This window comes from Phyllostomus discolor, chromosome 11, assembly GCF_004126475.2.
Source record: "Phyllostomus discolor isolate MPI-MPIP mPhyDis1 chromosome 11, mPhyDis1.pri.v3, whole genome shotgun sequence".
In the NCBI taxonomy this organism is placed as follows: Eukaryota; Metazoa; Chordata; class Mammalia; order Chiroptera; family Phyllostomidae; genus Phyllostomus; species Phyllostomus discolor.
The window spans coordinates 48,639,029-48,711,117 of NC_040913.2; positions in this window are offsets into that span (position 1 = coordinate 48,639,029).

Genomic DNA, 72,089 nt, shown 5'->3' on the forward strand with positions numbered 1-72,089 from the left:
GGAGTTTGGGAGTCTTCCATCTTTTTGGATTTTTTGAAATAGTCTGTGAAGGATAGGTGTTAGTTCTTCCTTAAATGCTTTGTAGAATTCTCCTGTGAAACCATCTGGTCCAGGGCTTTGGTGTGTTGGGAGTTTTTTGATGACTGCTTCAATTTCTTTTGCTGTTATTGGTTTGTTCAAGCTTTCTGCTTCCATTTTATTGAGTTTTGGAAGATTATATTTTTCTAGAAATTTGTCCATTTCATCTAGGTTTTCAAATTTCTTGGCATACAGCTCTTTGTAGTAACTTCTTACAATCCTTTGTATTTCTGTGGTATCTGTTGTCATCTCTCCTCTTTCATTTCTGATTGTGTTTATTTGGGTCTTGTCTCTTTTTTTCTTAATGAACCTGCTTAAAGGCTTGTCGATTTTGTTTATCTTTTCAAAGAACCAACTCTTGGATTCATGGACCTTTAGAATTGTGCTTTTAGTCTCTATGTCATTTAATTCTGCTCTGATCTTGGTTATTTCCTTCCTTCTGCTTGCTCTGGGCTGTCTTTGTTGTTGTTCCTCGAGTTCTTGTAGACGTAGGGTTAGGTTGTTTGTTTGAAATGTTTCTAACTTTTTTAGGTGGGCCTGTATTGCTATGAACTTCCCTCTCAGGACTGCCTTGGCTGTTTCCCATAAGTTTTGGGTTGTTGTGAGTTTCTTTTCATTTGTTTCCAAAAATCGTTTGATTTCCTCCCTAATATCATTCTTGACCCATTCATTGTTTAATAGCATGCTGTTTAATCTCCATGAGTTTGAGTGTTTTGGGTTTTTTTCCTTGGGGTTGATTTCTAGTTTCAGTCCCTTGTGATCCGAGAAATTGCTTGGCATGATTTCAATTTTTTTGAAATTGTTGAGGCTTGTTTTGTGTCCTATCATGTGGTCAATCTTTGAAAATGTTCCATGTACATTTGAAAAAAAATGTGTATTTAGCTTCTTTGGGATGGAGGGTTCTGTAAATATCAGTAAAGCCCATTTCGTCTAGGGTATTGTTCAATGCCACAATATCTTTGTTGATATTTTGTTTGGAAGATCTGTCCGTTTTTGATAGTGGGGTGTTAAAATCCCCCACAATAATTCTGTTGCTGTCCATATCTTTCTTGAAGTTCTCTAAGATTTTCTTCATGTATTTGGGTGCTCCTATGTTGGGTGCATATATATTTACAATATTTATGTCTTCTTGGTGAATTCTTCCCTTGAGTATTATGAAATGATCTTCTGGGTCTCTCTTTATGGTCCTTCTTTGGAAGTCTATTTTGTCAGATATGAGTATTGCTACCCCGGCTTTTTTTTCCTGTCCATTTGCTTGGAAAATTTCTTTCCAGCCCTTCACTTTCAACCTGTGCAGATCTTTTATCCTGAGGTGGGTCTCTTGTAGGCAGCATATGTGTGGGTCATGTTTTCTTATCCAATCAGCTATTCTATGTCTTTTGATTGGAGCATTTAATCCATTTACGTTTAAGGTTATTATTGATAGGTACTTATTCATTGCCTTTTATGTACGTGTGATCCTCTCTCACTCTCTCTTTTCCTTTCTTTCCTTAAAGCAGTCCCTTTAGCATCTCTTGCAGAGCTGGTTTAGTGGAGGTGTATTCTTTTAGACTTCTTTTGTCTGAGAAGCTTCTTATTCGGCCTTCTATCTTGATTGAGAGCCTTGCTGGGTAAAGTAGTCGTGGTTGCAGGCCTCTGGTTCTCATTACTTGGATTATTTCTTGCCATTCTCTTTTGGCTTGGAGTGTTTCCATTGAGAAGTCAGCTGTTAGCCTTATTGGGGCTCCCTTGTATGTTACTACCTGTTTCTCCCTTGCTGCCTTTAAGATTCTCTCTTTGTCTTGGAATTTTGCCATTTTAATTATGATGTGTCTTGAGGTGGGCCTCTTTGGGTTCCTCTTGATTGGGACTCTCTGTGTTTCCTGGATTTGTGTGACTCTTTCTCTCATTAAATTAGGGAAGTTTTCCATCATCACTTGTTCAACTAGGTTTTCTATCCCTTGTTCTTCTTCTTCTCCTTCTGGTATCCCTATTATGCGGATATTATTACGTTTCATATTGTCTTGCATTTCTCTTAATCCGTCTTCATGTTTTTCTGAGCCTCTTTTCATTTTCTTGCTCTTTCTGGGTGTTTTCTTCTACTTTGTCCTCTAGCTCGCTGATCTGATCTTCTGTTTCATCGATCCTGCTTTTCATTCCTTCTACTGTGCTCTTCAGTTCAGAAATTGTATTCTTCATTTCCTCTTGGCCCCTGTTGAGAGTTTCTATTTCTTTTTTTATGCTGATGTAGTTTTCATTGAGTTCATTGTAGCTTCCCTGTAGTTTCTCGTAGCTCATTGTGAGCTCATTGAGCTTCCTGACAATCACTGCTTTGAATTCAATATCTGATAGTTGAATTGCCTCTATTTCATTTAGCATTCTTTCTGAGGCTTCCTCCTTTCCTTTCATGTGGGGATTGTTTCTTTGTCTTCCCATTGTTTGTGAGACTCTTCTTTTTCACCTCAGCTTCTTATATTGATCTGTTCTGTCTCCCTGGGTTTATGTTGTGAACTTCTTTAGTAGAATAGCAGTGAGTTTTAGTGGTGCTGTTTCCTTGATCTCCCACGTTCACTGGTCTTGGGCTGTCATTTAAGTTGGCTTTGTGTTTGCCTTTGGGTTTTGATTGTTGTTGAGTCTTTCTTTGGTGATTCCTTCCCACCAGCTGGTTAAATGTGGGTCACTCTGTCCACCACCTTCTGTATTTTGTTGTGCTGGTGAGGGCAGGTTGTGTTGAAGCTGGTTCTTCTGTGTGTACAAGGTTTAAAGAAATCTTGTTCAGTTGCTTGTATTGGGTACTGTCTCTACTGTTTAGTTGTATTTCCAGATAAGTCCTAGATTGAGGTTTGTGTGGTTACTACTCCCTCCTTCACCTTCTTCTGCTGTTATCTGTTAGTGGTTCCTTTGTTTTTGGGTTTCCTCTTCCAGTGGGTATCCTGGTGTTCACCTCCTCCACCTATTCTTTTTTGTCATCAGTTGGAGGGGGAAGGCAAAATGGTTTAAGACAGCAACAGAGAATTCTATGCTATTTACAGTAGTAGCAAGTAGGGAAGATATAGGAGATCCTTTCACTATGTATAGTGTTAACCATGGTCTTCCACCCAGCTAGCTGATTTTTAGAAAGGATGGAAAGAAGATAAGACTCTTGTTGGGGGAGGAAGGATTGTGAGCTGGATCTATAAAGCAGGGAGGTTGTGGGCGGTCAGATTCTGGGGTAAGGTAAGAGTAAAGGATAGTAAATAGGTGTAGTGTGTGAGAGAATAGAGTTAACCACTACAGTAATAGAGTTCAGGAAACTTTGAAATGGGCTAAGATTGGGGGGGGGGGTGTTGTGAAGTAATTACAATTGTATGGAATAGCAGTTATTTACAATAATATTATTGCAACATTCATATGACAGAGTCTATGAGATCTAGGTAACAAGAATAGGGAGTACAGAACATCGAGTAGTGTGTTGATGGGACACAGGTGAGTTAAAGGACAGTAGGTTAGTAATACAGTATAGAAAGAGATATCAGGGGAAAGCTGTCAGGTCATACAATATATCCAACCTAACAAAGCAGGCTATACAAAAAGAAGAGGGATATAAAAATACTGTTAAGAAAGATGTAGGAACACTGAAAAAATAATAATAATACAAATATGCAATAACTTGCAGGTTCCCAGTAATAGCAGGGTGACATTTATCTCACTGTCCCATCTGTTGTGATGTCCCTTCTTTGGGTTCAACTTTGGTCTTTTCACAGATCCAGGATTTTGTCTCACTTGTAGGTATTTAGGAAAAAATTTGAAAAAGTAAAAAATAGAAAAGGCAGACAAAGGAAGGAAGAAGAGGTAAAATTGGAGGACAGGAAGGAGGAAGGAATAAAACAAGAAATCAGGTAAGAGAGGAAAAAGAAGTCAAAAGAGAATAAAAACAATAAAACTTAAAACATTAAAAATTGTTAAAAAAAATAGAATCAAATTAAAAAGTCTCTTGATTTCAAAGTGGCCAAACCGGTTTTTCTGCTCTTGCTGGTTGAGGCAGGCTGAAGGATGATTTGTTTGTCTTTTCTTCCTTGGCCAGTGGAGTTCGCACTGGCTCCTCAGCTTTGGGCCCTGGGTGTGGGAATCAGGTCTTTCCCCAGGGTTACTGCTGTGGGCTGGTTTGCGGGGATGCTCTCCTTGCAGACACGCCCGAGTGTGCGCCCGTCCGCGTCCCCCCGGTGCGCCCACAGCTGGGTAGCAGATGGGCTGTAGCCACTGATCACTTTAGGAGAATTCCCCAAACAGTGTCTGTTCCTATTCACTCCTTCCTCTTGAGAAATTCCTCCCTTTCAAGCCTGCCGCTCCCCACAGTGGCCTGGCTTCTCCTGCCGTGGCCTGGCTTCTCCCACCGCCAAAGCTCCAGCCAGACCGGTGACCATGGGAGTCCGGGTCTGCTGCGCCACTCGGCCCCTCTGGTGTCCACTGCCTCCAAAAGGGGCTCACCGCCCCCTTGTGTTTGCCAGCACCTGGATTCCTCCCAGAGCCGCTCAGACCTTGCTCGGCTGGGGAGGGAGCAGTTGACCTGGCTCTCTCCCAAGAACGCTTTGGTAAACCCAGCAGCGGCCCCGGGCTTGGGGCTTCAGCCCCGGGACCACACGCTTGTCCTGGGACCCTACCTTGCTGCAGCACTCCCCTAGGATCTGTTCTTTGTTCTTTCGGTTCTGCCACAATCCTTGGTCCTCTGTTTTCAAAAATGCTGAAATATGTTGGTTGCTTGCCTTTCTACTCCATACATCGGTCAGGATTTTCTCCCCTGAGCAGAGAAAAGCTGAATCTGCTCCTTCCTACTCCGACACCATCTTAGATCCTAAGATTGTATATTTCTAGAAATTTATAGTTTGTCCATGTTGTCGAATTTTTGGCATAGTAATTTCTTACAGTCCTTTGTATTTTCTGTGGCATCAATTGTTACTTCACTTTCACCTGATTTTATTTATTTAGGTCTTCTCTCTTTTTTTATTGATGAGTCTGGTTAAAATTTTGTCAATTTTGTTCATCTTTTCTAAGAAACAGTGCCTGGATTTATTGTGAATTGTTCTTTTAGTCTCTATGTCATTTAATTCTGCTCTGATCTTATTTTCTTGCCTCTATTCACACTGGGTTCTGTTTGTTGTTGTTTCTCTAGTTCTTTTATATGTATGGTTATGTTGTTTATTTGAGATTTTCCATCTTCTCTAGATAGGCGTGTAATGCTATGAACTTCCCTCTCAGGACTGCTTTTGCTGTGTTACACAGGTTTTGTGTTGTGTAGTAATTTACATTTGTTTCCAGGTACCTTTTGATTTCTTCCTTGATCTCATTGTTAAGCCATTCATTATTTAATAACATTATTCAGCCTCCATACACCTGAATGTTTTTCTTTTTTTTCTTGAGGTTGGTTTCTAGTTTCAAGCCATTGTGATCTGAGTAGATGCTTGATATTATTTGTATTTTCTTGAATTGTTGGGACTTGCTTGTATCCTACCATTAGGTCTATCTTTGAAAATGATCCATGCATGTTTAAGAAGAAAGTATATTTTGCTTCTTGGGGTGAAATGTTCTATAAATAACAATGAAGTCCATGTGATCTATAGTGTTGTTTAATGCTGCTATATCTTTGTTGATTTTTTTGCTTGGAAGATCATCTTTCCATTGTTGACAGTAGGGTGTAAAATCCCCTACAATGACTGTATTACCAACAATCTCTCTCTTAAAATCCTCCAAGATTTTCTTTGTATATTTAGGTGCTCCAATATTGGGTGTGTATATGATTACAAGGCTTGTATACTCATGTTGGACTACTCCCTTAAATATTATGTAGTGACCTTCTTTGTTTCTTGTTATGACCTTTGTTTTAAAATTTATTTTTCTACCCCATTTTTTCATGTCCATTTGCATGGAATATTTTTCCATTCCTTCACATTCAGCCTGTGTAAATATTTTGTTCTGAGGAGGTTCTCCTTTAGACAATATACATGCAGGTTGTCTTTTCTTATCCATTTAGCTACCCTATATCTTTAATTGGAGCATTTCATCCACTTACATTTAAGGTTATTATTGATAGGTATTTATTCATTGCCATATTTTTTTTCTTTGTACCTGTGGTTCTCTCTCTCCCCTATCTTTCTTTTGTCTGCTTGCTTCTATGCAGGAGGCTTCTTCGTTGCTTCTGCAGCTTTTAGAAGACTCCTCCTCTTGTCTTCTTGTCGCCCCTCCTATCTTCTTCTTTGGATTCCTTCTTACCGCTTCCTTTGCTGATTATACTTCTCCTCTTCCTTCTTCTTCTTCTTCATCTTCTTCTCTCTTCTTTCTTCTTCTCCATCTTCCTTCTTCCTTCTTTCTTCTTTCTTTTCTTTCTTTCCTTTCTTCTTCTTCTTCCTTAGCAGTCCCCTTAGCATTTCTTGCAATGGTGGTTTGGGGGAGATATACTCTTTTAGCCTTTATTTTTTTATGTAGGAAGCTCTTTATTACACTTTCTATTTTAAACGAGAGCCTTTCTGCATAGAGTAGTCTTGATGCAGGTCCTTGCTTTTCATTACTTGGAATATTTGGTACCAGTCCTTTTGGCTTATAGTGTTTCTGTTGAAAAATCAGCTGATAAGCTTATCAGAGCTCCCTTGTATTTACTAGCTCTTTGTCCCTTGCTGCCTTTAAGATTTTCTCATCATCTTTAAATTTTGCCTTTTTAATTGTGATGTGTGTTGGAGTGAGCCTCTTTGGGTTTATTTTCATTGGGACTCTCTGTGCTTCCTGTGCTTTTCATGATAGTTTCCTCCTCCAAGTTAGGAAAGTTTTCTGTCAATATAATATTTTTTTTCAAGCTTGGTCCCTCTTATCCTTCTGGTATCCTTATGATGTCAATATTTTAACATTTCCTATTGTCCCAAACCTCCCTTAAAGGATCCTTATTCTTTTTAAGTCTTTTTTTGTTTTGTTGCTCTGACTGGGTGTTTTTTATACCTTTTTCCCAATTTTCTGGTTTGATCCATAGCCTCATCTAGTCTGCTTTTAACTACTTTTAGTGTTTTCTTTGTTTCAGATATTGTACTCTTCATTTCCAGCTCATTCTTATTCATAGTTCCTATGTCCTTTTTTATGCGGATGTAGTTTTCATAGAGCTCATTGTAGTTTTCACTAAGTTCCTTGAGCACCCTTAAAATCATTAGTTTGAACTTTATGTCTGATAAATTGCTTGCCTCAATTACATTTAGTTCTTTTTCTGGGGATTCCTCCTTTTATTTTGACTGGGGGTTGTTTCTTTGTCTTCCTATTTTAGCTGACTGTTTTTCTTTGTTTCTTCATGTTAGATTGATTGGCATTGATTCCCTCTCTTCATGGGTGGCCATGTGAGGTACAGTAGTTCAATCTTGTTGATCTTCTGAACTGGGTGCTTTAGGGATGCCCTTTATGAAGTTTATGTGGGCTCTCCTGTTGTATTGAGTTTTGATTGTTCTTGGCCCATTCATTTGTGGGTTCTCCCCTTTAGCTAGCAGACTGGGATTCTCAGTCCCCACCATGTCTTGGATTATGTTTTACAGATACTGACTGAACAAACAAAGTAATACTGAATACAAAATACACACAAGCAAAAATGCCCCCAACAACACCAATATCAATGACAAATGAACAAATTAGGAAAGGCAGAGAGAGAATAAGAATATTATAACAAATAAAAAGAAAATATGAGATGACTAAAGAAAAGAAAAAAAATTATGAGAGGGTAGAGGGAAGGGAAACAATAAGAGTAAGGGCAAGATGAGAGGAATCATCACAAAATGTCAAAGAATGGGAAAAATAAAATTTAAAATGAAAATAAGAAAGGGAAGGAAGAAGGCAAAACACATTAAGTAAAAGGAACAGTAACATATGAGATTTGACTTAAAAACTGAAAAATAGGAACAAAATTGAAGAAAAAGAAAAATGTTAAAAAGCTACACACAAAGGAAAATAATACAAATAATAAAAAAGAATGAAGTGGAATTCATTTCAGCAGATTTTGGACCTTTCCTTCTGGATTCATCTTCTACATATGACTCTGATGTTTTCTGAAGCTGGTGTATGCCTATGTCAAATTCTGTCACCTTAAGCTCTAAATAGCCTGTTAGAAGGTAAAAGTGATCCACAGTCTGTGGCTGCCTTCTTCAGGTTTGGCTGTGTCTTGGATGGTCCTCACTGCTCTTCACTGCTGGTTCTTTATCAGCACAAGGTCCAGGTGTGTGTCAAGTAACAACCAAAAGTACTACCGGTACCACCTCCACCTGCCTCTGGCTTTGCTCCTGTTATTAGTCTTAGTCTGGCTGCTGACCCATCTGTTTCTGAGAGGGCTTCTGATGGAATTGGGAGGATGGGACCCTTAAGTTTCCTGTGGGAAGTGCCATTCAGACTTAAAGAAGATGTTGGGTATGTCCAGGCATCTGAATCTGTCCTAGATCATTTTCATTAACTTGGTAGGGTGAAACCCCTAGTAGGATAGCAGGTGGGGACTCTAGAGTCCAGAGTTTCAGTCTTCTGGAAACTGGGGGGGGGGGGCACTTCCTGGCTCTCCAGGGAAAGGGAAGCATCAGTCTGGTTCCTGGGAATATGCACGGAATGGCTGTACCCTTAAGCAAATCTCTAACACCCCTGAGTCCACCTATGTTGCTGTCCCCTCAGCAAGGGATAAGATGCAGATTGAGAAAAAGAAAGAAAGGAAAAAAGAAATGAAAAGAAAAGAAAGAAAAGGAAAGGAAAGAAAAGAAGGGATGAAGGAAAAAAGAAATTTTAAAAAATACGATGTAGGGTAAAGTGAGCAGGATTTCAAGTGGGATTCCAGAGGATGGGCTAGGAGGCTTCCTGAGCCTGTGGCAAGTGGTTTTCCTCACAGGATCTGGTAGTTATATTTTACCTGAGAGGGACTTGCTTTTCTCAAGATAAATGGCTGCTATGTTTGTGTTATATCTTAGCACTGGAAACCCAACAGCTCTTCCCCCATGTCTCTCCCCTGAGCCTCCCAATCTAGATTCTCCTTTCATAACTACAGACCGTGCTACCCTCCCTTCTCCTGAGTCAAATGTGAGTGTCTGGAAACTTGAAACCTGTGCATTGGCCCCTTAGAACAAAGGGAAGGAGGAAATAAAAGAAAAAATGTTGTTTTGTCTCCAGCAGTCTCTACCTTTCTCCAGCAGGAAAAAAAAAAAAACATAGCCTTTACCACTGGATGCTTTGTGGGCAGGTGATTCCAACACAAGAGCTCTGTGCTTGGCAGCCCAGGCTGAGGTCCAGGCTTCCCACAGTCATGAGGCTACTTCAGCCACCCCCTGTGAAAGTGGTGCTAGCTCCTTTCACGTGCCTGATGTCAATGGGGTGTCATAGTCCCTACAATGACTGCAATACAGTTTATCTCTCCTTTAAGTCCATCAAGATCTACCTTATATATTTAGGTACTCCTAGGTTGGGTGCATGGATGTTGACAAGAGTTATATCTTCTTATTGCACTAACTCCTTTACCATATAATACCCTTTTTTGGTCTTTTGTTACACTCTTTATTTTAAAGTATACTTTATCTAAGTATTGGTTTTCCAGCTTTTTGTTGTTCCCATTTGTAAAAAGTATATTTTCTTTACGTACCTTTACTATCAATCTGTGATTTTTTTCTGTCTGAAGTGGGTGTCTTGTATAGGCAACGTATATTTGGTTATTGATTTCTTTTTTTCTTTTTTTAAGATTTTATTTATTTGTGTGTTTTTTTTTTTTTTTTTTAGAGAGGAAAGGGAGGGAGAAAGAGAGAGAGAAAGAAACATCAATGTGCAGTTGCTGGGGGCCCTGCAACCCAGACATGTGCCCTGACTGGGAATTGAACCTGTGATGCTTTGGTTCGCAGCCCGAACTCAATCCACTGAGCTATGTCAGCCAGGGCTGGGTGTTGCTTTCTTATCCATTTAACCACCCAATATCTTTTGATGGAAGCATTTAATCTATTTTCATTTTAGGTAATTATTAGTAGGTATGTATTTATTGCCATTTTATTATTTGTATTTTTAATTTTTCCTCCTCCTAAAGAATTCCCTTTAATATTTCATGTAATATTGATTTGGTGGAGATCAACTTGTATAACTTTTTCTTGTTTGGGAGCATATTTATCTCTCTTTCAATTCTAAATGATAGCCATCCTGGGTAGAGTAATCTTGGTTGTAAGTCCTTGCTTTTCATCATTTTGAACAATTTGTGCCAACCTCTTCTGACCTGAAAGGTTTCTGTAGAGCAATCAGCTGAAAGTGTTATGGGTACTCCCTTGTACATAACTAACTGATTGCTTTTCTTGCTTGTTTTGAGATTCTCCTTTTTGTTGATTTGCTTATGATAGTCATTCTGGTAGGTGTGAAGTGGTATCTCATTGTGGTTTTAATCTGCATCTCTCTGATGGTCAGTGGCGATGATCATCCTTTTATATGCCTCTGGGCTCTCTGTACGTGTGGAAAAAAGGAAACCTTAGTACATCGTTGGTAGGAATGCAGACTGGTGCAGCCACTGTGCAAAACAGTATGGAATTTCCTCAAAAAACTAAAAATGGAACTGACTCTTGACCTGGCAATTCCCCTACTGGGATTATACCCTAAGAATCCTGAAACAACAATGCAAAAGAACCTATGCATCCCAATGTTCATAGCAGCATTATTGACAATAGACAAGTGCTGGAAGCAACCTAGGTGCCCATCAGTAAGTGAGTGGGTCAAAAACTGGTACATTTACACAATGGAATACTATGCAGCAGAAAGAAAGAAGTACCTCCTACCCTTTGTGACAGCATACATGGAACTGGAGAGCATTATGCTAAGTGATGTAAGCCAGGTGGTGAAAGACAAATACCATATGATCTCACCACCTATAAGTAGAACCTAATCAACAAAACAAACAAGCAGGCAAAGTATAACCAGAGACATTGAAATAAAGAACAAACTGACAGTAACCAGAGGAGAGTGGGGAGGGGATAACAGGGATAAAAATGGGGAGGGTCATCAAAGAACGTGTATAAAGGAACCATGGTCAAAGCCAAAGGGGAGAAAGATTGAGGGTGGAAGGTGGGTGTGGCCAGGGCAGAGGAGAGTAGTGGGGGAAAATGAAGACAAATGTACTTGAACAACAATAAAAAGAAAGAAAAAAGCAAAAAACCCCTTATTTGTGCACTTTTAAAAATAAATTAAGTGGAAACTGGTGGTTGTGGCTGGCTTCTTGCATATAGATTTTGAATGTGACAAGATAACGCACTGAAGGTGTGTTTGGGAGGGAGGAAGATGGTGGAAGAATGAATGGAAGTCACACTAACTTCCTCCCAAGACCTATCTGGAATTACAATTAACTTGTGGAGAAAAACCCAGAACAAACAACTGCATAGTAGCAAGAGAGAAGCCTTATAATCTCCAGCAGACAGAAGAATCAGCTTCAGCACAACCTGTCTGTTAAGGAGCATGGTAGAGTCTTAAGAAGGCTGTCTGGGTACCCACAGTTGGCAGCACCAGAGGGATAATTGAGCGGCCAGTTGGAACCCCTGAGAAGAATGGGATTTAAACTCTAAGCTAGGATTACCAGCCTAGAGCAACAGATCCCCAAAAGTACAAAGATACCAACCAGCAATGAAAAGCAGCAAGGTTGTTCTCTTCCAGGGACAGATGGCTGGAGATTCAAAGAGCCATTTAAAAGACTAACATACAAGTTTTCATTTGAAGCCACTTATCCTGGGTTCTGGCAAAGGCAAGCAGAATGGACTGGAGACACCTGAGGAGACTCTGGAGATGCAGTCTTTGGGGAGAGGACTGAGAGTAGACACCAGGATCCTGGTACTGAGTCATCCCCCATATGGCAGCAGCCACTTTGCTTAGGCAGACCACATACCTATGGTAGCTGCCAGAGGGGAAACAATAGCTCTGACCCCAGGAGGGATTTTTCACAGGCCCTGTGGTGCTTAAATCTAACTTCTGAATGCACATTGACTAGATTAATAACCAAATGAGATATCTGCAGACAGTAGATTCCTGGCATTGGTGGGGGGCAGAGTGGACTAGAGATGCTTGAGGAGAGATGGGGACTGAGGCTTTGGGGAGAGAACTGGGAGAGTAGTTGCTAGGATCCTAGTGCTGAATCATCCCCATATGGCAGCAGGCATGATGCTCAGGCAGACCACTCCCCTCAGTGTCAGCAGACAGAGGGTAAATGATAGCCTTGACCCCAGGAGAGTCACTGCCCAGGCCCTGTGGTGCTTAAGCCTGACTACTGAATGCAGATTGACTAGATTAACAACCAAATGAGACTCTCCAGAAAGATCCCTGGCAAAGGGTGGACAGAGTGGACTAAAAATGCTTGAGGAGAGACTGGGGACTGAGGATTTGGGGAGGGAACTGAGAGAGTAGCCACTGGGATCCCAGAGCTGAGTATACCCCCATATGGCAGCAGCCATCATGCTCAGGCAGAACACTATCCTTCTAGCAGCAACAGCCTGAGAGGGAAAACAATAGCCCCAACCCAGGAGGGATTTGGCTGTTTCCTAAGGTACTTAAACATGACTGCTGAGTGCAGGACTAGATTAACAAATGAAGGAGATAGCCACAGACAATAGATCCATGGAAGCATCTAAGTGGATGCCTAAGGTCTGACAGGGTTAACACCTGAAATCACCAGAGGCAGATCCAGAAAGAAAAAAAACAGTGGCAAATACTAGAGGCTACCGAAATGATATCCACTGTGGCCTTTTCCATGACTTGCAATATTCTCTTTCCTTCATAGCTTTTTAACATTCATTTCTTTTCCAGCATATTTGTACATATTAAGTTACAAGATTTTATACTATAGTTTATCTCAATTCATGTATTTTGATCTTTCTTTCTCTTATCCTATTTTACCTTCTCCTTTCCTCTCATTATTTTCATTTGAAATTTTGTTTTTCTCTGGCTACAACTTGTTTCTATTCCTCACTCTTACTATTTCTCCCCCATCCAGACACACAAAACCAATATTCTTATCAAATGGTCATCTCACATCCTTTTTATCTGCTCTTAAAAGACCCACATTATCTCCATTATCTCCATTTTTAGCAATCTCTGCTAGTTGGTTGTGAGTATGGTAGATGTTGCATTTTTTCAATTTTATCTCTAGATCTTCACTAATTTAGTATTTCAAATATCAAATTTTACTGGCCCCCTTCCTACTCTTTTTTTTTTTCATCTCAAATCATTAGTGTGCTCTGTTTTAGCTTGTTTTTTCTTTTTTTCTTTCTTCAATAGAAATAAAAATTCTCCCCATTCTCTTACATCCTCCCTTTTGTTTTTTCTTTATTCTCCTTCTCTCTTTTTTTTCTTTTTCCTTCTGTGTTAATTTTTTTTTAATTTCCCCCTGTCTTAACCTTGTTTTGTTCCTCACTCTTAGTATTCTCTCTCCCACTATCATTTCAAAATCGCCTCTGGACATCTCTTAAGCTTTTCTTTGTTTCTTTACCCCCTCTTTTCCCATACCATTTATATTAACTTTAGCTCATTTGTTGTTGGTAGTGCTGTGGTAGAGCTTTCTCTGCAATATCACTCCTATATTTTAATTACTTACTTACTTTTTCCCCTTTCTTTGTCTTTCTATCTCTCACTTTATTTTATTTTATTATAATTTCTGTTTAAGCATAATACTATATGCTTCCATTTTCATACTCCATTCCATATTTTCACTCCCCTTTTTACTCATGATGTAAATTTTACTTTCCCTTTTCACATTGCACCAATCCCAACTATTATTAGATATCCTCTCTCTCCCCTCTCAAAATCATTCTTCTTTCAGTAGGTCACCTCATATTTTCTCTCCTTCCTTATAATAGTCTTAATCTTGTTACACCCTTATTAATACTGGCACATTTGCTGTTGATATTGGGATTGTATGGGGGAGTTATTTTTGTGGGTGTGGGTTTGATTCCTGGGCTTTGTGATTTTGTTCTGGCAGCATGTGCACAGCAGCACACAAGACGTGGTAGGCAGAGTGACTCTCAGTCACCAGCTGTAGGGAAGTATCCACCAAAGACCCAACACAATAAAAAAAAAAACAACTACATCCAGAGAACAAAATAAGTGGCATAAAGGGCATCCCAAAAGCATCAAGCTCAGAATATCAATAAGCCTTCACCACAGAGTCTCACAAGCCTCCTACCATAGAAGTTCACACCACAAATTCAAGAAGTCAAAACAGATCAATTTAAGAAGCTAAAACAAGCAAGAAGAGTCACACAAACAATGAGAAAACAAAGAAACAACCCTCAAATGAATGGAAAGAGGAATCCCTACAAAGAGTGCTAAATAAAATAAAAGCCAGTAAACTATCACATATTGAGTTCAAAACAATGTTTATAAGAAAGCTCAATGAGCTCAGTGAAAGCTACCAAAAACTGTAGGAAAGCTACAAGAAACTTATTACAAATTATATCAGCATGAAAAAGGATATAGAAACAACCAACAAGGGCCAAGAGGAAATGAATAATACAATTTCCAAATTGAGGGACACAGTAGAAGGAATAAAAAAGCAGGCTTGATGAAGCAGAGGATTGAACCAGCAAGCTGGAGGACAAGGTAGTAAAAAGCTTCCAGAAAGAGCAAGAAAAATAAAAAAAAAAGACCTAAAAAGAATGAAGAGGGGTTAAGATAACTGCAGAACAACATAATAATATCTATATAATAGGAACACCAGAAGTAGGAGAAGAGGAGCAAGGGATAGAAAACCTATTTGAAAAAGTAATGATGGAAAACTTCCATAATTTGATGAGAAAAAGGTCACACAAGTCGAGGAAGTGTTGCGGGTCCCAGTCAAGGAAGAACCCAAAGAAGCCCACTTGAAGACACATCATAATTAAAAAGGGAAAATTCAAAGACAAAGGGAGAATCTTAAAGACAGCAAGGGAGAAATAGGAAGTAACATTCAAGGGAGCCCTGATAAGGCTATCAGCTGATTTCTCAACTGATACACTACAAATCAGAAGGGAATGGTAAGAACTATTCCAAATAATAAAACCAACCAAGACTACTCTATGTAGTGAGGCTCTCAATTAAAATGGAGGGTGAAATAAGGAATATTCCAGACAAAAGAAGGCTGAAAGAATACACCTCCACCAAACCAGCATGGCAAGATATGCTAAAAGGACTGCTTTATGAAGATGAAGAAAAAGTGTGAGAGAGTGAAGAACACAAGCAGAAAGAGGATAAAGTGGCAATGAATAAGTACCTATCAATAATAAGCTTAAATGTAAATGGATTAAATGTTCCATTCAAAAGACATAGGATAGCTGAATGAATAAGAAAACATGACCCACATATATGCTGCCTACAAGAGTGCCACCTCAGAACAAAAGACCTACACAGACTGAAAGTGAAGAGTTGGAAAAAATAATATTCCAAGCAAACAAGAAAAAAATCCAGGGTACTAATACTTATATCAGACAAAGTAGACTTCAAAACAAAGAAATTAAAAAGAGACACAGAAGGATACTTTATAATGCTCAAGAGAAGAATCCATGAAGAAGACATAAATAGTGTAAACATACATGTACTCAACATAGGAGCACCTAAATATATGAGGAAAATCTTGGAGAACTTCAAGAAAGATAGAGACAGCAACACAATTATAGTATGGGATTTTAACACCACACAGTCAACAGTGGATAGAACTTCCAAACAAAATATGAACAGTGGTACTGTGGAACATAACAATATGTTAGACCAATTGGACTTAACTCATATGTATAGAATCTTACATCTCAAAGAAGTGAAATGTGCATTCTTTTCAAAAGCACGTGGTACATTTTCAAAGATAGACCACATGATAAGACAAAAAACAAGCCTGAACAAACTCAAGAAAATTAAATTCATGTGAATGATTTTTTGGACCACAATGACTTGAAGCTAGAGTATTCAAGCTCATGGAGACTAAATAGCAAGCTATTAAATAATGATTGAGTTAATAATGAAGGAAGAAGTCAAACAGTTTCTGGAAACAAATGAAAATGAATCACAACAGTCCAAAACCTATGGGATACAGCAAAGGCATTCTTACAGGGAGTTTCATAGCAATATAGGCCTACCTAAGAAAAATAGAAACATTTTAGGGGGAGCAGGAAGATGGCAGTGTGGTAGGAAGGAGCATATCTGCCTTCTCCTATGCACGGGAGAGAAACTGGCCGGTCTGTGGAGGAACAGAGCAAGGAGCCAACAACATCACAACATTTATGAAAATAGGACATCAAAAATTATAGCAGACATTGAAAAACCAGATGGTAAGGAGACTGCTTCAGGATAATAAGGGCCCAGGGATCGGTGCCAGGACCAGGGAGGTTGTAGCCCCCAAGCCCAGTGCTCTCAGGTCTGTGCCTCAGGGCACCCTGGAGAGCAGACTCGACTGCTCCCTCCCCAGCCAAACAAGGATTGAGCAGCACCCACGGAGGCCTTGTTGCTTGAAGGTACAGAGAGGGGAACGAGGACTGAGAGATAATCACACAGGGGCTGCGAGCACCCATACATAGTCCTGGGAAGAGTGAGTGCCCCAGTCTGCACCACCAAGGGCAGCCTGGCTGTGCACATGCACCCCCAGCCCAGTGAGAGTGTGGTTTTGTGGAAGACCCAGACCCCACAGCCCTGAACAAGGAAAGGGCATGGGCATTCTCAGGATTCTGGAGCCCGCAGCAGTGAACTCAGGGAACAGTGTGCCTCTTCAGGATTCCTGGATATCACACAGTGAACCCAGAAAAGACGTGGTGCTTCATGGGTTCCTGGAGCCCGTGGTGGGGAAATTGGGGGAAGTGCATGCCCCCTCTCAATCCCTGGAGCTTACATTGTGAACCCAGAAAGGATGCTAGTGCTCTGTGGGACCCCGCAGCCTGGGAGACGGTGGCGGTGAGCTCCAGAAAGCATGCTTGGGAGCACCCATACCCACACCCAGGGCCCTGTGGAGAGGCATCACACCGGTTCTGGAAAGAGCCCATGGCTAGCACTGGGGACAGTACATGAGAGACTGACTGAGTTCTGACTCAGGGAAGAGTGAAAAGCATTCCAGTCATCCCTCAGCCTGCTGAAGTCAGCAAGACCAGAAAAACTGGTTTGGCCAGTTAGAAACCAACAAGAGGGTTTTGTTGTTGTTGTTGTTGTTGTTGTTGTTGTTGTTGATTGTTTGATTTTATCTTGTTTTTTAAGTAACTTTTTATCTTTTCATTCTTATTATTTTCATCTCTCAATTCTTTATGTTTCTCTTCTTTTCATCATAGTGTTACACCTTCCAGTCTAAACTTATCTCTCCTGCATTCCATCTTCTGCTTCTTTTCATTTTTTTTTGAACCTGCGAGTTACTGCAAATTTATATTATCTTTTTCTCATTGTTCTGACATTTTTTATTTTAATAGTATTTTGGTATTCCTTTTCTTTATGTATAGTCTTCTTTGCTTTGCTGGTTATACTGTATCATTTGATAGGTTTCCCCTGTTATCTCATTCATAATACGTTGCTAATTTACTGTCCTTCATTTGTGTTCCATTAGTATACCACTCAAGGTTCTATACTCCCTATTCTCATTATCTAGATCTCATAGATTCTGCCATATGATTGTTGCTCTAATATTACCGTAAATAAGACCTATTTCATACAATTGTAAATACTACACAACACCCCTCCCAGATCTCAGCCTACTTCTCGGTTTCCCGAACTCCATTATTATAGAGGTTAACTCTATTCTCTTACACACTACTCCTATTTACTATTCTTTATTCCCACCCTACCTCAGAATCTGACCTCCTGCAGCCTCACTGCTTTCTATATCCAACTCACAATCCTTTCCTCCCCAATAAGAGTCTTACTGTCTTTCCATCATTTCTAAAACATAGCTAGTGGGGTGGAAGATCATGGTTAACACTATAGGTAGTCCAAGGATCTCCTATCTCTTCTCTACTGGCTGCTACTGTAAATATCATAGAATACTCTCTTGATGTCTTAAACCATCTTGCCTTACTCCTCCAACTGATCACAAAAAAAAAGAGTAGGGGGAAGCCGTGAACACCAGGATACCTAAAGGAGACTGCACCACTGAACCTCACAGGTATTCTAACACAGAAGTTCACACCATAAACCCAGGGAATGAGAACAGATCAATTTAAGAAACAGAGGCTAACAAGAAGAGTCTCGCGAACAATGAGAAGACAAAGAAACAATCCCCAAATGAAGGAGAAGGAGGTAGCCTCAGAAAGAATGCTAAATGAAATAGAGGCAATTCAACTATCAGATATTGAATTCAAAGTAATGATCTTTAGGAAGCTCAATTAGCTCACAATGAGCTACCAGAAACTACAGGGAAGCTACAATGAACTCACTGAAAACTACATCAACATAAAAAAGGAAATAGAAACTCTCAACAAGGGCCAAGAGGGAATGAAGAATACAATTTCTGAATTGAAAAACACAGCAGAAGGAATGAAAAGCACGATTGATGAAGCAGAAGATCGGATCAGCGAGCTAGAGGACAAAGTAGAAGAAAACACCCAGAAAGAGCAAGAAAAGGAAAAGAGGCTCAGAAAGAATGAAAGGGATTAAGAGAAATGCAAGACAATATGAGACATAATAATACCTGTATAATAGGGATGCCAGAAGGAGAAGAAGAAGAGCAAGGAATAGAAAACCTATTTGAAAAAGTAATGATGGAAAACTTCCCTAATTTGATGAGAGAAAAAGTCACACAAATCCAGGAAACACAGAGTCCCAATCAAGTGGAGCCCAAAGAGGCCCACCTCAAGGCACATCATAATTAGAATGGCAAAATTTCTTTTTTTTAAAGATTTTATTTATGCATTGTTAAAGAGGGAAGGGAGGGAGAAAGAGAGAGAGAGAGAGAAACATCAATGTGCGGTTGCTGGGGGTCATGGCCTGCAACCCAGGTATGTACCCTGACTGGGAATCAAACCCATGACATTTAGGTTTGCAGCCCACGCTCAATCCACTGAGCTATGCCAGCCAGGGCTAGAATGGGAAAATTTCAAGACAAAGAGAGAATATTAAAGGCAGCAAAGAAGAAACAGGAAGTAACATACAAGGGAGCCCCAGTAAAAGCTGACTTCTCAATGGAAACACTCAAGCCAGAAGAGAATGGCAAGAAATATTCCAACTAATGAGAACCAGAGGTTTACAACCAGGGCTACTTTACCCAGCAAGGCTCTCATTCAGGATAGAAGGTTAAATAAGAAGCTTCCCAGACAAAAGAAGTCTAAAAGAATACACCTCCACCAAACCAGCTCTGCAAGAGATGCTAAAGAGACTGCTTTAATAAAAGGAAGGAAGGGAGAGAGAGAGAGACAGAGAGAGAGACAGAGAGAGAGAGAGAGAGAGAGAGAGAGAGACAGGTATGTAAATGGCAATGAATACGTACCTATCAATAATAACCTTAAATATAAATGGATTAAATGCTCCAATCAAAACACATAGAATAGTTGAATGGATAAGAAAACATGAGCCACACATATGCTGCCTACAAGAGACCCACCTTAGGATAAAAGACCTGCACAGGCTGAAAGTGAAGGGCTGGAAACAAATTTTCGAAGCAAACAGACAGGGAAAAAAAGCCGGGGTGGCAATACTCATACCAGACAAAATAGACTTCCACAAAAAGGGCCATAGAGAGAGACCCAGAAGGTAACTTCATAATACTCAAGGGAAGAATACATCAAGAGGACATAAACATTGTAAATATATATGCACCCATCATAGCACTCAAACACATAAAGAAAATCTTAGAGGACTTCAAGAAAGATATTGACAGCAACAAAATTTTATTGGGAGATTTTAACACCTCCACTGTCAAAAATGGATAGATCTTCCAAACAAAATATCAACAAACATATTGAGGCATTGAACAATGCCCTAGATGAAATGGAGTTAACTGATATATACAGAGCCCTCCATCCCAAAGAAGGTAAATACATATTCTTTTCAAATGCACATGGAACATTTTCAAAGATAGACCACATGATAGGACACAAAACAAGCCTCAAAAATTTCAAGAAAATTGAAATCATACCAAGCATTTTCTCTGACCAAAATGGACTGTAAATAGAAACCAACCCCAAGGAAAAAAACCCAACACTCAAAATCATGGAGATTAACTAGCATGCTATTAAACAATGAATGGGTCAAGAATGAAATTAGGGAAGAAATCAAAAGGTTTCTGGAAACAAATGAAAATGAACTCACAACAACCTAAAATTTATGGGACACAGCTAAGGCAGTCCTGAGAGGGAAATTCATTAGGTATGCTCTACAAGTGTACCTAAAATAATAATAATAATAATAATAATAATAATAATAATAAACAACGTAACCCTATGCCTACAAGAATTCAAGGAACAACAAAGACAGCCCAGAACAAGTAGAAGGAAGGAAATAACGAAGATCATAGCAGAATTAAATGACATAGAGACTAAAAGCACAGTTCTAAGGATCAATGAATCCAGGAGCTGGTTCTTTGAACAGATAAACAAAATTGACAAGCATTTAAGCAGCCTCATCAAGAAAAAAAGAGAGAAGACCCAAATAAACACAATCAGAAATGAAAGAGGAGGGATAACAACTGATACCACAGAAATACAAAGGATAGTAAGATATTACTATGAAGAAATATGTGCAATGTGATCTGAAAACCTAGGTGAAATGGACAAATTTCTAGAAAAATATAATCTTCCAAAACTCAATGAAGAAGCTGAAAGCCTGAACAGACCAATAACAGCCAATGAAATTGAAGCCATAATCAAAAAACTCCTGACACACAAAAGCCCTTGACCAGATGGTTTCACAGGAAAATTCAACAAAGCATTTAAGGAAGAGCTAACCCCTATCCTTCGCAGACTATTCCAAAAAATCCAAGAAGATGAAAGACTCCCAAACTTTTTTACGAGGCCAGCATCATCCTAATCCCAAAACCAGATAAAGACACAACAAAGAAAGAAAACTACAGACCAATATTAATGATGAACATTGACACTAAAATCCTCAACAAAATACTGGCAAACCGCATCCAACAGTGTATTACAAAGATCATACACCATGACCAAGTGGGATTCATCCCAGGGATGCAAGGATGGTTCAGTATTTGCAAATCAGTAATGCAATACATCACATAAACAAAAACAAAGACAAAAATCACATGATCATATAATAGATGCAGAAAAGGCATTTGATAAGGCACAGGACCATTTATGATAAAAACACTCAGCAAAGTGGGAATAGAGGGAGCATTCCTCAACATAATAAAGGCCATATATGAGAGACCAATAGCCAATATCATACTCAATGGGCAAAAATTAAAACCTTTTCCACTAAGATCAGGAACAAGACAAGGCTGTCCACTTTCACCACTTCTATTCAACAAAGTACTGGAAGTTTTAGCCACAGTGATCAGACAAGAAACAGATAAAAAGGCATCCAAATTGGAAAGGAGGAAGCAAAACTGTCACTGTTTGCAGATGACATGATAGTGTACATAGAAAATCCTATAGACTCCACCAAAAAACTGCTTGAACTAATAAATGAATTTGACAGAACAGCGGGATACAAAGTCAATATGCAGAAATCAAAGGCATTTCTGTACACCACCAATGAAACAGCAGAAGCAGAAATCAAGAAAAAAATCCCATTTGAATTAGCAAAAAGAAAAATAAAATACCTAGGAATACACCTAACCAATGAAGTAAAAGACCTGTATTCAGAAAGCTACATAACACTGAGGAAAGAAATCAAGGAAGACACAAACAAATGGAAACATATACCGTGTTCATGGATTGGAAGAATTAATATCATCAACATGTCCATACTACCCAAAGCAATTTACACATTCAATTCAATACCTATTAAAGTACCAATAGCATATTTCACAGACACAGAACAAACAGTTTAAAAATGTATATGGAACCATAAACGACCCCGAATAGCTGGTGCAATTTTGAGAAAGAAGAGTAAAGTAGGAAGGATCACAATACCTGATACTAAACTGTATTACAAGGCCACTGTAATCAAAACAGCCTGGTACTGGCATAAAAACAGGCACATGGACCAATGGAACAGATCAGAGAGCCCAGAAATAAACCCAAGTCTCTATGGTCAACTAATATTTGACAAAGGGGGCAGCAACATAAAATGCAGTAAAAATAGCGTCTTCAAAAAATGGTGTTGGGAGAACAGGACAGCTACATGCAAAAAAAAAGAAACTCGAGCACCAACTTACACCTTACACAAAAATAAATTCAAGGTGGATAAAAGACTTAAATATAAAACGTGACACCATTAAAGTCCTAGAGAAGAAGATAGGTAAGAAAATCTCAGATATTTCATGCAGAAACATTTTTGCTGACATGCTTCCTAGAGCCAGGGACATAAAGGAAAGAATAAACAAATGGGGCCTCATCAAAATAAAATCTTCTGCATAGCTAAAGAAAACAGTATCAAAATAAAAAGAGAACCAACTGTATGGGAAAACATGTTTGCCAATGATACCTCAGGGAAGGTTTTTTTTTTTTTTTTATAAAGTGACTTTCTTTTTTTTTAAAGATTTTATTTATTTACTTTTAGAGAGGGAAGGGAGGGAGATAGATAGATAGAGAGAGAGACATCAATGTGCGGTTGCTGGGAGTTATGGCCTGCAACCCAGGCATGCTCCCTGGCTGGGAATTGAACCTGCGACACTTTGTTTCGCAGCCCGCACTCAATCCACTGAGCTATGCCAGCCAGGTTCAGGCAAGGGTTTAATCTCCAAAATATATAAAGAACTTACACAACTCCACTCTAAGAAGACAAGCAACCCAATTAAAAAATGGGAAAAGGACTTGAACAGACACTTCTCCATGGAGGACATACAGAGGATCCAAAGACACATGAAAAGATATTCAATATTGCTAGGTATCAGAGAGGTGCAAATTAAAACCACAATGAGATACCACTTGACACCAGTCAGAATAGCAATCATAAACAAAGCAACAAACAATAAGTGTTGGAGAGGTTGTGGAGAAAAGGGGACTCCAGTTCACTCTTGGTGACTGCAGACGGGTACAACCACTATGGAAAACAGTACGGAACTTCCTCAGAAAACTGAAAATGGATCTGCCTTCTGACCCAGCAATTCCATTGCTAGGATTATATCTTAACAACCCTGAAACACCAATCCAAAAGAACCTATAAACCCCAATGTTCATAGCAGCACAATTTACAATAGCCAAGTGCTGGAAGCAACCTAGATGCCCATCAGTAAATGAATGGATCAAAAAACTATGGTTCATTTACACAATGGAATTCTATGCAGCAGAAAGAAAGAAGGAGCTCCTACCTTTTGCAACAGCATAGGTGGAACTGGAAAGTATGCTAAGCAAAATAAGGCTGGTTGTGAAAGACAAATACCATATGATCGCACCTTTAACAGGAACCTAAACAACAAAACAAAACAAAACAAAAAAAAAAAAACAAGCAAAATATAGTCAAAGACACTGAAACGGAGGACTGGCTGACAGTGACCAGAGGGGAGGGAAGAGGGAATTTCAGGGGAGAATGGGAAGGGTTTATAGGAACAAATATAAAGGACACATGGACAAAAACTGGGGTGTGGGTTGGTAATCAGAGGGATGTGGGGAAGGCTGGGTGGGTGGGCTGCAATGGGAGTAAAAGGCAGAAAACTGTACTTGAACAATGATTAAAATAAGAAACAAAGAAACAAACAACAACAACGAAAAAGAAACATTTCAAATAAAAAAACCAACTCACTCTACATGTACAAGATGTAGAAACAAGAATTGGAGGAATAACAACAAACAAGCCCAGATTAAAGAGAAGGAAAGAAACAACCAAGATGAGAGCAGAATTAAATGACACAGAGAGTAAAAGAAAAATTCTAAGGATCAGTAAATCCAGGTGGTGGTTCTTTGAAAAGATAAACAAAATTCACAATTCTTAAAACAAATTTATTTGGGAAAAAAGAGGAAGAGGACTCAAATAAATAAAATCAAAAAAGAAAGAGGAGAGATTACATAGAAATACAAGGAATTGTAAGAAATTACTAGGAACAACTATATGCCAGGAAATTTGAAACCCTTGGTGAAATGGACATTTTTCTAGAAAAATATAATCTCCTAATACTAATTCAAACAGAAAGCCTAAACAGACAGATAAGAGCTTGTGAAATTGAAGCAGTATTCAAAAACCTCCCGGCACACAAAAGCCCTGGACTGGATGGTTTCACAGGAGAATTTTACAAAATATTTCAGGAAAATCTAACCCCTATCCCTCTCAGAGTATTCCAGAAAGCCCAAGAAGAGGGAAAACTACTGAACTCTTTTTATGAGGCCAGCATCATCCTAAATCCAAGACTAGACAAAGACACAGCAAAGAAAGAAAACTACAGGCCAGTATTGCTGATGAACATAGACCTCGAAGTTCTCAACAAAATATTGGCAAACCTCAACCAGGAGTACATTAAAAAGATCATACACCATGATGAGGTGTGATTCATCCCATATATGCAAGGATGGTACAATATTCTCAAATCAATAAATGTCATGCATCACATAAACAAATGGAAAGACAAAAATCACATGATCATATTAATAGATATGGAAAAAACATTTTATAAGGTACAACTCCCATTTATGGTAAAAAACACTCAGGAAATTGGGAGTAGAGGGAGCATTCCTCAACATAGTAAAGACTATCTCTAAAAAAAAAAAAAAAAACATAGCCAACATTATACTCAATGGGCAAAATCTAAAAGCTTTCCCATTAATATCAGGAACAAGACAAGGATACCCACTTTCAGTACTTCTATTCAATATAGTTTTGGAAATCCTAGCCACAGTGATCAGAGAAAAAGGAATAGAAGGCATCCTAATTGGAAGGAGGAAGTAAAACTTTCATTGTTTGCAGATGATATGATAGTGTATATAGAAAATCTTCTAAACTCCTCCAAAAAACTATTTGACCTAATCAGTGACTTTGGCTAGTCATCAGGATACAGCATCAATATTCAGAAATCCAAGGAACCCTGACTGGTGTAGCTCAATGGATTGAGTGCCAGAGCTTGAACCAAAGAGTCACTGGTTTGATTCCCAGTCAGAGCACATGCCTAGGTTGTGGGCCATGTCCCCAGTAGGGATCACAAAGAGGTAATCACACACTAATTTTTCTTTCCCTCTTTTTTCCCCTTTCTCCCTCCTCTCTAAAAATAAATAAATAAAATTTTAAAAATTTTTAAAAAGACATTTTTGTACACCAACAATGAAATATCAGAAACAGAAATTGGGGGAAAATCCCATTTGATACAGCAACAAGAAAAATAAAGTACCTAGGTAAAAACCTAACTAATGAGGTAAAAGGTCTGTACTCAGAAAACTACATAACACTGCAGAGAGAAGTAAGGAAGACACAAACAAATGGTAGCATACACCTTGTTCATGGACTGGAGGAATAAACATCATTAAAATGTACATACTACCCAAAGCAATTTATAGATTCAATGTAATCCCAATTAAAATACCAATAGCATATTTCACAGATATAGAACAAATATTTCAAAAATGTATGCAGAACCATAAATGACTCATAATAGCCTCAGCAATTTTGAGAATGAAGAACAAAGTAGGAGGGGTCACAATACCTTACATCAAACTATATTACAAGGCCACTGTAATCAAAACGGCCTGGTACAGGCATAAGAACAGACACATAGATCAAGGGAACAGAATAGAGAGTCCAGAAATCCTCCCAAGTCTCTATGATCAATTAATAATTGACAAAGTGTGCAGAAACATAAAATAGGGTAAATATAGCCTCTTCAACTGATGGTGTTGGGAGAGCTGGACTACTCCACGCAAAAAAATGAAACTCGATCACCAATTTACACCATACACAAAAATAAACTCAAGGTGGATATTTTCTTTGTATCCTTAGTTATAGAAGTTCTTCTCAGTTAGTCTGCAGGCAGTTCTCAAGGGTAGTTTTTCTGTAATGTAGTTGTAATTTAGATGTAGTAATGGGAGGAGGTAAATACAGAGTTTACCTACCACCTTGGTGAGAAGTCCAGAAGTTCTTTTTTGTTAAGATTTTATTTATTTTTAGAGAGTGGAAAGGAGGGAGAAAGAGACAGAGAAACATCAGTGTGTAGTTGCCTCTCATAAGCCCCCTACTGGTGACCTGGCCTGAAACCCAGGTCCCTGCTTTTACTGGGAATAGATCCCCTGAGCCTTTGGTTCACAGGCAGGCACTCAATCCTCTGAGCCACACCCACGGAGCAGAAATTCTTAATGGGGGCATGAATTAATATTACAGGCTTCAAAGGCTGTGGGCTCTTGTTTACTGTGAACTTGAACCTTGGGACTAAGAAGTTCATGGGATCCAAGCCTCCTATTTTTTTATCCTTAAAATATCTATACAAGCCCTGGCTGGCGTAGCTCAGTGGATTGAGCGCGGGCTGGGAACCAAAGTGTCCCAGGTTCGATTCCCAGCTAGGGTACATTCCTGGGTTGCAGGCCAGAACCCTCAGCAACCACACATTGATGTCTCTCTCCCTCTCTCTCTCTCTCTCTCTCTCTCTCTCTCTCTCTCTCTCTCTCCCCTCCCTTCCCTCCCTAAAAATAAATAAATAAAATCTTTAAAAAAATATCTATACATAAAATAGTTTAGTGGATTTCAGTATTTATTATATTTTATTTCATACAGAATATTTTTGAAAAGTATCACAACTTCCTAGTTATCTGCAATGAGGCTTAAAGAATGGGTGGGAGATTTTCAAGTAAATATGGGTATGGCCCAGGTTATGGCTGTTGTGTGTCATGCTTAGGCTTATAATTTATCCTACAGGTAATATGGAGCTAAGAAAAAGGGTCTGTGTAAGGGAATGTCTCCATTAAATGTGTTTTTAAGAAGATCATTGAGGCAGTGATGTGAGAAAATGAATCCAGGAAAGCAGGCAGGATGGTCTTTTGCAGATGCTGTAGAATAGTGGTTTTCAGAGTACCTGGGGAATCCAGAGGATCCCCAAGACCTTTCTGGAGGTCTGTGCAATGAAAATTACTCTTACATTAACTCAGACGGCATTTGCCTTTCACTTCTTTTCTGTCACTGCTATGCAGTGTTTTCCTGAAAGTATATGATGTGTGATGACATCATTTCTCCAGTGGTTAGTAAAATGTATTTTTATTCTTGTGTTTCAAACACTTCTTTCTTATTTGTAATTAATTTATAAAGACTATGTGTATAGTGTGGTAATCTGGTTTACTCATTCTGTGAATTCAAATGTTAATCTCACCCAGAAACACCCTCACACACATAAACATGGAATAATATTGAACCAAATTACTGGGCAACCTGTGGCCCAGTCAAATTGACACAAAAAACCATGAACCATCACAAGTTTTAACTCTGGGTAAAGAAAATATGGTCCCATTAGTAAGAAAATGGAAGAACTGGAGTGGAGAGGAAGATGAAGCACAACATTTGCTGACTCCCTGGATATTCTGTGCCTAGGCACAGAATGGAGCTGCTCCTTCTGCACACTCAGACACAGATTGTATTTCCACCAGCAGGCAGGATGGCCAATCATGCTTCTCATCCTCTCTCTGTCTTTTATCTTATTTCTTTTTTTTGCAGGAATCCTTTGGGGAAGAAATTAATGCTAATTCTACTTTCTGGTCTGAGTTTACTATATTTCAGCAACTATGAAGCATCAAGATGGTGTCCTCCCCACAACTGAAACCCATATAACATCATCCTTATGGAGACAAAAATACACATGTATTTCTTGAGCAATGTGCTAAATATTAAATCTTGTTTTATGAAGGACTCCTTAGCCATGTGATTATGTGTTACAAATTACTAGTAAATGTCCTTTTCAGTAATCTGAAAACTGATACTCTCAACAAGTGACTCATTAGTAGAAAAGAAAATGACCCTTCACATTTGAGAATGATGTTAAATCCAGAGTTTAAATGAAAACGTCCCTGATCTGCTCACTAATCCACATAAAACAATGGCCTGTGGTGTGAGGAAAATGCTATGCAGGAATGATGCCACCAGGATACACAAACTAATTCATAATGTCGTGGTGGCCCAGAGCTTCTTATGGTCCCCATCATGATTGTACACCCAAGTCCATTTTCTAGAAGACCCTGACCATGGAGCTCTTCTGCTAGGTGCCTGTTCAGAATTTATCAAAGACCTCATGTATTCATACAGATGGGCTTGTCGCCAGTAGCAAACTCACACTTGATGTATTAATAGCATAATGTAGCAATCTTCAAATTGTGTTCCATAGCACATACTAATTGTGGGAGTTAGGAAATTGTGATACAATTTTTAAAAACCCTCTTTGGATAGTCAGGATGGTTTGGGTAGTCAATATTAGCCTTTTAAATCTCCGAAAAGAGCTTCAGCAATGACTGCTGATTTAATTTAAACTAATTTGATTAGGTGGCAGACATTGTGGGTTGGTTCACCCATCTCTCACTCTAACCCTCCTTACACTGAATGTGCCTTTGTTTTATAAAAATGACATTTCCCAGTACTCCTTTGGAAGCTGTGTGCAGGCACATGACCTCACGAGATCCATCAGATATGTGCCCAGGGGACACATGTTAGAGGAAGTCAACACATTAGGGATAAATTGCAGCTCTTAATAGGCACAGTGTTGCACACATCTGGTTTTCCTAAGGGGGCTGTGATGTGCCTGGTGTCCACTCTCAAGTGTCATTGCTGCTAAGTGGCAGTTGTTTGCAAAACAGTGGTGTTTCTGCTAGAAAAGTGCCACAGTGTATTTGGGCATTGTTGCCCCTGGCTGCATTATCTCTGGCTGAGTAATATATAAGTCTGGCATCCCAAGTCATACTAATAATAATAATGACAATATTCTTCTCTTGATATCCAAGTTAGCTAGAGTGAATCCAGGTTGTAACTGACTTATAAGTACAGAAACTATTAAATACTTAAGAATATTTCACAAAACTAGTGGTTCAAGGACAACAAGTTTAGATATGCTATTCTTTAAAGAGAGGACTCAGGGAGCACTTTCTAAACCTTAATAAAACAGAATATAAACTCCAAAGATGGAAATTTTAGATGCTGTTCCAGGTAATATGTGCCATGAGGTTAGAGGATGTCAGCTGCATGTGTGCCATGCTATTTGCCATATCTGGACCAGAAGCTCTTCAGGTATGTCCTAAATGAAAACATTGGCTGGATTAAGCATATGTTCTTTACCTCACATATCCTGCTGGATTTTCATGGGGAAATTACAAATAAGTAAATGACTTGATTTTCTATTGGGAATAACAAGAAGCTAGAGATTTATGTGCAAAATAATTAGGAAATATAATACAAAATTAAGTGCTACATTTTGAGGTATAATATATTCAACTTATTAAAAAGAGTCATATAAATATTCTTCCATTATCCAGAATTTATTTTTCTAAATTAATGACTTATAATTTAAATTAGTTCCAAAAATATACCTTATTTTGCCCACACAGAGTTTTAAGTAAATTAGTTGACAACATTTTAAACCTGGAAGATTTTTACTTTAAAAGTTAGAAGAGCTGACAACTAAGAGCAGAGATAATTATGGTCTTCTCTGATATGAACACTTTGTTTTGTATGTTTGTTTTTTATAATTACTCTTCATAAGAAACACTAGCTATCTGGTTACTTTTCCTGATTTTTTAAGCTTTCCCAAAAGAAGTGTGTCTTTGAAAGAAGCTAATTAGATTAAGAAATAACCCACCTAATTTTCCATACTCATGAACTAGAAAGAAGGAAGAAGTGGCAGCAAGTAGAGAAAGAAAGAGGTCAGAGATGGAGACCAAGAGTTTAGATTTGTACCTGGTCTTTCTAGTAAAAGAGGTCTAGAGATAGAATTCAGGTGTTCTGATTGTTAGTGAAGTGTTCTACATTTTTTAAAAAAATCTAGTGATTGTATATTAAAATGTTTAAAATATTGTTTAAATGTATAGATAACCTCTTTAAGGAGTAAGATAAATTCCTAGAGTAGTGAGCATAGAGCTAGTGACAGTGTGCCTTCCCAGTATTTGGGAAGGTATTTTCCAATCTTAGAAACTAAGATATTTTAGTGTTTTTTAATTCCTCTTTATTATGCTAAAATATAAATAACACAAAAATATACCATCCTACCTTTTTAAGTGTACAATTCAGTAGTAAACACATTTATACTGTACAACTCATCATTATGCATTTCTAGAACTTTTACTTTATCAGTCCAACTGAAATTCTGTAGCCATTAAACAACTTTCCATTTTCCCTTTTCCCCAGCCCCTTGCAGTCACAATTGTGCTTTCTTTCTCTATGAGTTTGACTACTCTATTAACTCATGTAAGTGGCATTATACACTATTTGTCCTTTTTCATTGGCTTATTTCACTTAGCATACATTTTCGAGGTTCACCAATGTTTTAGCATATATCAAAATTGCATTTCCTTTCTAAAGATGAAAAATATTTCATGCATGTATATACCACATTTTGTTTATCCATTCATTCATTAATCGATGGATATTTGTATGCATAGTTCCTACCTCTTGGCTATTGTGAATATTGCATCTTTCAATGAATATGGTGTACAAGTAGTACTTAACTCCCTCCTTTTAATTGTTTTGGGTATATACCCAGAATTAGAATTGCTGGCTTAAATAGTAAATCTATTTTTAATTTTCTGAGGAACTGCCATGCTGTTTCCATAGTGGCTACATGATTTTACATTTTTACTACTAGTACACAAGCCTCCCAGGTTCTCCACATCCACATCAACAATTATTGTTTTCTGTTTTGTTTTAACTTTTTAAAATAAAAGCCACTTTAATAGATGTGAAGAGGTTTGGGGTTTAATGACCATTTATTTAGAAATAGGAATTGAGATCTTGGACCCACAAGAAGCACAAAACCACCTATACAGCCAGTATTCTTTTTTCTTTTTTAAAAAATATACTTTATTGATTATGCTAGTACAGTTTTCCCATTTCTCTCCTTCACTCCCCTCCACCCTGTACACCCTCTCCCACTCAAATTCCCCCCCTTTAGTTCATGTCCATGTGTCATAAGTTCTTTAGCTTCTACATTTTCCATAGTATTCTTGCCCTCCTCCTATTTTCTACCTACCATCTATGCTACTTATTCTCTGTACCTTTTCCACCTCTCTCCTCCTCCCACTCCCCTGTTGCTAACCCTCCATGTGATCTCCCTTTCTGTGGTTCTGTTCCTGTTCTAGTTGTTTGCTTAGTTTCTTTTGGTTTGGTTTTAGATGTGGTTGTTAATAATTGTGAGTTTGCTGTCATTTTACCACACATGTTTTTTTTTTTTTATCTTCTTTTCTAAGTCCCTTTAACATTTCATAAAATAAGGGGTTGGTGATGATGAACTCCTTGAACTTGACCTTATCTGAGAAGCATTTCATCTGTCCTTCCATTCTAAATGAAAGCTTTGCTGGATAGAGCAGTCTGTGATATAGGTCCTTGTATTTCATGACTTGGAATACTTCTTTCCAGCCCCTTCTTGCCTGTGAGATTTCTTTTGAGAAATCAGCTGACAGTCTGATGGGAACTCCTTTGTAGGTGACTGTCCCCTTATCTCTTGCTGCTTCTAGAATTCTCTCCTTCATTTTTACTTTGACTAATGTAATTATGATGTGCCCTGGTGTGTTCCTTCTTGGGTCCAACTTCTTTGGGACTCTCTGAGCTTCCTGGACTTCCTGGAAGTCTATTTCCTTTGCCAGAATGGGGAAGTTCTCCTTTATTATTTGTTCAAATAACTTTTCAATTTTTGACTCTTCCTCTTCTGGTGCCCCTACAATTCGGATGTTGGAACATTTAAAGATGTCCTGGATGTTCCTAAGCTTCTCATCTTTTTGAATTCTTATTTCTCCATTCTTTCCCATTTGGTTGTTTCTTTCTTCCTTCTGGTCCACTCTATTGTTTTGAGTCCCAGTTTCCTTCCCATCACTATTGGTTCCCTGTGCATTTTCCTTCATTTCTCTTATCTTAGTCTGCATTTGTTCATCTAATTTGTGACCAAAATCAACCAATTCTGTGAGCTTCCTGATTACCAATGTTTTGAACTGTGCATCTGATAGGTTAGCTATCTCTTGGTCGCTCAAAATGATGGGTTCTGGGCCTTTGATTTGTTCTGTTTGAGCCATCTCTCTCTCTCTCTCTCTTTTTTTTTGGTCTGGTCGCATGTATAACAGTAAGGGGTGGAGCCTTAGGTTCACCAGGGCAGGGCACCCCAGTCGCTGGGTTGTGACTTTGTAAGTGGGGACAGGGTCGAGAGGGAACAATGGTGGCTGTTCTGTTCTCGGTGGGACCTCAGTCCCCTCTGCTGCTTCCCCCAAGAAAACTGGGCCCCTCTGGTGCCAATTCCCATGTGGGTGGGCTTATGCACGCTGTGAGACCTTCCAAGAACCTCCCCTGTGAGGCTGGGTGTCTCCCCATGCACCTCAACTCCCACAGGTTTCCTCAATGAGTGTCCTGAGTCTCTATTTCCCAGCGCTGTGATCCTGGGTTGCGCGCACTGCCTTGCTTTTCAATTGCCACCTCAGTGGGTCTGCCGGTTGCCAGTTGTCTGCAACCGGGGTCTGCCAGCTGCTGCATGCCCATTCAGGGTCCACCCGCTGCAGTCTTGTGTGCCCTGGATGCCTTACGTGCCCCCGGATGCCTTATGCGCTCGGTCCCACTGCTCTCTGTGCAACTACCCGTGCCTGGCTGCTCATCTCCTCCCCTCCTACCAGTCTGGATGCACAGGTCTAATTCAACTTCTTGGTTGTCCAACTTCCATTCAGATCAATTTTCTGTCATTTCTGGATGTTATTCTGTTCCTAAGTTGTTGTTGTCCCTATCTTGGTTGTGCGTGGAGATATGGAGCGTCCACCTATGCCCCCATCTTGGCTGGAACACTCAAGACCAGGGTTTTTGATGAAATTTGTCTTAGCTGTTGGTGTTTGCCTTGTGCCTTCTGATTTCTGTCTGGATCCATTTCTGTTTTTTTTCTCAGCTCTAGGTCTCTGGCGGGTCATCTAACTTCTGGCAGCACTGCTTATATCTTCTTCTAGAGGGAGCTTCTGTTTCAATGGAGAGGGTGAGTTCTCTTTGTCTCCCCTGGGAGGCACTGCTCAATCTTCTGGGAAACTTGGGGGTACATTCCCTCTGCCTCTGTACTTCTCATCTTAGTTTGTCCCAGTTTTTTTTCCAATAATGTGTAGTTTCTGCTTAAATAGTTGTCAATTTCAAGGGGGCAGGGGACAATCTGTGTAAGATTGTCACCTCTCTCCTGTGTAGTGTAGTCTTCAGCTCTGTGTGTGAGCCTAGTCTGGGCATTGCTCTGAATCTACCTTGTCGTACCCTTTCTTAACTTCCTGTTTTGATGGCCTCAGTGACATAAGGTCCTAGGGCCTAGTGTACTTTGTCTCTCTGTGGAGGGTTAAAAATGGGCTCTTTTAGGCATTAGCCTTGCTGTCTTACACTTCAAGAAAATTCCCCTGCTGTTTGTTATGCCTGTCTAGCCAGTTTTGCAGATCTTCCCGGCTCCTGCAGGCACTAGGAGTTTGACTCAATTTTCCCCTTATGGTGGTCTGCAAAGGAAGGAGGTTCTGTCTGTCCTACAGCAATCTCAGGGGCACCATCTCTGATTTAATGCCTCCAGAGCACTCTATGGCCCACTCTCCACTCTGCACCATTGAGCTGGGCTTGCACCAAAAAACTACCCAGCTTTGAATCCCTTTAATCAATCCACCTGGTGCACTAAGTGGGAACAAATCATGCCCACAATCCTCCCTCCATTTTTGGCCAGGAAGCTGTGTGTGTGAAGTCCTTACATGGCATGACTCAGTTCCCCCTTTGAAAAAAGTCTCCATGTGTAGTGCTTCTGCTCCTAGGCATAGCCTGGCTTTCCACACACTCCATCTCTCTCACAAGTCAGGGGTCCTTCTCAGTTATAGCCAGTAACAGTCCTCATATTCCCCAAGCTCCAGATGCCACCAGAATGCCCCCACTCTCTGGCACTGTCCCAGCCAGCAACCACTGCCCCAGCTGGGGTGTGCTGCCAGCTGTGTGCATGGGCGAAGCCTGGATCTCCCCAGTGACTTTACACATTCAAGACTTTGTTGGCATGGGTCACTACCCTGGGAGGTGAGGGAACCTCTAGTCTGAGACTCCTGACTACCCTCTTTTCAGATTTTGATAGTTTTCCTGTTATGAGGCTGTATGGTGATCTCTGGGTCTTGGTGTCTTTATATGAAAAATAAGGGCATTGTACTAACAATATTCTTCAATAGTGTCAAAGTCATTCAAGACTCTTGTAGACAAGAAAAGAACTTTCACAAATCAGAGGAGACTAGACATGACAATTAAATACCATATGGGATCAGAAAATGAAATAAGATCTCTAAATGAGTTAATATCATTGTTTCAATAATTTCTTGATTTTGATAATTATACTATGGTTATATAAGATAGTAACCTAAGAGTAAGTTGGGGTGAAAAGTATGCAAGAAGTTCTCTACTCTTTTTTTAAAACTTTTTTTCAGGTCTACACTTACTTCAAAATACAAAGTTTAAAAATAAAAACTCCATCTGGTATGTAAAAAATAAAAAACCTGGTTGTAAATATGCTCAGTAAACTTAGGGGAAGAGTAGATGAAGTTAGTGAGAACTTCAACAAAGACATAGAAAACCTAAAAAATAGCTAGTCAAAAATAAAGAATTCACTAACTGAAAGGAAGAATTTATTATAGGGAATGAACAGTGGTAAAATAAATTGAAGATTTGAAAGATAAGGGAACATAAAACACTCAATCCAGACAGCACCCTTCCCCCTCCTCCCCCCCAAAATGAATATAGTATCAGGACCTTCTGGACAACTTTGAGTGTATCAACATTTGCATCATGGGGATGCCAGAAGGAGAAGAAAGAAAGGAAGGCATTGAAAAGCTATGTCAAAAAATAATGACAAAAGCCCTGGCTGATGTGGCTTTGTTGCTCTTGAGCATTGTACTGCAAATTGAAAGGTCATCAGTTGGATTCTTGGTCAGAGCACATGCTTGCATTGTTAACCTTGTTCCCAGTTGGGGTGTATGTGAGAGGCAACTGATCAGTGTTTCTCTCTCACATCAATGTTTCTTTCCCTCTCTTTTTCCCCTCCCTCCTCCCTTCTGCAAATAAAGAAATAAAGTTTTTTAAAGAATAATAACAAAAAACTTCCCTAACCTGATGAAGGAAATAGAAATACAAGTCTAAGGAAGTGCAGAAAGTCCCAAACAAGGTGAACACAAAGAGGCCTACATGAAAAACGCATAATAAAAAATGCCAAATGTTAAGGTTTTCCTGGTTTCATAAAATAAGTTAGGAAGTGATTTCCTCTGAGAGATTTTTGTGTACAGTTGGAATATTTTCCCTATTAAATTTTCAGTAGAAGAATCCAGAAAAACCACTTGGCAATGAAATTTATTTCTTGTGAGTATTTTTAATAACTACTTCAAATTTTAAACTGGATAATAGGTTATTCATAATTTAATTTAATGTTTCATCAGATTTACTAAGTTGTAATATTCAAGGAATTTATTCACCTCATCAAAGTTGTAAAATTCTTGTCATTTTCCATCTTATTATTTTTATACATTTCATATATATAGGACCTGTTGTGAAAAATCTTTCCTTTATTCTTGAAATTAATCATTTGTATTGTTTCCTTTGTAGTTATCTCCTCTCTTATCCTCAGTCTAACTAGGCATTACCAAATTTTGTTGCTTTTTCCATTTTTGGCTTTATTAACTTTCTCTGTTTTCTGCTTTTTATTGGACTGATTCTGGTCTTTATTATATCCAATCTTCTATTTATTTTGGCTTCATTTTTCTCTTCTCTGTCTTCTTGATGTAGAGTCATCAATTTTAGACCATTCTTCTTTGATAATATAAACATTAAAAACTATGATTTTTCTCTAAACACTTCTTTAGATTTACTTTACAAATTTTAATATATCTTTATTTTAATCCATTTTGAGTAATTTTCTAATATACCTTATAACTAATTTTCTCGTCCATAAATTACAAATATTTTTTTATTTGTTTAATATATTTTATTGATTATGCTATTACAGTTGTCCCATTCCCCCCCCCCCTTTATTCCCCTCTGCCCTACACACCCCTCACACCCACATTCCCTCCCTTTAGTTTGTGGCCATGGGTGGTATATATAAATTCTTTAATTTCTAAATTTCCTATACTATTCTTAACCTCCTCCTGTCGATTTTCTACCTACCATTTATGCTACTTATTCTCTGTGACTTTTCCCCCTCTCTCTTCCTTTCACTCCCCTGCTGATAACCCTCCATGCGATCTCCATTTCTGTGGCTCTGTTTCTGTCCTAGTTGTTTGCTTACTTATTTTAAGTTTTGATTGTTAATAGCTGTGAGTTTGTTGTAATTTTACTGTTCATATTTTTTATCTTCTTTTTCTTAGATAAGTCACTTTAACATTTCATATAATAAGGGCTTGGTGATGATGAACTCCTTGAACTTGACCTTATCTGAGAAGCACTTTATCTGCCCTTCCATTCTAAATGAAAGCTTTGCTGGCTAGAGTAATCTTGGATGTAGGTCCTTGCCTTTTATGACTCGGAATACTCCTTTCCAGCCCCTTCTTGCCTGCAAGATGTCTTCTGAGAAATCAGCTGACAGTTGTATGGGCACTCCTTTGTAGGTAACTGTCTCATTTCCTCTTGCGGCTTCTAAGATTCTTTCCGTATCTTTAATCTTGGGTAATGTAATAATGATGTGCCTTGGTGTGTTCCTCCTTGAGTCCAACTTTTCTGGGATTCTCCAAGCTTCCTGGACTTCCTGGAAATCTATTCCCTTTGCCAAATTGGGGAAGTTCTCCATTATTTGTTCAAATAAGTTTTCAACTTCTGGCTCTTCCTCTTATCCTCTGGCACCCTTATGATTCAGATGCAGGAATGTTTAAAGATATCCTGGAGGTTCCTAAGCCTCTCCTCATTTTTTTTAAATTCTCGTTTCTTCATTCTGTTCTGGCTGAATATCTCTTTCTTCCTTCAGGTCCACAGTGTTGATTTGAGTCCCAGTTTCCTTCCCATCACTGTTGGTTCCCTGTACATTTTCCTTTATTTCACTTAGCATAGTCTTAATTTTTTCCTCTAATTTGCAACCACATTCAACCAATTCTGTGAGCATTCTGATTGCCAGTGTTTTGAACCATGCATCTGATAGTTTGGCTATCTTTTCATTGCTTAGTTGTATTTTTTCTGGGGCTTTGATCTGTTCTTTCATTTGGGCCATTTTTTTTTTTTTTGTCTTGGCGCAACTGTTACAATATAAGGGGTGGAGCCTTAGGTGTTCACCAGGTCAGGGCAACCCATAAGGCAGCGTTGTGAAGCTGTATGTGGGGGAGGGGTCTGAGAGGGAACAATGGCATTTGCTCTGCTCTCTGCTGGTTTTCGGTCACTTCCCCTGCTACCCACTAGCAAATTGGGCCCATTCTGGTTCTGATTCAGCTGGGTGGGCTTGTGTGCATTCTAGGACCCCATGGGTCTCTTCAACAAACTCTCTTGTGAGGCGGGGAGTTTCTCTTGCTGCTGTCTCAACCTCCACCAGTGTCTTCAATTAGAAGCTTTGAGACTTTTATTTCCTCATAGTGGAACCCTGGGTTGTGAGGTCTGTCTAACTTCCCAGTTGTTCCTCCCAGTTTATCTGCCTGTGAATGTAGGACCACCCAGTCCACTAGCCGCTGCCTCACTGGGTCCACCAGCTGCTGCCTTGCCTGCCCTGGTCCTCTAGCCATCACCTTCTTGCAAGTCATCTCCTCCTGGCTGCCTGTCTCTGCCCCTCCTACTGGTCTGGATGAATATTTCTTTAATTCTTTGGTTGTCAGAATTTCATACAGTTTGATTTTCTGTCATTTCTGGTTGTTGTTTGTTTTTAAATTGTTGTCCTTCTTTTGGTTGTGTGAGGTGGCACAGTGTGTCTACCTACACCTCCATCTTGGCCAGAAGTCCAAATGTCTTATTTAATTTCCAGTAATTTGGAGTTTTTCTAGGTAACTTATTTTTATTGATTTCTAATTTACTCCACTGCAATTAAAAATATACGCTGCCTAATGTTAATATTTCTAACTTATTGAACTAGTTTTATTATTTTTTTAATATTTTAATTTTTAAAATTTATATTATTTTTTTTATTGTTCAAGTACAGTTGTCTCTGTTTTCACCCCAACATACTCCTCTCCCCACCCATCCCACCTCCCGCCCTCAAACCCTGTCCCCCTTTGCCTTTGTCCATGTGTCCTTTATACACATTCCTTGATGGATCCCCCCATTATCCCCTATTATCCCTTTCCCTCCTCCTCTCTGATTACTGTCAGATTGCTCTTTATGTCAATGTCTCTGGTTGTATTTTGCTTGCTTGTTCGTTTTGTTGGTTAGGTTCCACTTATAGGTGAGATCATATGGTATTTCTTTTTCACTGCTTGGATTGTTTCACTTAGCATAATGCTCACCAGATTCATCCATGCTGTCGCAAAGGGTAGGAAACTTGCTATATAGGCAAGGAAATGACCATTCTTGGTGAACATGAACTTTTGAAAGGCATATCTATTATATTTTACTTCAAATGAAGTGTTTTATCCATATCAGTTAGGGAAAGGTGGGTGATAATCTTATTTCTTTTTTATTAAGTTTTACAAATAATTATTATAATTTTTTATTACTATTTACTCCTTGTACAAACCCCTCTTTCCCCCATCCTCCTGCAATCACCACACTGTTGTTCATGTCCATAGCATTGTTTTTTTTTTTTTTTTGTTAATCTCTCCATGACCTAACCCACTACCTTATAGCTGTCTGTCTGTATTTTGCTTGTTAGTTTAGCTTTTTCATTACATTTTACATGTAAGTGAAATCATATGGTATTAGTCTTTCCCTGACTAACTTATTTAAATTAGTATATGTTGAATAGGTCCATCCAAGCTATCTCAAAGGGTATTTTTTCTTTTTTACGGCCAAGTAATATTCTATTTTGTAAATGTTCCATAAGTGTTTTATACAATTGCATAATGATTCACACTTGGGCCACTTTAATATCCTGGTGATTGTAGATATGCTGAAATGAACATAGGAGTACTTTTGTTTTTTCAAATTAGTGTTTTGAGTTCCTTTGGTTTTATTGCCAGGTGAGGGATCCATGTGTCATGAGATAGTCTCATATTTAATTTTTTGAGGTATAACCCTAGTGATTTTCACAGTGGCTGCACCAGTTTGCCTTACCCCCAACAGGGCAAAAGGGTTCCACTTTCTCCACATACCTGCCAGCACTTATTGTTTGATGATTTATTGATGATAGCCATTCTGACAGGTGTGAGGAGATATTTCATTGTGGTTTTAATCTGCATTTCTGTGATAATTAGTGACATTGAGGATCTTTTTATACATCTTTTGGTCATCTGTATGTCCTCTTTGGAGAAGTGTCTTCTCAGGTCCTTTGTCCATTTTTTAATTGAGTTGATTGTTTTATGGTGTTCAGTTTTATAGTTACTTTATAACTTTAGGATATTAATATCTTATCAGATATATTACAGACTATGTTTTGTGAGTTGCCTTTTTATTTTATATAATAAAATAAATGGTTTCCATTGCTATGCACAAACTTTTTAGCTTAATGTCCCATTTGTTTACTTTTTTTTGTTTCCCTTGCCTGAGGAGACATATCTGATAAAATATTGCTACTATCAATGTCCAAAATTGTAATGCCTATGTTTTCTTTTAGGATTATTATAGTTTGAAGTCAGCATTTCTTTAATACATTTTGAATTTATTATTGTTTGTGACATAAGAATGTGGTCGGTTTCATTTTAATGCATGTATCTGTTCTATTATCCTAATAACATCATTTATTGAGTAAATTATTTTTAGCCAATTGTATGTGCTTGCTTCTTCTGTCAAATATTAATTGGCTATGAAGGTGTAGGTTTATTTCTGGGCTCTCAGTTCTTTTCTATTGATCTAGGTGTCTGTTTTTATGACAGTACCATGCTATTTTGATTACTATGGCCTTATCGTATACTTTTATATTAGGTAATATGATCCCTTTAAATTTGTTCTTTTTTCTCAGAATCACTATTGTTATTTAGGGTCTTTTGTAGTTCTATATACATTTGTTCTAGTACTATGAAATACATTATTGATATCTTGAGTATTTTGTTGAATCTACAGATTGCTTTGGGAAGCATGGACATTTTAATGATGTTAATTCTTCCTATTCCATGAACATGACAGATACTTCTACTTAATAGTGTTTTCTTCATTTTCTTTCTTCAGTGTCTTGTAATTTGTTTAGTACAGTTCTCTTACATCCTTAGAATTATCCCTATGTGTTTTATTCTCTTGCGAGCAATTGTGAATGAGATTATTTTCTTCATTTGCCATTCTAATAGTTAATTAGAGACATATAAAAATGCCTCTCATTTCTGGATAACAATTTTGTATTCTGCTCCTATAGTGAATTCATTTATTGGTTCTGGTAGATTCTTGGTGGAATCTTTAGGGTTCTTTTTATATAGTATCATGGCATTTGCAAATAATGATGGTTTTATTTGTTCCTTGCAAATTCATATGCATTTTATTTTTCTCCTTGTCTGGTTGTGGTGGCTAGGCCTTCCATTTCCATGTTGAGAAAGAGAGGAGAAAGTGTATATCCTTGTCTTGTTCCTGATCTTAAGGGGGATGTTTTTCATTTTTGCCCATTTAATATGATGCTGGGAGTGGGTTTGTCATAGATGGCCTTTTTTTACATTTGGTTATGTTCCCTCTATTCTCCCTTTGCTAAGAGTTTTTGTTGTAAGTGGGTGATGGATTTAATCAAATGCTTTTTCTGCATCTATTGGTATGATCGTGTGGTTTTTATCCATCATTCTCTTTATGTGGTGTATCACATTTGTTGATTTGTGAATGTTGTACCAACCTTGTACTCCTAGAATAAATCTCACCTAATGATAGTATATGATCTTTTTGATATATTGCTGTATTTGGTTTGTTAATATTTTGTTAAGGATTTTAGCATCTCTACTCATCAGGGATATTGGCCTATAATTTTTTCTGTAGTGTCCTTATCTGGTTTTGGGTTTACGATAATGCTGACCTTATACAATGAGCATTGAAATCTTCCCTCCTCTTGTATTTTTGAAATAATTTGAGGAGAGGTGTTAGTTCTTCTCTGAATGTTTGGTAAAATTCATCTATGAAGACATCCAACCAAGAGGTTTGTTTGTTGTAAGTTTTTTTTAATTACTGCTTCAATTTTGCTACTTGTAATCTGTTTATTCAGATTCTCTGACTCTTTCTATTGTAGTTTTGGATGATTTGTGTTTCCAGAAATTTATTCATTTAGTCCAGGTTGTCCAGTTTGTTGGCATATAGTTGTTCATAATATTTTCTTACAGCCCTTTGTATTTCTTTGGTGTCAGTTGTTATTTTTCCTTTTTCACTTCTGACTTTTCAATTTGGGTTCTTGCACTTTTTTTCTTGATGAATCTGGTTAAACAATTGTCAATCTTGTTTATGTTTTCAAAGAACCAGCTTTTGGATCCATTGACCATTTGTGTCATTTCTAGATACTATTTCATTTGTTTCTGTCCTAATCTTTATTAATTCCTTCCTTCTACTTGCTTTGACCTTTTAGTTATTCTTTTTGAAGTCCCTTTAAGTGTAAATTTAATGTTTTTATTTTCACCTTTACATATCTTAAGTTATGCTATGAATTTTCCTCCTGGGTTCTGTTCCTTGTGTTCCACAATTTTTTTTTTTTTTTAGGTAATGATGTTTTTATTATTATTATTATTATTATTTAATATTTTGTTATTCTATTACAGTTGTCCCAATTTTCCCTATTTTCCATCCTCCATACAAGCCACCCCTCACTTCCACAGCCAATCACTACACTGTTGTCCATTTACATGGATAATTTATACAGGTTTTTTGGCTAGTCACTTTCCATTTCTTTCATCCCGCCCCCCTCCATGATCCCATCTGATTGCTGTCTCTGCTGCTTGTCTCCATGCCTCTGGTTCTATTATGCTCATTAGATTAATTTGTTCATTAGATTCCCCTTATATGAGATTATATCATATTTGTTTTTCTCCAAATGGTTTATTTCACACAGCATAATATTCTCCAGTTCCATCCATGCTGTCTTGAAGAGTAGGAGTTCCTTTTTTCTTTCTATTATATACTATTCCGTTGTGTAAATGTACCATAGTTGTTTGACCAACTAATTAATTGCTGGGTACTTGTACTGTTTCTACCACTTGGCTATTGTAAATAATGCTGCTTTAAACATAGTGGTACATAGGTACTTTGAGTTGTTGATTGTTGGGGGGCTCTGCCCACAGGGCCCCCCTGGCCACCACAGGTGAGAATAAGTCTCCAAAGACATGATGTGCTTGGGGAGGAAAGGTGGCGGATCTCTCAAAGGAGAAGGGCCAGAAGCCTGTTTCTCAATGGGCTTTTAATGGGGTTTAATTTGCATAGGAATACAGGACATATAGATAAAGCTCATCAATCATTGTCAGGCAGTAATGATCAAACAAAAGAACTCTGAGGGCTTATTTTGAGTCAAGGTCAGATAGCTAAATGGCCACAAAACTTTGGGTAAACAAACTCATTGCATGCTTGGACCCTTATTATTTAAATTGAGGGTATTAGCAGAAGTAGGTTTCATAGGATTTTATGCATTCTTTCTTAGGCCTGATGGCCCTGGGGAACTCACCCTTTCCAGAACAGGGCCGCACCCACCTCCAGCATTGTTTCAGGCTTAAGGTGTTGTGTCAGGCTTAAGTCTGGGAGGGGAAGTAAGGCAGCCAAGAGATTAGGAGACTTCTTGCAGACAGAAAGAGGACTCAGGCTATGTCAAAGCTGAGGGGTGAGAGTCCATCACCCCCTTTCTCCATAGCCCCCCAAGTCCTTCCCTGAGGACCCTTTTGTGACTGTACCTGTCTTAGTTCATTCCTCCCTTAAAGAATCTTACCCATCATTAGCTAACCAGTAATCCACCTGGGGCCAAGCAGGGTGAAGCAAAGGCGGGGCGGGCAGAGGTGGTGGCCCTACAAGGAAGATAAGCTTTGTCTCCTTAATGGCTTATCGTCCCAAGATCTCTCACTCAGCCTTTGCCATGGGGTATTACAGTTCCTGAAACCAGACAGGGAAGTTCCCAAGAGTTGATTCAGGTTTCTTAGGGTATAATCCCAATGGTGGAATCACAGGATCAAAATGCAGTTCCATCTAGTTTTTTGGAGGAAATTCCATACTTTTTTTTTTTTTTTTTTTTTTTACAGTGGCTGCAGCAGTCCACATTTCCAGTGTTCTAGGGCTCCCTTTTCTCCATTGCCTTGCTTGTGGATTGGTTATGATGGATATTCCCACTGTGTGAAGTGGTATCTCATTATGGTTTTAGTTCACATCTCTCTGATGACTAGTGATGTTCATTTTTTTATGTGTCTATGGGCCCTCCATATGTCCTTCTTGGAGGTTCTTTACCCATTTTATAATTGGGTTATTAGTCTTCCTGGTGTGGAATCAAGTGAGTTCTTATATATTTTGGAGGTAAAACCCTTGTCTGAGGTATCATTGGCAAATATGTTTTCCATACAGTTGTTTCCCATTCCATTTTGATGTTTTATTTAACCATGCAGAAGCTTTTTGTATGATGTAGTGCCATTTGTTTATTCTTTTCATTATGTCTCTCATTCAAGTGGATGTACCTATGAAAATGTTGCTGCATGGGATACCTGAAATTATCATGCCTATGTTTTCTTGTAGGATTTTTATAGTGTCATGATTTATATTTAAGTAGGTTATCCATCTTGAGTTTATTTTGGTGTATGCTGTAAGTTGGTGGTCTAGTTCCACTTTCTTTTGTATGTACTTGTCCAGATCACCCAACACCATTTGTGAAAGACACTAAATTTAGTCCATTTTATGCTTCTGTTACCTCTGTTGAGTACTGATTGACCACAGAGGTGTCGCTTTATTTCTGGACTCTCAATTCTGTTCCACAGATTGAGTTTGTTCTCATGCCAGTACCAGATGGGGTTTTTTATTTTTATTTTCTAAATTTTACTGTTGTTCAAGTACAGGTTTCTGCCATTTCCTTCCACATCTCCCACCCACTCCAGTCATCCCCACCACCCTTCCCTGATTCAACCCCCACCCTTGGTTTTGTCCATGTGTCCTTTAGAGTTGTTCCTGAAAACCCTTCACCCTTTCCCTGCCATTATCCACTCCCATTTCCCCTCTGGTTACTGTCCATTTGTTCTTAATTTCAATGTCTCTGGTTATATTTTGCTTGCTTGTTTGTTTTGTTGATTAGGTTCCACTTAAAGGTGAGATCATATGGTATTCTCTTTCACTGACTGTCTTACTTCACTTAGCATAATGCTTTCCAATTCTATCCATGCTGTCACAAAGGGTAGGAGCTCCTTCTTTTCCACTGCATACAATTCCATTGTGTAAATGTACCACAATTTTTTGATCCATTCATTTACTGATCAACACTTAGGTTGTTTCAGGCTTAGGTTGAGCAGGGGAAGTAAGGCAGCCAAGAGATTAGGAGACTTCTTGCAGACAGAATGAGGACTCAGGCTTTGTCAAAACTGAGAGGTGAGGGTCCATCACCCATTTTTTCACAGCCCTCCAAGTCCTTCTCTGAGGGTCCTTTCATGACTATGTCTGGCTTAAGTAGTCCCTCCCTTGAGAAATCTTATCCATCATTGGCTAACTGGTCATGCACTGGGGGCCAGACAGGGTGAAGTAAAGTGGGCAGAGGCGGCACTCCTGCCAGGGAGATATGCCTTTTCTCCTTAGTGGCTTAGGGTACCAAGGTGTCTCACTCAGCCTTAGCCATTGGGGGTTACAGCTTCTGAAACCAGGCAGAGTGGTTCATAACAAGTGGACACCTTTGTGTTGTTCCTGATCTTAGGGAGATCCTTTTATATTTTTCCTCTTTTTTTTTTTTTTTTTTTGCTGTTGTTCAGTTATAGTTGTCCCCCTTTTCCTCCATTAATCTCCCCTGCCCTACACCTCTACCTCCCAAATTCAATCCTGCACATCCCTGTTATCTTTGTTCTTGGGCTCTTGCACATGCTTTGATGACCCTTCCCTTTCATTCCCCCTGTTATCCACCTCCCTCTCCCCTCTGCTTACTGTCAACTTGTATTTTATTTCCATGTTTCTGGTTCCATTTTGCAATCTTCTTTGTTTTATTTATTAGGTTCCATTCATAGGTGAGCATAAGGTATTTTTCTTTTATCAACTGGCTTATTTCACTTAGAATAATGCTTTTCATATCCATCCATGCTGTCACAAAGGGCAGGAGCTCCTTATTTCTTTCTGTTCCATAGTATTCCATGAGAAAAAATACCACAGCGTTTTGATCCACTGATTTACTGATGAGCATTTAGACTGTTTCCACAACTTGGCTCTGGTAAATAATGCTGCTATGAATGCTGGGATACATAGGTTCTCTTGTTGTTTCAGGATTCTTAGAGTATCTCACAGCAGCGGAATTGCTGAGTAAAAAAGCAGTTCAGTTTTTACTTTTTTTTTTTTTTTTTTGAGGAAATTCTGTAATGTTTTCTTCAATGACTGCACAGTTCTGGATTTCCCCAACAGTTTACTAGTCTGCATCCTCACCAAGAGTGTGCTAGGGTTCCCTTTTCTCCACAGCCCTGCCAGCACTTGTAATTTATTGTTTTGTTTATTATGACCATTCTGATCAGAGTGAATGGGTAAATTATGGGTGTTCACATTTGGATCTCTCTGATATCTAGTGATGTTGAGAATTTTTTCACATGTCTATGGGCCATCTGTATGTCCTCCTCAGAGAAGTGTCTGTTCAGGTGCTTTGCTCATTTTTATTTTTATTTTTTTATGTTTTTTTCTAATTTTTTCCTTTTCATTTTATTTTATTTTATTTTATTGTTTTTCAAGTATAGTGGTCTGCTTTTTTCCCTCACCACTGCCCCCACACCAGCCATCCTCAACTCCCTCCCCTGATTCCACCCGCCCTTGCTTTTGTCCATATGTCCTTTATAGCTGTTCTTGAACACACTTCACCCTTTCCCCTCTATTATCCCCTCCTATCTCCCCTCTAGTTGCTGTCTATTCTTAATTTCAATGTCTCTGGTTATATTTTTCTTACTTGTTTGTATTCTTGATTAGGTTCCTGTTAATGGTGAGATCATATGGTATTTGTATTTCACTGCTTGGCTTATTTCGCTTAGCATAATACTCTTCAGTTCCATCCATGATGTTGCAAAGGGTAGGAGCTCCTTTCTGTCTGCAGTGTAGTATTCCATTGTGTCAAAGTACCATTGTGTTTTGATCCATTCATTTACTGATGGTTGCTTCTAGTGCTTGACTATTGTAAATTGTGCTGCTATGAACATTAGGGTGCATAGGTTCTTTTGGATAGGTGTTTCAGTGTTCTTAGGACATAATCCCAGCAGTGGAATTGCCAGGTCAAAAGGCAGGCCCATTTTTAGTTTCCTGAGGAAATTTCATGCTATTTTCCACAGTGGCTGCAATAGTCTGCATTCCCACCAATAACACATAGGATTCCCTTTTCTCCACATTCTCTCCAACACTTGTTTGTTGGTTTCTTTGCCCATTTTTTATTGGATTTCTTGTTTTCCTGGTGTGGAGTCATTTGAGTTCCTTATATATTTTGGAGATCAATCCCCTCTTTGAGGTATGATTGTCAAATATGTTTTCCCATTTGATTGGTTCTCTTTTCATTTTGATAATGTTTTCTTTACCAGTGCAGTGCAGAAGCTTTTTAATTTCATGAAGTCTCATTTGTTTATTTTTTCCTTTATGTCTCTTGTTCCAGGGGACATATTAGTGAAAATATTGCTGCATGGAATATCTGAGATTTTCCTACCTATGTTGTCCCCTAGAACTTTTATGGTATAGCAACTTATATTTAATTCATTTACCCATGTTTAGTTTATTTTTGCGTGTGGTGTAAGTTGGTAGTTGTCTCATTTTTTTTTTTTTTGCATGTAGCTCTCCAGATCTCCCAATACCATTAGTTGAAGGGGCTATTTTTATTCCATTTTATGCTTCTCTGCCCTTTGTTGAACACTTTTGACCAGAGAGACATGAGTTTATCTGGACTCTCTATTCTGTTCCATTGATCTATGTGTCTGTTCTTATGCCACTACCAGGCTGTTTTGATTACAATGACATTGTAATATAGTTAGATATCAGATATTGTGATCCTTCCTACATTGAACTTTTTAATCAAAATTTCTGGGACTTCCTGGGTCATGTATATTTCTATGTAAATTTGTGAAATGTGTGCTCTTTATCTGTGATACACGTCATTGCTATTTTAATAGGGTTTGCTTTGAATCTATGGACATTTTGATAATACTAATTCTACCAATACATGAACATGGTATATGCTTCCATTTATTTGTGTCTAGTTTAATTCCTTTCTTCAGTGTTCTGTAGCTTTCTGAGTACAGGTCTTTTACTTCCTTGGTTATTTTTATTCCTAGGTACATTATTTTTTATGTTGCCATAGAAAATGGGATTTTTTCCTGATTTCTGTTTCTGATACTTCATTGTTGGGGTAAAAATATTCCTTTGATTACAGAATATTGACTTTGTATCCTGCTATTTTTCCAAATTCACTTATTAGGTTGAGCAATATTTAGATGAAGCCTATAGGATTTTCTATGTAGACTATTGTCATCTGCAAACAATGACAGTTTTACCTCCTCCTCTCCAATTTGGATGCCTTTTATTTCTTCTTCTTGTCTGATCACTTTGGCTAGAACTTCCAATACTATGTTGAATAGAAGTGGTGAAAGTGAATAACTTTGTCTTGTTCCTGATCTTAGTGGGAATGCATTAGTTTGGGCCCATTTAGTATGATGTTGGCTGTACGTTTCTTGTAGATGGCCTTTATTTTGTTGAGGTATGCTCCCTTTACTTCCATTTTGCTGAGTTGTTTTTTATCATAAATCTGTACTGTGACTTATCAAAATTTTTTCTCCATCTATTTATATGGTCATGTGATTTTTATGTTTCCTTTTTTATGTGATATACTACATTTATCAATCTGTTTATATTGTACCATATTTGGATCCCTGGAATGAATCTCACTTCATCATGCTGTGTGAACTTACTAATGTATCCTGTATGTGATTTGCCAACATTTGTTGAGTATTTTAGTGTCTATATTGATCAGTGACATTGGCCTGTAGTTTTCTTTCTTTGTTGTCTCTTTATCTGGTTTGCAGATTAGGATGCTGATCTCATAAAAAGAGTTTGGTAGTCTTCTCTGTTTTAGGATTTATTTGAATACCCTTTGAAGGATAGGCGTTAGCTCTTCCTTAAATGTTTTGTAAAATTCCTCTGTGTAACAGTCTGGTCTAGGGTTTTTGTGTGCGAGGAGTTTTTTTTTATTATGGCTTCCATTTCAGCAGCTGTTTTCAGTCTGTTCAGGCTTTGTGCTTCTTGATTCAGTTTTGGAAGATCATATGTTCCTAGACACTTGTCCATTTTACCCAGCTTTTCAAATTTTCTGACATGCACTTTTTATAGTAATTTCTTACAATTATTTGTAATTTTGTGGTATTAAATATAATTTCTCCTCTTTCATATCTGATTTTACTTATTTGGGTCCTCTCTATCTTTTCTCCTTTATCAATATGGTTGAAAGTCTGTCATTTTGTTTATCTTTTTAAAGAAACACCTCCTAGATTAATTGATCCTTTGAATTGTTCTTTTAGTCTCTATGTCATTTAAGTCTGCTATGATCTTGGTTATTTCCTTCCTTCTACTTGTTCTGGCTGTCTTTGTTGTTGTTCCTCGAATTCTTATAGGCATAGGGTTAGGTTGTTTATTTGAAATTATTATTATTATTATTATTATTATTATTATTTAGGTATGCTTGTAGAGCTATGAATTTCCCTCTCAGGACTGCCTTAGCTGTGTCGCATAAATTTTGGGATATTGTGAGTTCATTTTCATTTGTTTCCAGGAACTTTGTGATTTCCTCCTTTACCTCCTTGTTGACCCATTCATTGTTTAATAGCATGATATTCAGTCTCCATGAGTTTGAGTGTTTTTTTTTCCTTGAGGTTGGTTTGTAGTTTCAGTCCCTTTCAGTAAGAGAAAATGCTTTATGTGATTTCAGTTTTCCTGAATTTGTTGAGGCTTGTTTTGTGACCTATCATGTGGTCTATCTTTGAAAATGTTCCATGTGCACTTGAAAAGAATGTATATTTTGCTTCTTTGGCATGAAAGGCTCTATATACATCAGTTAAGTCCATTTTATCTAGGAATTGTTCAATGCCACAATATCTTTTTTGATATTTTGTTTGGAAGATCTGTGCATTTTTGACAGTGTGTTATTTAAAATCCCCTACTATAATTGTGTTGTCCTCAATATCTTTCTTGAAGTCCTCCAAGATAGAAAACAAAATTTTAAATGAAAATAAGAGAAGACTAAAAGTGGAATAAGAGAATGGAAGGGCAAAATGTGTGATTTAAAATAAACTATAGTATCTTTTTTTCAAATAAACTTTTTATTTTAGAATAATTTTAGATTTTGAGATAGTGCAGAAAGTTTCCATATTCTCTAGTGTCTTAACATGCACAAACTTCAAGGACAAGAAATGAATTTTAAAAAGTTATACAGGAAAGAAACTATTGCAAATCATGGAGAAGACCACAGTGGAATTGTTTCAGTTGCATCTAATATTTACCACTGTTTTTTTCTTCTTCCTGGATCCACCTGTAGTGATGTCAGATGATGGCCCCATGTGACCTTAGGTAGACTGTTCAAGACTATCAGGAATCTACTTTCTGTGGCTGACTTTTCCATTATTCTAGACACTGTGTTATCAGCAGTCAGGCTTAAGAACCACAGAGTGGGGCAGAGTAATTCCTTTGGATGGGGTTGTTTCTTCTCCTGAAGGTTCTGCCACTCTCAGGGGAGTTGTTGTCTCCCTGAGCAAGATATCTGCTACAGTATGGGTGATGACTCAGCACCACGATCCCTGTAGCTACTCTCTTAATTCTCTCCCTAAAGCCTCCATCTTTAGTCTCTCCTCAAGCATCTCTAGTCCACATAGCCCTCTGCCCTTTACTTGGTTCCATTGTAAGTGACTGCAAATGAAAATTTATGTGTTGGCCTTTTGAACAGCTCTTTCTTCCTCCAGCCATATTTCTCTGGCAGAGAGCAACCATCCTGCTTTTTGTAGTTGGATGTTACCTCTGTACTTTTTGGGCACTTGTGCTCTAGCCTGGGGATCCCAGCTTAGGATTTAGACCCCATACATCTTGGGAGGATCCCACTGGACCCTTAAATAGTCCTCTGGCTGTTCAGCTGCTACCTGTGGGTGCCCATCCAGCCATCTGGTGTCTCCACTGCACTCCCTACCAGTCACATTGTGCTGAAGTTGATTCTTCCATCTGTTCATGGTTATAAGGCTTCTCTCTTGCTATTGTTCAGTTGTTTGTTCCAGGTGATTTCTCTACAATTTAGTTGTAATTCTAGATTGGCACTGGAAGGAAGTTAGTGTAGCTTCCACTCATTCCTCTACCATCTTGGATCTCTCTTGAATTTTTTAAAATGGTTTGAGAAGGATAGGACTTTTTTCCCCTTAAATGTTTGGTAAAATTTGCCCCTGAATTCAGCTGTCCAGGGCTTTTGTTTACTAGGAGTCTTTTGATTACTGCTTCAATTTCAGTCATTGTTATCTGCCTATTCAGGCTTTCATCTCCTTGATTCATTTTTGGCATATTGTATTTTTCTAGAAAATTGTCCACTTTGCCCACATTGTCCAAATTTTGGGGTATAGTTGTTCATAGTAATTTTAAAAAATCCTTTGTGTATCTGTGGAATTGGTTGTAACTTCTCTTTCATTTCTGATTTTATTTATTTGGATCTTTTCTCTATTTTTTCTTGATGTGTCTGGTTAAAAAATTGTCAATTTTGTTTACCTTTTTAAAGAACCAGTGACCAGAATTATGGAAGCTTTGAATATTTTTTAGTTTCTATATAGTTTAATTCTGCTATTATTTTACTTATATCCTTCTTTCTTCCTGCTCTGAACTTTGTTCATTGTTGTTCCACTAGTTCCTGTAGATGAAGGGCTAGGTTGTTTATTTATGATTTAAGATTTTTATATCTTCTGTATGCAATAAACTGCCTCTCAGTACTGCCTTTACTGTGTCCCATAGATTTCAGGTTGCTGTGTGTTCCTTGTCATTTGTTTTCAGAAATGTTTTTATTTATTTCTTTATCTCATTGTTAACTCATTCATTGTGTAAATAGCATGCTATTCAGTCTCCATCAGTGTGAATGTTTTTGAGTTTTTTCCTTGAGGTTTATTTCCAGTTTCAAGCCCTTGTGGCATGAGATAATGCTTGATATGGTTTTAATATTCTTCAATTTGTTGAGGATTGTTTTGTGTCTTATCATATGGTCTATCTGTATAGATGATAGATAGATAGATAGATAGATAGATAGATATAACACTTTGAAAGTGTTCCATGTCCATTTGAAAAGAATTTATATATTATTTGTTTGGGAGATATATATATCCCATATAGAGAGGATGTGTATATATATATATATATATATATATATATATATATACATCCCAAAGATCCCAGATAGATATATAAAGTCCAACTGATCTACAGTGTTGTTTGATGACACAATATCCCTGTTGATTATTTGTTTGGGTGATCTATCCATTGTTGACAGGGAGGTGATAAAATCCCTTATGACGGTGTTGTTATCTTTCTTTAAGGCCTCCAAGATATTCTTTATATATTTAAGTGCCCCTATGTTGGGTGAATATATGTTTTAAAAAGTTACATCCTCTTGGACTACTCTCTTAAGTATTATGTAGTGGCCTTCTTGTCTCTTGTTATGGCCTTTGTTTTGAAGTCTATTTTGTCTGATATAAGTATTTCTACCTCAGCTTTTTGTCATGTCTGTTAGCTTGGAATATTTTTTTCCATCCCTTCACTTTCAGCCTGTGTAGATGTTTTGTTCTGAGGTGGATCTCTTGCAGATGGCATATATGCAGGTCCTATTATTTTATCCTATCAGCTATCTTATGTCTTTTAATTAGAGCATTTAATACATTTACATTTAGGGTTATTTCTAATAGGTACTTATTCATTGCCATTTTTTCCATTTTTACCAGTGTATCTCTGTCTCTCTATTTTTCTTCATCTTCTAAAATAGTCCCTTTAGCATCTCTTGCAATGCTGGTTTAGTGAAGATATATTCTTTTAGCCCCCCTCCTCCTTTTTTATTTTTTTGCCTGGGAAACTCCTTATTTCACCTTCCAGTTTAAATGATAGCCATGCTGGGTAGAGTAGTCTTGGTTGCAGGTCTTTTCTTTTCATTACTTGGAATATTTTGTGCCAGTCCCTTCTGGATTGTAGTGATTCTGTTGGGAAATTAGCTGATAGCCTTAGTGGAGCTCCCTGGTATTGTCCTGTTACTCCCTTGCTCTCTTTAAGATTCTCTCTTTGTCTTTGAATTTTGCCATTGTGATTATGATATGTCTCAGAATGAGCCTCTCTGGGTTCATCTTGATTGGGACCCTGTGTGCTTCCTACAGTTGTGTGACTTTTTCCCTTATCAAGATAAGTAAGTTTTCTGTCATTACTTTTTGAAACAGGTTTTCTCTCCTGTTCTCCTTTTCTTCTCCATCTGGTATCACTATGATTTGAGTATTATTATGTTTCATATTGTTATATAGCTCCCTTAAACTATCTTCATTCTTTGTGTGTCTTTTGTTGCTCTGTCTGGGTATTTTTTGTTGTTGTTGTTTTTACCTTGTCCTCCAACTCACTGATTTGATTCTGTTTCACATACCCTGCTTTTAATTCATTCTAGTGAATTTTTCATATCAGATATTGTTTTGTTCATCTCTTCATGGCTCTTTTTCATCGTTTCTATGTCTGTTTCTATGCTGGTATAGTTCTCAGTAAGTTCCTTGTAACTTCCATCATGTCCCTTGTAGTTCTCACTGATTTTCTTGAGCATCCACTAAACCATTATTTTGAATGTAAGTCTGATCAATTACTTGCCTCAATTTCATTTGGTACTCTCTCTTGGGATTTCTATTTTTTTTTTTGATTGGGGGTTGTTTCCTTGTCTCCCCATTTTAGGTGACTCTTTTTGTTTGTTTCTGTGTATTACATTGACCTGTTTTGACTCCCTGTCTTTGTTGCATGACATTCTGTAGTAGGAGACTTGAAGAACTCAGTGTTGCTATCTCTTTGATCTCCCAATCTGAATGCTCTTGGGATTCCCTTTATGCCATTTCTGTGGGATCTCTTGTTATAATTGGGATTTAGTTGTTGTTGGGTGATTCTTTGTTGGGTTCTTTCCTCCATCTGGCTGAGTTTCCTACCACCCACCACATTTTGCATTCTGTAGCACAGGTCCTTCCAGAACAAAATAGAGCAACCCAGGGAAATATACATACCCATAAAAATAACCCATAACCACAACCACACTATCAACAACAAATGAACAAATATTAAGACATTTTTAAAGAGATTAATACTATTACACAAAATGAAAAGTGAATATGAGATGAGTAACAGAAATAAAAGTTATCTTGAGAGGGTAGAAAGAGGAGAAATAATTAGAATAGGGAACGGAAACAAGGCAAAGAAAGAAAGGAAGGAAAGAAAAGAAAATTTACCTCAAAAATAAAAAGGGAGGGAAAAAGTTAAAATGGATTAAGAAAAGGGAACAGTATAATATGAGGTTTAAAAAATAATAGTGAAGATATAGGCACAAAATTGATGAAAAACATGCACCACAGCAATATCAATGAGAAATGAGCATAGATTAGCATTGGCAGAAAGGGAATATGAAGGGAAAAAGAAGGAAAAAAGATTGTGAGATGTCTATTAGAAGGAAAAGTGATTTTGAGAGGATAGAAGGAGAACAAATAATAAGAATGAGGAATGAAAACCAGAGGGAGGAAAAAATAAAATTTAAAACAAAAAATAGAAAGGACAAGATGAAGACAAAATGGAGTAGGAGACAGGGACAGTAAAATTTGTGATTTGAAATACAAAAAATAACATCTAGGGATAAAATTGAGAAAATGCAAAAACAACCACCATATTAACAAACAAGTAAAATTAATATAGGTGGATAGAGAATAAGGATATTATAAAAAGGGGTTTAAAAGAAGTTAAATTGAGAGAAGTTAATTGAGAGATGACTAATGGAAATAAAGTGGGTTTGAGAGTTGGGAGGAGGAGAAATAGTGAGAGTGCAGAACAGAAACACTGTAGAAAGGAAAATAATAAATTTTAAAAGAAAAATCCATCTAAAATAAGTAAATAAAATGTTTAACAATTAAGAAGAGAAAGGGAGAAGACAAAATGGAGTAAATGAAGGGAGGAGTGAAATATTACAGTTGAAATAAATTAAAATAAAAAATAGTGAAATAGTGGGAGCAAAAGTCAAGAAAATGAAAAAATGTTAAAAAGCTATGCAGGAGAAAAAATAATGCAGATAATGACCATTGGAATTCATCTCAGCAGAGTCTACTGTTCATCACTGTCTTCTCTTTCTGGATCTGCCCCTGGTGATGTCAGATGGTGTCCTAGTCTAGTCCTAGGAGACTAGACTAGTCCTAAGATTACAAGCCATCCAGTCTGTTGTCTCCTTCAGCCTTGGTTGGTCCCTGCTCTTCGTCCCTGCTCACTTTCCATCAGCACAATGCCTAAGTGTGGTTCTTCAACAGTGTCTGAAAGCACTGCCAGTACCACCTCCACCTCCTTCCAAAGGGGGTTTTTGGTGTGACTGAGGTTAGAATTCCTGGGTCACCAGCAGGTGGTGCTGCTTAGTTTTCAGGGAAGATGGTGGGCGTGTTTCCCCATCCCTCATTAAACTTTTGGTCTGTTCCAGATTTTTCCCAATAATGTATATATTTCTGGTGAATTATCTGTTCTTTTTCTGTGAGGGGCTAATCTATAAGATGGGTACCTGTTTCCTGCTTGGTGCTAACAGCAGCTCTGTATAAGAGCTGAGGCTGGGTGAGGCCCTGAACACCTCTTGTTGTGCCTATCTCTAATCTCATGGTTCTGCTTGTTTCAGTGGATCAGTGTCAGAGGAACCATTATAATTCTTAGTGTCTGATACCAGTTCAGAAATGGCCCTTTCAGAACTTTTCCTTCTTTCCCCTGCAGATATGAGGAAAGTTCTCCTGACCCTGGCTGCACTGATCTGTAGAACCTACAATACTGTAGGTGGGGGTTGGCCATGCCTGCCTGTGAGGGGACATAACTGCAATGAATCTCCAGTGTTCAGCTCCTGGTCATCCAGTCCCCAGCCTGCAGGTCTCTCAGGAGACTCAGACCTGAATTCTCAGCTCTGAACAGCCCCTTGCTCTTCAGTTATACTGGGTTGGGTCCAATGTCCCTGTACTGTGACACTTTGTTATTCCTGTGCAGTGGGACCAAACTGTACTTCCACTCTGGTTTCTTTGTTCATAGAGCTGCTGTGTACATGCATGAGTACAAGGTCCCTGCCAATTCTTGCCTCAGCTCCTCTTTTTAAAGAGTCTCTATGTGCCCTCCACATTGCAGCACTGAGTCCTGGGCCAGTTCTTCATGCACTGCACCCACCCCAAAGTACAAAGTCTCTTAGTCATGGTTGACTACAGCCTGCCAGTGCCTCTGACAGTTTTAGGAGGCAGTTTCTGTCTAGATCTCTCCCAGATAGTGTTGCAGCTATAGACATGCTGCTTGCTGTATGCGAAGCCTGTCTCAGACTTTGTATGTCCTTCCAAGTCTCTCCCAGTTAGGGTTGGTGATTTTCCTGTGTGGAACAAAGGCCCTGCTCCAGTAGGGGAGTGAGCCACTAAGCTACATTTTCTATCTGTTCTCTCTTTTTCTCCAGACACCTGACACAGGACATTTCCCCTTCAACTTATAAAATATCTTACCAGACAATGCAAAGCATCCTCTGTATTCCTTGGCTTCAAAACTTCATATCAGCTGAGATTCCATTGATTGTTCAGATCACTTGTTGGAAGATCAGCAGAAATTCCATTCTGGGGGCACAAGCAAATGGCTCAGCTTCCACCTATATGGCCATCATCTTCCAAATCTCCTTCAAATTTTTGTTTATGTTATCTTAATTTGTTTCAAGGTATCTTTTTATTTCTTACTTGATCTTGTTGTTGACCCATTCACTGTTTAATAACATGTTACTTATATCCTATTACTTTGTGTATTTTTCAGTTTCCTTCTTGTGGTTGATTTTTAATTTCATAGCATTGTGGCCAGAGATGCTTAACATGATTACAATCATCTTAAATTTATTGAGACTAGTTTTTTGTTCTAATATATGGCCTATCTTAGAAAATGTTCCATGTGCACTTGCAAAGATACATGGAACATTTTGCCATGTATAATGTGCACTGTTTTTGCCCAAATTTTTTAGGGAAAAATAAGGATGCACCTTATATATGTGTAGTACTAATTCTGTATCTATATAAATATTTTAAATTATTTTATTTATATTTATGCATTAAAAGCATAACTCTAGAAAGCAAGAATGGTATCCATGAATAACCTGGAGTACAGTAATTGGTTTTGTTCCTAAATATAAATAAATAAACAGTTGAATTAAAAAATTAAAATAAGAGGTTTCTTTCCTGAAAGTTTGGGTCAAAAACACGAGTTCACATTATATATTACAAAATATGACATGTATATTCTGCTGCTTTGGGATGAAATGCTCTGTAGATATCAATGAAATCCATTTGATTTAGTGTATTATTTAAGGCCACTGTCTCCTTTTGATTTTCTGTCTGGAAGATCTATCAATTGAAGACAATGGTGTGTTAAAATCTACTGTGGCTGTATTTCTTTTGGTCTCTCCCTTTATGTCCATCGAGAGTTGCTTTACATGTTATGGTGCTCCTGTGTTGGTTCCATAAATGTTTACAAGGGTTATATGCTCTTTTTCAATTGTCCCCTTTATCATTATGTAATGTCCTCCTTTTTCTTTTTCTATGGTCTTGGTTTTACATCTATTTTATCAGATATTTGTATTGTTATCCCAGATATTTTTTCCTTTCCATTTGTATGAAATATATTTTCCATCCTTTTACTTTTTTTATTGTGTTCAAGTACAGTCATCTCCATTTTCCCCCTACCACTCCCCCCAACCCCAGCCATCCCTGCCTCCTGTCCCTGGTCCCACATCCCCTTGGTTTTGTCTTATGTGTATCTTTTAATCTAGGTGGGTCTCTTGGAGACAGCAGTTTTATTGGGCTTTTTTTTTTAAATCTATTCATCTGTCCTATGCCTTTTGATTGGAGCATTTAAGCCATTTACTTTAAAGTGATTGTTCATAGATACATATTCATTGCCACTTTAACTGTTTTCTTCTGTTGCTGTAGTTGTTGTTGCTCTCCTCTGCCTCCTCCTCCTGCTTCTCCTTCTTTCTCCTCCTCCTCCTCCTTCTCAAAAGCACTTTACCATTTGTTGTAGGACTGATATGATGTTAACAAACTCCCTTAGCTTTTTCTTGTCTGGGAAGTTTTTTTTTTTTTTCCTTAATTTTAAATTATAGCCTTGCTGGGTAATTACCCTTGGTTGTAGATTCTTACATTTTATCACTTTGAATACTTCATGCCAATCCATTCTGGCCTGAAATGTTTCTGTTGAGATTTCAAATGACAGTCTAATTGGAGCTCCCTTGTAGGTGACTACCTGCTTTTCCCTTGCAGCTTTTAAGATTCTCTACTTTAAGCCTTGCCACATTAATTATGATGCGTCTTGGAGTACACATCTTTGGATCCAACTTGTTTGGGACTCTCTGAGCTTCTTGGAGTTGTGTTTCTTTTTTCCTTCACCAGATTAGAGAGCTTTTTGGTCATTATTTCTTCAAATATTTCTCAATTTCTTGCTCACTCTCTCCTCCTTCTGGTATTCCCATGATGTGGGGTTTTTCACACTTCATGTTGTCCCAAAGGTTTATTAAAACTTCTTGTTTTTTAAAATTCTTTTTTTCAGCCCTGGCTGGCATAGCTCAGTGGATTGAGCGCGGGCTGGGAACCAAAGTGTCCCAGGTTCGATTCCCAGCCAGGGTACATGCCTGGGTTGCAGGCCATACCCCCCAGCAACCGCACATTGATGTTTCTCTCTCTCTCTCTATCTCCCTCCCTTCCCTCTCTAAAAATAAGTAAATAAAATCTTTAAAAAAAAAATTCTTTTTTTCTTTTTGATGTTCTGCTTGGATATATTTACATATCTCGTCTTCCAATTCACTGATTCAATCTTCTGCTTCATCTAGCCTACTGTTTATTCCTTCCAGTGTATTGTTTATTTCAGGTATTGCATTTTTATTTCTGACTGGTCATTTTATATGGTTTCTATGTCTTTTTATACCTTGTATTATCCTTGTAATCATTACTCTAAACTCTAAATCTGATAAATTTCTTGCCGTCATTTTTTTTGGTTCTTCTTCTTCTGGAGAGTTCTCTTCTTTTATTTTGGGCTTATTTCTTTGTCTTCCCATTCTGGCTGCTTCTTTGTGTTTGTTTCTATGTAGTAGGTAGATCTTCAAAGTCTCTGGTGAAGATCCATATCAGATACTGCCTGTGACTTGCCCTGGGCAATCTTTTCAGAGCTCAGTGACCCACTGCTTGTGGCTCCCTTTGCTGTGCCTGGGTGTGTGCAGAAAGAATGAGTCTGCTCACCAAGGCCATCTTTTATAAGCACCAGGCCCGCCAAATTGTCAAGGAGAGTCTAAGAGCTCTCAGAGTTCTGAGTCCTCCTGCAGGCTTTCTATTAAGCTTAAACACTGAAATTGCCTCTAGCTCTATGTTTCTGCAGCCTGGCTCAAGCTCCAGAGGATGAGGTGAAAGGGGTCCTTTTGGTGGGGCTATTGCTTCCCCTCACTTTGATATCACATGGAAGGGGCTGCTCTGCCTAAAAATGACAGCTTTTGCATGATGGGAACTGACTCAGCACAGGGATCCTGTGGCTGACCCTTCAGTTCTCTCCCCAGAGTCACCAACTCCAGACTCTCCATTTGTGCCTATGTTCCATTCTGTGCTCCTTCTGCTGGAGCCCAGGGTAAATTGCTTCAAGTAAATTGTGTGTTTGTTCTTTAAGAATCTCTCTGCTTTTAGACACCTCTCTCAGGCAGACAGAAACTCCATTGCTTTTCACAGATGTTTTTGGGATACTTTCCAAGTTCTATTGCTCTAAGCTGTGGAGCCCAGCTTGGGGTTTAGGCCATACACCTCAGTGGAAAAAACTCTGGCCACTGAAATATTTTTCTGGAACTTCACTTGCATCCTGTGGGAGCCCAGCCAGCCCTCTCACACTTATGTACTTTCTACCAGTATTGTTGTGGTGATGTGGTTTCTCCTGTAAGTTTTTTGTTATAAGGCTTCTCACGAGCTAGTGTTCAGTTGGTTATCCAGGATGATTTTTCTATAATTTAGTTGTAATTCCAGTATGGTCCAGGGAGTAGATTAGTGTAACTTCCACTTACTCAGCTGCCATCTTGGATCCTCAATAACCTTTTGTGTTTTCACTGAATTATTTTATCTAATTGTCCTAACAATGTCTGAGAAAGGGTGTTAAACTTTTTAACTATAATTGTGGGATTGTCTATTTTTTCTTTTAATTCCTTCAATATTTGTCCCAAGTATTTTGAAGGTCTGTTATTAGATACATACACATTTGTGACTAAAAATTGTTGTGTTGAATTGGATATTTTATCATTTTGAAATATCAGCTTATACCTTGGTAACTCTACCCTCTTCATGTGATATTACTGTGTCTATTCCTGTTTTCTTGAGTTTATTGTTTGCATGGTATATATTTTTCTATCCATCACTTTCAATTGACCTGAATATGTATTATTTTTATTTTTAAATATATTTTATTGATTATGCTATTACAGTTTTCCCAAAATTTCCCCCTTTATCTCCCCTTTGCCCTGCAACTCCCAACACTTCAGCATCCCCCTCCTTAGTTCATGTTCATGGGTTGTACATATAAGTTCTTTGACTTTTCTGTTTCCTTCTCTATTTCTTAACTTCTCCTCATCTGTTTTATGCTTACCAATTATGCGTCATTTCCCCTGTACCTTTACCACTATCCTTCCCCTTCCTTTCCCCACTGAAAAACCTCCATGTGATCTCCATTTCTCTAATTCTGTTTATGTTCTAGTTGTTTGCTTAGTATTTGTTTTCATTTTCTTCTTAGATTCAGTTGTTGGTAGTTGTGAGTTTGTTGTCATTTTACTGTTCATAGTTTTTTATCTTCTTCAATTTCTTAGGTAAGTCCCTTTAACATTTCATATAATAAGGGATTGGTGATGATGAACTCCTTTAACTTGACTTTGTCTGGGAAGTACTTCATCTGCCCATTTATTCTAAATTATAGCTTTGCTGGATAGAGTAATCTTAGATGTAGGTCCTCACCTTTCATGATTTTGAATACTTCTTTAAGCCCCTTCTTGTCTGTAAGGTTTCTTTTGAGAAATCAGCTGATAGGCTTATGAGCACTCCTTTGTAGGTAACTCTCTTCTTTCCTCTTGTACTTTTAAGATTCTGTCTTTATCTTTAATCTTGGATAACTTAATGATTATGTACTTTGGTGTGTTCCTCTTTGGGTCCAAATTCTTTGGGACTCTGGGCTTCCTGGATTTCCTGGAAGTCTATTACCTTTGCCAGATTGGAAAAGTTTTCCTTCATTATTTGTTCACAGAAGTTTTCAATTTCTTGCTCTTGTTCTCCCCATCTGGCACCACTGTAATTCAGATATTGGAATGTTTAAAGTTGTCCAAGAGTTTCCTAAGCCTCTCTTCAATTTTTTTTTAAAATTCTTGTTTCTTCATTCTGTTCCACTTGGATGTTTATTTCTTCCTTTTGTTCAAAATGTTTGATTTGAGTCCTGGTTTCCTTCCTGTCACTGTTGGTTCCCTGAATATTTTGCTTTATTTCACTGGGTAACCTTCATTTGTGCCTTCATTTTACAACCAAGCTCAATTAGTTCTGTGAGCCTCTTGATTACCAGGGTTTTGAATGCTCCATCAGATAGATTGGCTATCTCCTTGTCACTTACTCTTTTTCTGAAGTTTTGCTCTGTTCTTTTATTTGGACCATATTTCTTTGTCTCAGTGCACCTGTTAAGTTGTAAAGGGTTTGGGCCTTTGGTATTCACCAGGGCATGGCAAACCTCCTTGCCTTGTTGTGGTGCTATCTGTGGGGTAGGGGTCAGAAAGGGAACAATACAGCTCACTTGCTGGGCTTTAGGTCCACTTTCCAGCAAACTCTCATCTGCGACTGGGAGTTTCTCCCACCATGGCAACCCCCTCACCGTAGTCCACATTTACAGAGTCCATGGTTCTCTCTTGCCACCCCTCTGCCCCATCTCACTCCTACCAGTCTGGTTGGTCTGGTTGACTGTTTCTTTAATATCTTGGTTGTCAGAGTTGCAGGCAGTTTGATTTTCTGGCACTTCTGTTTTTTTTTTTTTTTTTAATTGGTTGTTATCCTCCTTTTTCATTGTTTGAGGAAGAGAAGGTATCTACCTATGCCTCCATCTTGGTCAGAACTCTGGATCTTTAGATATAAAGTTTATCTCTTGTAGATAGGGATATTTTATTCTTTATATTTATCCTGCTTGGAGTTCATTGAACACATTTAATTGTATATATTTTAACACAATTTAAACATTTTTGCACATTGTTTATTCAAATAATTTTTCTACCCCATTTTCTTCTCTCCTCTTGGAATTCCAATGACATGCATGCTGAACTTTTTTATTTGAACAACAGGTCCCTGAGACACTGCTGCTGTCATTCTGTTTCTTCCTTTTCCTCTGTTATTCAGATTGGGTGATTTTAATCTATCTTCAGGTTCACAAACTTGTTTTAAATGTAAATATTTTCCCTTAAATGGTCATGAGTTGAGTATGTTTTGGTTACCAAATAAAATGGAGTGACTGGCCCTTTGAAAAAAATTTAATAGGAATGGGAGGGCAGAACTGGCTACTTAATTTGTGGGGCCCAGAGCAAAATTAAAATATGAGGCTCCTGTTCAAAAAATATTAAAAATTTCAAGACACTAATAGATAGCAATAAAACAAAAATTAGTCCCTCTGAGCACAGGGCCCAATGTAACTGGACAAGATAAAAGTCAATAGAGCCAAGGGTACGGTAATGGTAGATTTCAGAGCTTCCAGTAAGATACCTCAGAACTTGAATCCCAGATCCATTACTTGCTAGCTGGGTAATTGTATGTTTTTTTCTTCAAGCTTCCATGTTCTTTTTTGCAAAATAAGTCTTTCCTATATTTGTTGTGAGGCATAAAGGATAGCTATGTAAAGTATCCAGTACAACATAAAACATATAATATGAGAGAAAAGGAAATTATTTTTTAAATTTTTATTGTTCTTCAAATACAGCTGTCTTCATTTCCCCCCAACCATTCCCCACTCCGAGGCATTCCACCTCCCACCCTCAATCCCAACCCCCTTTGACTTTGTCCATGGGTCCTTTATATATGTTCCTTTACAACGCTTTCCCCTAATACCACCATAATCCCATTCCTCCTCCCCTCTGGATACTGTCAGTTTGTTAACTTCAATGTATCTGGTTGTATTTTGCTTGCTTGTTTGTTTTGTTGATTAGGGTCTACTTATAGGTGATCATATCATATTTGTCTTTCACCACCTGGCTTATTTTACTTAGCATAATGCTCTCCAGATCCATCAAATCTACCTCAGAGGGTAGGACCTCCTTCTTTCTTTCTGCTGCATAATATTCCATCATGTAAATGTACCACAGTTTTTGATTCACTGATTTACAGATGGGCACTTGGTTGTTTCCAGCATTTTGCTATTGTAAATTGTGCTTCTATGAACATTGGGGTGCATAGGCTCTTTAGAATTTGGTGTTTCAGGATTCTTAGGGTATAGCCCCAGCAATAGATTGGTGGGTCAAAAGGCAGTTCCATTTTTAGTTTTCTGAGGAAAATCCATACTGTTCTCCACAGCGGCTATACAAGTCTGCATTCCCACCAACAGTGTACTAGAGTTCCATTTTCTTCACTATTTTGTCAGCACTGCACTATTTTGTTGCTTTGTTTATGATGGCCATTCTCACTGGTATGAAGTGGTAGGTCATTGTGGTTTCAATTTGCATCTTTCTGATGGCTAGTGATGTTGAGCATTCTTTCATATATCACTGGGCCCTCCGTATGTCCTCCTTGAAGAAGTGTCTGTTCAGGTCCTTTGCCCATTTTTTTTTAATTGGGTTGTTTGTCCTCCTGGAGTAGAGTCGTGTGAGCTCTCTATATATTTTAGAGATCACACCCTTGTATAAGGTATGATTGACAAATATATTTTCCCATACAGTTGGTTTATTTTTCATTTTGCTGATGCTTTCTTTAGCTGTGCAGAAGCTTTTTATTTTGATGTAGTCATATTTGTTTATCCTTTCCTTTATGTCTCTTGCTCTAGGAGACATATCAGTGAAAATGTTGCTGCCTGGAATATGTGAGATTTTCTTGCCCATGTTCTCTTCTAAAACTTTTATGGTTTTATGACTTATATTTAAGTCTTCTATCTGCCTTGATTTTGTTTTTGTGTATGGTGTAAGTTGTTTCATTTTTTGCATGTACCTGCCAAGATCTCCCAATACCATCAGTTGAAAAGGCTATTTTTACTCCATTTTATGCTTCTGCCATTTTTGTTGAATATTAATTGACCAAAGAGACTTGGATTTATTTCTGGGCCCTCTAATCTGTTCCATTGTTTTATGTGTCTGTTCTTATGCCAGTACCAGACTATTCTGGTTACAGTGTCCTCATGTCATATCATATATTGTGATATCATATATTGTGATCCTTTCTATTTTGTTCTTCTTTTTCCAAATTATAGTGGCTATTCAGGGTCTTTTATGGTTCCATATAAATTTTTCAAATGTTTTTTATATATCTATGAAATACGTCACTGGTATTTTAATAGGGATTACATTGAATCTATGATTTGTTTTCAGTAGGGTAGACATTTTGATAATGTTAATTCTTTTGATTCATGAACATGGTACATGCTTCCATTGGTTTGTGTCTTCTTTAATCTCTTTCTTCAGTGTTGTGTGGTTTCTGAGTGCAGGCCTCTTACTTCTTGGTCAGTTTTATTCCTAGGTACTTCAGTTTTCTTGTTGTTATAGCAAATGCATTTTTTTCCTGATTTCACTTTCTGATATTTCTTTGTTGGCATACAAAGATGCCTTGGATTTCTGAATATTTGCTTGTATTCTGCTGTTTTTCAAAATTCACATATTGGGACCAGTAGTTTTTTGGTGGAGTCTATAGAATTTTCTATGTACTATCATGTTTCTGCAAACAATGACAGTTTTTCCTCTTCCTTTCCAATTTGGACTGTATTTATTTATTTATTTATTTATTTTTATTTATTTATCTGATTGCTGTGGTTAGGATTTCCAATAGAAGTGGTGAAAACAGACACCCTTGTCTTCTTCTTGATATTAATGGCAAAACCTTTAGTTTTTGCACATTGAGTGTGATATTGGCTCTAGGTTTCTTGTGTATGACCTTTATTACATTAAAGAATGCTCCCTGTACTCCCAGTTTACTGAGTGCTATCATAAATGAGTGCTGTACCTTATCAAATGCTTTTTTAACATCTATTGATATGATCATGTGATTTTTATCTTTCCTTTTGTTTATGTGATGTATTACATTCATTGATTTGTGAATATTGTACCATCCTTGCATCCCTGGGATGAATCCCACTTGATCATGTTGTATGATTTGCTTAATGTAATGCTGGATGTGGTTTGCCAAAATTTTAGTGTCTATGTTCATCAGTGATGTTGGCCTGTAGTTTTCTCTCTTTATTGTGTCTTTATCTTCTTTAGGGGGTAAGGATGATGTTGGTCTCATAAAAAGAGTTTGGTAGTCTTTCCTATTCTTATATTTTTTTAAATAGTCTCTGAGTGATGGGGATTAGCTCCTCCTTAAATGTTTTGTAAAATTCTGTGAAACAGGCTGTCGATGGCTTTTGTGTGCTGGGAGTTTTTTATTTCTGTTTTGAGTTCCCTAGCTGTAATCAGTCTGTTCTGGTTCTCTGCTGCTTCTTCACTGAGTTTTGGGGAGATTATATTTTTCTAGAAATTTGTCCATTTCACCTAGGTTTTCAAATCACATTGCATATATTTCTTCATAGTAATTTCTTACAATCCTTTGTATTTCTGTGGTATCAGTAATAATCTCACCTCTTTCATTTCTGATTTTCTTTATTTGGGTCCTCTTTTTTTTTTCCTTGATGAGTCTGCTTAAAGGCTTGTTGATTTTGTTTATCTTTTCAAGGAACCAGCTACTGGATTTATTGACCCTTAGAACTGTTCTTTTAGTCTCTATGTCATTTAATTCTGCACTGATCTTGGTCATTTCCTTCCTTCTACTTGCTTTGGGCTGCCTTTGTTGTTGTTCTTCCAGTTCTTATAGATATAGGGTTAGGTTGTTTATTTGACATATTTCTATCTTTTTTTAGGTAGACTGGTAGTGCTTTGAAATTCCCTCTCATGACTGCCTTCACCATGCCCCATAAGTGTTGTGTTGTTGTGAGTTCATTTTCATTTGTATCCAGAAACTTTTTGATTTCTTCCTTGCTCTCATTCTTAACCCATTCATTGTTTAATAGCATGCTATTTAATCTCCCTGTGTTTGAATGTTGTGAGTTTTTCCTTGAGATTGGTTTCCAGTTTCAGTCCCTATGGCCAGATGAAATGCTTGATATAATTTCAGTTTTCTTGAATTTGTTGAGGCTTGTTTTGTGTCCTATCATGTGATCTATCTTTGAAAATGTTCTATGTGCATTTGAAAAGAATGTGTGTTTTTCTGCTTTGGGATGACAGGTTCTATGTATATATCAGTTAAGTCCATTTCATCTAGGGCATTGTTCAATGCCACAATATCTTTGTTGATATTTTGTTTGGAAGATCTGTCCATTTTTGACAGTGGGGTGTTAAAATCCCCCACTATAGTTGTGTTGCTGTCAATATCTTTCTTGAAGTCCTTTAAGATTTTCTTTATGTATTTGGGTACTCCTATTTTGGGTGCATGTATGTTTATAATGGTTATGTGTTCTTGATGGATTCTTCCCTTGAGTATTATGAAGTGTTCTTCTGGGTCTCTTCATATGGCCCTTGTTTTGAAGTCTATTTTTTTTCTGATATGAGTATGGCTACCCCAGCTTTCTTTTTTCCTGTCCACTTGCTTGGAATATTTTTTCCAACTCTTCACTTACAGCCTGTGTTGGTCTTTTGTCCTGAGGTGGGTCTCTTGTAGGCAGCGTATGTGCAGGTCATGTTTTCTTATCCACCTAGCTTCCCTATGTCTGTTGATTAAAGCATTTATTCCATTGACATGCAAGATTATTACTCATGGGTAATTATTCATTCCCCTTCTTTCTACCTATTTTCCTCACTCTCACTCTTTCCCTTCCTTTTCTCATAGTAGTCCCTTTAGCATATCTTGTAGTGCTGGTTGGTGGAGATGTATTCTTTCAGCCTTCTTTTGTCTGGGAAACTCATTTCACCTTTCAATTTAATTGAAAGCCTTGCTAGGTAGAGTAGTCTTGTTTGTAGGTCTTTGTTTTTCATTACTTTGAATATTTCTCACCATTCTCTCATGGATTGGAGTGTTTTTGTTGAGAAATGAGCTGCTAGTCTCATCAGAGCCCCTTTGTATGTTATTTCTTGTTTCTCCCTTGCAGCTTTTAAGATTCCCTCTTTGTCTTTAAAATTTGGCATTTTAATTATGGTATGTCATGGGCTAGGCCTCTTTCAGTCCTGGTTGATTGGGACTCTCTCTGCTTCCTGAACTTGCATCATTTTTTCCCCTCTCCAGGTTTGGAAAATTTTCTTTTATTATTTTTTCAAAAATGGTTTCTATCCCTTGTTCCTTTTCTTCTCTCCCTGGTATCCCTATGATCTGAATGTTCTCTTGGTATTCCTTTAAGTAATATTCATATTTTTTGAGTTTTTTATTTTATGTAGCTGGTCTACCTGGATGTTTCTTTCCATCTTGTCTTCCAACTCCCCTATATGGTCCTCTCCTTCATCCAGCCTGCCTATAATTCCTTCTAGTGTGTGTGTGTGTGTGTGTGTGGTGTGTGTTTAATTCAGGAATTGAATTTTTCATTTCTTCCTGGTTCTTGTGTATAGTTTGTTTCCTTTTTCATACAATTTGTAGTTCTCACTCAGTTTCTTATAGTTGTCTCTGAGTTTCTTTAGCATCCCTATAACCATTATTTTGAATTCTGTATCTGATTGTTTGCTTGCCTCCATTTCATTAGCTCTTTTAGTGGGGAGTCTTCCATTCCTTTTGATAGCAGGTTCTTTTTTTGCCTCCCCACTTTAGGTGACTCTTTTTGTTTCTGTATTTCTGGATGTTTCACTTCCCTATGTGTCCTAGTGGGGTGAACTTGTATGATAGGGATACTATGGGATTGGGTGTTGTGGTCTCTTTGACCTCCTTGTCTGGATGTTGCAGGATTGCCATTTCTTCTGTTTGTGTGGGATCTCTTGTTGTACTTGTTTCCTTTGTTGGTAGTTTTTCTCCTCCAGCAAATTAACTGATGCTCACAGTTCCCACCTACTCTTGTATGTGATCAGTGGCAAGAGGCAGACAAAATGGAGTAAGACACCAGGAGAGTATTTTATGGGATTTAAAGTACCAACAAGTAGAGAAGAGACAAGAGATCCTTTGTATAAGTATAGAATTGACCTTGATATTTCACCCAACTAGCCACTTTTTATAAAATGTGGAAAAGACAAAGACTCTTGTTAGAGGGGAGAAGGGTTGTGAACTGAATCCATAAAACAGAGCACTTTTGCAAGATTACATGATGAAATAGAGTAAGATAAAGGATAGAAAGTAGGCCTAGTGTGAGACAAATAGAGTTAACCACAACAGTAATAAAGCTCAAGAAGATAGTGAAATGGACTAAAATCAGGGAGTGTTGCTATGTAGTATTTACAAGTATGTGGAACAATAATCTTTTTACAATAATACTGGAACAATAGTATGACAAGAGATATATGATTTGAATAACAAGAATAGAAAGTACATGACCAAGAGTAGTATGTTATTGGAACATAAGTAAAGTGAAAGAAGGAAAATTAAAATACAATATGAAAGAGAGAATGAGGAAAACCTGTCGAACAATGCAATTAAACAAACAAATAAAATGAAGAAAATTAAACAGAAAGAAGAGAAATAAACATAATAAAATAATAAAAATAAAAATAAAAATTTTATCATTAAAAATAGTGATAATACAAATAAACAATAAAATTTAAGTTCTATAGGATAGCCAAATGAAATTTGTCTCAGTTTCTCAGTTGGTGGAGTCAGCTTTGTGCTCCTCTTTGAATCTTTCTCTGGATCTTTCATAGCTCCAGGTCTTATTGTCTCATTGGAAAACAAAAGAAAAAAGAAAAAAAGGGGGGAAAGAAGGAATAAAAACGTCTCCTGCTGATGTTAAACCTGCCAAGTGAGTTCTGCTGGTCTTCTTGGATGCTGGAGGCAGAGGGCAGCTGGGCTTTGCTCTTCTCCCTTCCTATGGTTTTGTGTGAATGGGGACCAGGTCTGGGTCACACTATTCATAGTTTCCCAGCCTCCAGGCCAGGTCTTTCTGGCTGCCAGGACCCCATTATCCATCTTCTCCAGGCAGGTACCTTAAATCCACCATTTGTGCCACCCATTAGATACGCCAATTAGGGTCAACTTACACACTGCTTTCTCCCTCTTTGTGGGCCTGGGTGTTGCACACTCTCAAAGTTTCTTCAGGGCTGTCTAGCTCCCACATTAAAGTCTCTCTGGAGATGGCTAACTCTGTGCTCCACTGCCTTTCTCTGAACAGTCCACGTGGTGCACCTCTCCCTTCCCCTTTGAAAGCTGTGGTGCAAACCAGCCACTGGGCAAGCCATCTGTGGCACAAGCAAGTCACTGAAAGAGTTCCTTAAACAGTGGATGAGAGCTTTTTTTTTTTTTTTTTTTTTTACTAAAATCCCTTTTTTTAAGCCTGCTGTTTTTAACAAGTGCTTGGCTTTTCACACAGCCCAATTTCACACAGCTCCAGTTTCTATCAAGACTGGAGACTATCCAGATCAGGGTCAAACATGATGCCTCATCTCTCTTCTCCAGGCATAACCTGGATCCCCAATTTCTCTATTAACTACCTAGTCAGCATCCACAGTCCCAGAGGGCAAACACCACCTCTGTGCATCTTCCACTTCATCTTTATTCCTCCCAGTGAATTCAAGCATCCACTTCTCTCCTGGTGCCACAGTGCCCTCCCTGCTTTGGTAGGGGTGAGAGCTACTGATCTGGCTCTCCTCCAAGGATCCCACAGCAGGTACCAGACCAGAGGCCATAGCAGCTTTGATCCCCATGCAGTTCCAAGGGACCTTACCATCCCAATGCAATCTCTTTACCTTCTCTTTTTCAATGTCCTCTACAATTTTGTCCTCCACATTTTATATAAGCTGGGATTCCATTGGCTGTTCACTCTGTTCCTCAGAAGATCAGCTAGTTGTTACAACTGGGCACAGGGGGAAGTGGGTCCCACTCGCACCTATCTCACTGCCATCTTAAGCAGTCACATGTCTTGAGGTTTTAAGATGGCAGTGGAGTAGGTGGAAGCTATGCTCATCTCTTCCCAAGACAAAACTGGAATTACAACTAAATTAAAAAACAATTAACCTGAATAAAAAACTTAAGACTAGCTGAAGAGGAGTGTTATAATGAAGCAGTTACAGAAGGTGTTGGCTGGTGTAGCTCAGTGGATTGAGCACGGGCTGTGAACCAAAGCATTGCAGGCTCGATTCCCAGTCAGGGCACATGCCTGGGTTGCCAGCCAGGTCCCCAGTGGGGGCCACATGAGAGGCAACCACACATTGATGTTTCTCTCTCTCTTTCTCCCTCCCTTCACCTCTCTAAAAATAAATAAATAAAATCTTAAAAAAAAAAAAAAACCTTAAAAAAAAAGAAGAAGTTGCAGAAGAAGCTACACCAAAACTGGTAAGAAAGGTGGAGACACAAAAAGGTCTGGCTCTGATCCCTTGGGTGGTGGCTGTTCCCAGAGGTATATCTCATCTGTGGAAGATTTCCTGTTAGAAACATGAAGCATAAACCCCAAACTGAGCTCCTCACCCCAAAGCACCAGAGCCAGGAAGAGGCATCCATATAACATCCAGCTATGAAAAGCAGTGGAGTTTTTGTCCACCAGGGAGAGACAGAGTCCACTGGAGACACAGACACCCTCTAAAAGTGCTGATGAACAAAATTTCATTCACAGCCACTCACTCTGGGCTTTGGTGGAGGAAGGGTAGAACAAACTAGAGTTGCCTGAGGAGAGTCTTGGATGTGTGACTCTGAGGTAGAAACTAGAGGAACAGTAACAGGGATCTCTTTGTTGAGTCATTCTTTCATACTGCAGACACCATTTTTATTGGGTGGATCATGCATCAGCTTGGGGGCAAGCAACACCCCATCCTCTGGATGCCTCTTGCCTTACCCTGCTAGGATTGAGCCATGCTGAATCCAGCTGCCTTTGCCAGGGTATACAGACCTGGTCAGACTCAGGGAGTGTCAGGGACCAAGTTGCACAGCTTTGGGTGGAAGATCATTCCCGCTACTTCCTGTGAACCCTACTGGTGCTTCCCCTCACAAGAGATCCAATCAAACCACCCTCCCAGCTTCCAGAAGACCTACACTCTTGGGTCTGGAGTCCCCACCTGCTAGACTCCCTAATTGTTCCACCCTGCTGAGGTTAGGGAGAAATCCAAGAGAGACTGAATCCCATGGCTCTGGGCTGAGGACTCCACCACCTTTGCTGAAGCTTCCCCCTCATTGGAGATCCACTGGCTCCATTCTCCAATTCTATCAGAGACTCTTGCAGCAAGTGAGCCTAACGGGCAGCCAGCAGGCAAGGTCAGACAGTGGTGGGTCTCAGTGTGCCTTGGGACTCTTGCTGACCTGCCTCTGGACCCAGTTCTGGTAAACTCTGGCGTGGGTGTGCAGCTTGATTCTTCCAATGAGGACCCAAGCCCAGAAAAGGCACTCACAAACTGTGGATCAATTGTTATCTCCTAACAGGTTGCCTATGGCCAGGCACAGACATCATCTGACATGGCCTGCACTAGAGTCCCTCCAAAGAGTCTCAGAGCCAATACACCCAGTTGCCAGGTTCAGATAATATCAGAGCAGATTCAAATGAGCATTACAAACAGCATATTTAAAGGGGGGTATTGGTAGGCACTAAACCTTTCTGAGGTGAATTCTGTTTCATATGGTTAGTACCTGTCAGCTTATACACTGTGGTCAGGGTTAAGCCTCACAGCCAGCCTCAGTGTTGATCCCCCACACAAATAAGCCAATCGTAATTAAGCCTCAATTACAAGAGGAAGGCCCATATACCCACACAAGGGACATTCTTAGACCACCTATTTCAGGTAAACAAGGACACTGAACCACTTGATACTACAAGACACCTACTACATAATGCTACCCCTCACTGGGAGGCATAGCAGACTTATCTAATACATATACAAATACAGAATCAAATAAAAACAGGAAGCCAAAATGGGGAGACAAAGAAAGAGATCCCAAATGAAAGAAAAGGAGAAATTACCGGAAAAGGAGCTAAGTGAAAGGGAGCCAAGCAATCTATCAGTAGTGGTTACAGGAGCCTTAAGGAATTTGTGAGATCTACAACAGCTTGAAAATGAGACTGAAGTCATAACATAGGACCAGTCAGAAATGAAGACAATCTCTGAAATGATTTGAAAGACAAGGTAAAAAACAACTCCCAATCAGAGCAATGAAAAAATAATTTAGAAAATG